Source organism: Vombatus ursinus, unplaced genomic scaffold (assembly GCF_900497805.2).
Source record: "Vombatus ursinus unplaced genomic scaffold, bare-nosed wombat genome assembly UNPS02014841.1, whole genome shotgun sequence".
NCBI lineage: Eukaryota > Metazoa > Chordata > Mammalia > Diprotodontia > Vombatidae > Vombatus > Vombatus ursinus.
Window position 1 is genome coordinate 20,700,532 of NW_020954619.1, and position 72,089 is coordinate 20,772,620.

The window sequence follows — 72,089 nt, forward strand, 5'->3', positions numbered from 1 at the left end:
GTGCCAGGCACTGTGCTAGATGTTGGGGACATATAAAGAAAGGTAAAACACAGTCCCTGATCTCAGGGAGCTAACAGTCTAATGGGGGAGATAACATGTAAATAACCACGTACAAACAAGCTTTACACAGGACAGACTGAAGATAATCAACAGAAGGAAGCTATCAGCGTAGAGGGAGATCAGAAAAGGCTCCCTCTAGAAAGTGGGATTTTTACTTCCCTTAGGGGCAGCTAGGTGGCACAGTGGATAGAGCACCAGCCCTGAAGTCAGGAGGACCTGAGTTCAAATGTGGCCTCAGACTAAACACTTGACACTTACTAGCTTTGTGACCCTGGCCAAGTCACTTAATCCCAATTGCCTAAAAAAGGGGGAAAAAAAAGTGGGATTTTTGATGGAACTTGAAGGAAGCCAGAGGAAGCAGAGAAGAGAAGGAAAAGCATTCCAGGAATAGAGGAAAGGCAGAGAATATGCGCAGAGTTGGGAGATAGAATGCCTTGTCAGTTTTAAGAAAATCGTTTTGGCAGTTATATGAAGGATGGATTCGCGTTGAAGCATTAATATTAAAAGTTTTTTCTATTATAAATATTAATACATGACAAATGATAAAGTATAATATGTCTACAGGGGGCCTCATTACATCAGGTACTCCTGAACTCCATAGAATAGACCTAGACACTGTTTCTACCATCAAAGCTCATTAGGCAAATATTCCCTTTCCCAACAGACCTTTCTGACTGTAAAGGTTACTCTACTACACTAAAGCCTTGAAACTTAATTGGACCTCCTCATATAGAGAGCCTTCCTATTCTCTTTTAACTATTACAATACCTTAGTCAGGGGATGATAAGAGTCAGAATCGAGGTGTTGCAAGTGGAAGCAAGAGCAGCTAGGTGGAGCAGTGGATAGAGCGCAGGCTGGGCCTGGAGTCAGGAAAACCTGACTTCAAATTTACCCTTTGACATGTACTAGCTATACTACCCTGGGCAAGTCACTTAACCCTGGTTGCCTCAGTTTCCTCATCTGCAAAATGAGTTGGAGAAGGAAATGGCAAATCACCCCACTATCTTTGCCAAGGAAACCCCAAATTGGCTCACAAAGAGTGGGACGTGACTGAAATGACCCAACAACCATAAGTGGAAGCAAAAGGGAAACGGACAATAGCGAGTGCAAAATAGTTTACATGGTAATCAAATGATTTTGCTCCGCTTTTGTGACTTTACATATTTACTTATTGTGGAAGTGTGTTTTGAATGTATTCATGTAAAATTTCAAAAATTCCACGTAAATTTATAAAATATGCATTTAACATATAAGTAATTTTTAATAATCCACCTTGACAGAGGAAAGTAGAAACTTGGATAATTAATCCTACTTGACTTCAGAAAATACTACTTTGGAATTTAATGGATCTTTGACACTATTAATATGGATAATTCCTCCATCAACGCTTTTTACAACCATTGATACTATCTTCTTTACCCCCTTACCCTGTTATCTAATCAGTTGCCCCAAACAGTCATTTGAATATGTCTTTCAACATTTCTTTTCCACTCCCATTGCTATCACATTAGTTCAGGCCTACGTTATCAGTACTGTTACAATAGCCTCCAAACTGGTCTCTCTGCCAGGGAGGAAGCCGGGGAATACAATGGGTAAGGAATTTGGAGTTAGAAGATCTAGCTTTGAATCCCAGGTCTAATATTATTGCCTGTGTGACCATGGGCAAGTTGCTGAACCTCTCTGAGTCTGTTCTCTTATCTGTAAAATGAGTGGGTTAACCTCAATGCTATCTAAGGACCTTTTCTAATCTAAATCAATGAGCATAGGTGCTTCCAGTCTCTCCCCTATCCAATAAATCCTTCAGAGCTCCACCAAAGCATTCTCCCTAACAGACATGTGTGGTTACATCATTCCCCTGCCCGCAAACTTACAGTTTATCCTCATTGTCCATTGAATAAAATACGAGCTCTTCAACTTGGCATTTGAGTCCTCCCACCAATGGGACTTCAACTTAACTTTCCATACTTTCCCACAGTGCTCTATTTCATATGTTGTACCCTCAGCACTTACAAAGGTGCTTAGCTGAGAGGCAACTAGGTGGTGCAGTGGATAGAGCACCGGCCTTGAAGTCAGGAGGACCTGAGTTCAAATCTGGCCTCAGGCCAAACACTTGACACTTACTAGCTCTGTGACCCTGTGCAAGTCGCTTAACCCCAATTGCCTAAAAAGGAAAAAAAAAGTGCTTGGTGCATGGTGAGCATTTAATAAAAACATACTGGCTGATTCTAGCAAATGTGAAGGACTCCTTGATCCCTTATATCATTCCACGCCTTTCTATACCCATATGCTTTTTACCTATGCCTGAAAATATTTGGTTGTTCAGATGTGTCTGACTCGTCAGGATACTGTAATGAGGTTTTCTCGGCAAAGATGCTGGCATGGTTTGCCATTTCCTTCTCCAATGCCTAAGAAGGACTACCCCTTTGTCTCTGTGTAATGACATTTTTCCAAGTCAGGTTCAATCTCTTCCATGAAGCCCCTCTAGTGCAATATTGTAGAGATCCATTCTTGGCCATATACTATTTAACATTATCATCAATGACTTTGATGAAGGCATAGGTGACATTTTTACCCAATTTGAAAAATAGACAAAGCTGGAAAGGATAACAGACAGAATGGATTTCAGAGACAGAATTAATAATAATTTTATTATAATTTTAGTAGCTCACATTTATATAGGCCCTACTATGTGCCAGGCACTGTGCTAAGTGCTTTACAATTATTATCTCTTTTGATCCTGACAACAACCCTGAAAGGTAGATACTATTATTATCACCCCCTTTTTACAGGTAAGGAAACTGAGGCAAACAGAGGTTAAGTGACTTGCCCATGGTCACATAGTTAGTAAGTATCTGATGCCAGGTTTGATTTTAGGACTTCCAGACTCCAGGCCCAACATTCTATTTAATGTACTATTTAGCCAGCCAGATACTAAAAAAAAAATTGAAGTGTTTTTAATTACATGTAAAGACAATTTTTAACATTTTTAATAATATTTTAAGTTCCAAATTTTCTCCCTCCCTCCCTACACTGTCCCTTCCCTAAGATAGTAAGCAATTTGATATAGGTTATATAAGTGCAATCACATAAAACCTATTTCCATATTAGTAATGTTGTGAAAGAAAAAACAGTTTGCAAAACAAAAAGGAAAAAACACAAAAAAAGTAGTATTTTTCATTCTGCATTCAGACGACTCTATCAGTTCTTTCTCTGGATATGAATAGCATTTTCCATCATGAGTCTTTTGGAATTGTCTTGGATCATTGTATTGCTGAGAAGAGCTAAGTCAATAGTAGTTGATTATCACACAATGTTGCTGTTACTGTGTACATGTTATCTTTTTTCTGCTCATTTTACTTTGCATCAGTTCATGTAAGTCTTTCCAGGTTTTTCTGAAATCTCTAGTCAGTCAGATTTAAAAAGATGTTGGCAAACTAGAATGTCAACTGGGTTGAATGGAGTAAGATTCAATTTAATAAGCATAAATGAAGTCTTATAGTTGGATTCAAAAATTTGACTTCACAGGCATAAGACAGAGGAGGCACATTTAGGTAGCAGTTCACCTGAAAATGATTTAAAAGGACCAGATGCTCAATATGGGTCATCAGTATGATATGATAGCTAACAAAATCTTAGGCTCAATTGAGAGTAATAGCATCCAGGAATTAGGAGATTATAGTCTTTCTATATTCTTCACTGGCCAGATCATATATAGGATATTGTGTTCAGTTCTGGTTACCACATATGAAGAAGGATAATGAGAAGCTGGAATATATCTACAGGAGGCAATATTGTTTGGTTTTTTCCAATTGTGTCCAACTCTCCATGACCCCATTTGAGTTTTTTTTTTTGGCAAAGATACTGGAGTGGTTTGCCATTTCCTTCTCCAGCTCATTTTACAGATGAGGAACTGAGGCAAACAGGGTTAAGTGACTTGCTCAGAGTCACAGAGCTAGTAAGTGTCCAGATTTGAACTCTGGAAGCTGAGTCTTCCTGAGGAAGCAATAGGAATGGTGAAAGGCCTCAAAATCTTCCCAAAAGAAGATTGGCTCAATGAAATAGGGATGTTCAGACTGGAGAAAAGAAGAGACAGCTATATTTTAGTGGTTGGAAAGCTGTTCCCAAAGGGCAAAAGTAAGAGTCATGGTTGGAAGTTGCAAAGAGGCAAAGCTAGATTTGAGATAAGGAAAAATGTCCTAACAAATAAAGCGCTCCATAGATGAAATGGGAAGCCTTTGGCAAGTTCCTGCCTATTGGAGGTCTACAAGTAAAGCCTGATGATATTATCATTGTGATTGTTACGGTGATCCCTAAATAAATTCAGATTGGACTAGACAATCTCTGAGGCCTCTTCCATTTGGAAATTCTATGATTTTAATTCTGTGACTTTATTTAAGCTATCCATTTAACATTTTTAAATTAGTTTAGGAGTGAATTTAGGTGCACATAACTGCTACCTAAATGTGCCTACTAGATGAATGTCTGAGTAGTAACCCTACATGTGCATTGATGTGAAGTGTAGCTACAGTTTCCTAAAGAAAAATATTAGACAAGATCTTACTTGTCCAAGTAACAATCAAAGGATCTTTCAAACATTGGAGTCAAAGGTATACTATAGGATTGGCCTGACCACCACTTTTGTGATATGATGATTGTGCATGCAAACAATCCCTGAATCTTCCTGGGAACAACAAATATGTATTTATTTTCTTGTTGAAATCTTCTGTTAGTCTATCAAAATTAAGACCAAAATTATAATATCCCATTGAACTCTGCTTCATTAAGCACCAATCACCCTGAGAGGCAAGTAACTATAAATGTATGTGATTGTGTGTGTGTGTGTGTGTGTGTGTGTGTGTGTGTTTGTGAGCACATTGGGAGAAAGAAAGGGGAAAGGGAGGAATAGAGAGATGTTCAAGGAAGATAAATTTTAAGCTTTCTTGTGAATCACTCTGACCATCAGAATTCTGTGCCTGGTGTTTCATTTTGTTTTTTGTTTTTTCCTAGTTTTTCCTTCTCATCTCATATAAACAGTACATATTTGACAGCATTTATGTGTGAAACAAGATTACTAATTTTGAAATATCATATGGATCTTTACTTGAAATGATGATCAATGCTATCAAATTCATGTTTGATGTCTCCCTACACTAGTTTTGTGGTGAGTCAGAAAGTCTGGATTTGAGCTTTGGTTCTGCTATTAACTAGCTATGAGCAATTCACCATAATCTTTTGTGACTTATTTTTCTCATCTGTAAAATGGAAATAATAATGGTTCCCTACCTACTTCCCAGAGATATTCCAAAGACAAAAAGCGAACACCAATAAGGAATACTTTTTGGGGAAAAAAAAAGCTTCATGGTGCTTGGCAGATTCTAAGATTCTTTGTAAGGCCTAGTTTAAGCCAAGATAATCAAATGGTGAATTTCAGTCAGGACCCCTGGAAGTCACTCAGTTAAACAAGATTCCTCTCTTTCACACCCATGCTGACTTCTGGATCACTTGCTTCATTCTGGCAAGAGAAGCTACTATCAAAAAATATTAAAACCATTATTCATAAATAGCAATGTTTTCTGTTACATTGTTCATTTTTTGGTCACAAAAATGCTTCAAACCTGAGTGCAAATTGATACTAAAGAAAGTCTAATTACATCATGAAAGTCACCCATGTGTAGGGAAACTGAAGCCAATTCACCATCACAAGCCAGATTTTACATTTTCTAATAGAATGATTTGTAATTTAACTTGCTTCAAAGTATTCCTTTTCGATCCCTCCAAAGCCATTTGCTCCTAATATAGCACAAAAGAGTAAAAATGAAGAGATTAAGCTGCTCAAAATCCTAATAGCATGTTTACAATAGTCTTTGGGTTTTCTCTCTCTATTTTTTTTTAACTACTGAGCTAAAAACCTTCTAGTAAAATGCACGACACTTGCAGATTTTGACTGCCTTTTCCAACTTCTCCGTAAACATGTAAACTTGAGCCATCTGTACTTTTTAATATTTCCTGTAAGGCCTGTCACTGCACCAATCTGCTATTTTGACTGGCTGTACAAGAAGTCATTGTGTGCTAATTTTTCCCTTGGGCACTTCATCCACTTTATTAAATTTTTTTCTCTTGCTCGCTAAAATCTTTTACACAATAATAAACTGTATTTTTTGATACACGGGCCCAGCCCACTCTGTATTGTTCGGTATTTCTTTATCTTAACTGAACTATGCTTTCTACTAAAGAACAATATAGTCTGAGGACTCTTTTAAAGTAATGTGTCCAAGCTTGTAGTTGCAAAAGACGTTTAGGAGTGAAAATGACTTTTCTCCTCTGAAATTTTTTTAAATACACTACAGACCTTGACGTTAGCTCAAAAACTACCCTAAAAGCAAAAAGGATGAGTGGAGACATTCCAAGGTAGGTACAATAAAGTTGGACTTTCATCATATGAGTTTAAAATTCTCTTCTTCTCCTCAGGTTATACATTATGTTATTTTATAGCTCCATCTCACTGTATCACCCTGGAGTCATTTTCCCACTCTCACACTCAAATGGTCAGTAAGTTTAAGCCATCTCTGTTTAGATACCATCTGTACCTAAGCAACCTAAATTTGAAAGCTCATTTTGAAAATATTAAAATTATAACATGGCTAATTATTGTGGTATATTTCCTTGGAGATATTTATAGTCAAATTATACACTTTCAAATGTATTCCATCTACCTGTTTCATAGAGTTGTTTTAGGAATCAAATGAGATGATTTAAAATATTCTGTAAACTTTAAAACACTTTAAAATAGGTTGCTTTTGTTATCTTCTCATTCTCATCATTTTTCAATGGGGTAGTAATGGTCCTATTATCTTGCTATTCTATTTTATCCAGTGTTTCACATATTAATGCATAGGTGGAAAGATAATTTTTCATCGTTGAATAAAAATATTAGGATGTAAGCTCTTCGTTTTTGGGATCATGGAAACCATCCTTGATTATAACCCTAATAAATGATAAGAGGGATGATATGTACTTTATCCTATTTCCATATGATTTTAATCTCATCTGCTAGATCTCTATATTTTGAAAGCTTCTTATTCTATGTTGCTTGAAGATTGTATTTGTATGATGACATTGTGAAAATGTCATTTTTAAGCTTTTATTGATCAATATTGTGTCTGAACAATTTGGGGAAACAGTTCTGTTTGTAACAATAGTCTGGTTCCAGTACAGTTTATTGAATTATCTAGGATATTCCAGTATAATCAAGGATATTCTGAGGTCTGAATTTGTAGTATGAGGATGTTACTTTAGTCTATGAGGAATAGTGATTTTCTCCATGTATAATTCTAACCACTAAGTCATGTATGGTTAGCAATAGGTAGACATTAAATTTTTACAGACTGCACTGATTTATTCCAGAGTTTCTACCATTTTCTTGAGCCATTTATATTGATCACTACATCTAGATTTCTTAAGGAAAACCCTGCTGTAATTTTGGGTGACAATGATCTGACCCCGGAATGCCATTAGAGCCTCTTTATTTCCAACAACAAATCTGCATGACTCAGACATGTGTTTGATGATTCATTCATCAAACACAAGATTATTCATCTTTCTGTAACTATCTTGGGGTATTGGTTTTACTATTTTATAGGTTTTTGTTAGGTTCTTTTCCTAATCTGTTATAGTACATTTTATATTTTCAAGTCTATACATTAATATAGCTATTGATTAGGTGCTAATTGTTTTAAATGTGTTCCTTTCATTTCAGAATGCCAGTAACTTAACATAGTCAGATTTCTCTTTGATGTTTTTATGTTTGATGTATCTTGCCTGGAAGAAACTAAAGTATTTGTGATGATTACCTTCCTATCTTCCTTGATATGGCTTAAGAAATTTAGATAGATAAATATAGATGCATGTGATATAAACAAGGCCAATGGTATTTTGATACAGTTAAAGAAAATTCCATGAGACGAAGCAGCTGTTTATTTTTTCTCAATGGAGTTGTGAGGTTTTTTAATGCAAAAAAGTCAGTATTTTTATTTTTACACATCACAACATAAATATAAGTTGCATTTCTGCTCCACCTACTCTTCCTTTTCAAACTGTTTTTTCTTTGACAGGAAATGGAAAGTCTTCTTAAATGTTTGGAAACCACCCCTGGGCAGTTTGCAAACAGAAAAACTGCAAGCTGTCAACAAACATGACCGAACGCTCCAACTCTCTAAAAAGAAAAATGTAAACTAAAACAGCTCTAAGGCTTCACCTTATACCCATATGATTGATAAAGATGACAAAAGATGAAAATGGTAAATGTTGAAGGGACTGTGGAAAGATAGGCACACCAATGCATTTTTGGTGGAGCTGTGAATTTGTCCAACAGTTTTGAAAAATGATTCGGAATTATCCTAAAAAGTCACACATGCCTTTTGACTCAGTACTACCTTACTAGCAAACATAGAAGGAAAGATCCCATAGATAGAAAAATATTTATAACAATGCTTTTTGTAGTAGCAAAAAACTACAAATAAATAATATTTATCAATTAGAAAGCAGCTAAACAAAGCATAGAATATAGAAGCAATGGAATATTGTGCTATAAGAAATGAATATCAGGGCAGGTAGGTGGTGCAGTGGATAGATCACCGGTCCTGGAGTCGGGAGGACCTGAGTTCAAATCCAGCCTCAGACACTTGACACTACTGCGTCACCCTAGGCAAGTCACTTAACCCCAATTGCCTCACAAAAAAAGAAAACAAACAAATAAGTATTTAGGCCATGAATGTACAAAGACAAACCAAAAGAAATGAATATGAAGAATTCAGAGAAATTTGGAAAGACTTCTATGTACTGATGGCAAAAGGAAAATAAACAGCAACAGGAAAACAATTTACACAACCACCATAATATAAAGGAACACAACACTGATAGACTTCAAAACTCTGATTAATGCATAAGATTGGTAAAGTATGTTTCTCTTACTTTGGCAGAGAGGTGTTAAAATATAGGTGCACACAATGGATAGAGCTCCAGCCTTGTAGTCAGGAGGATCTGAGTTCAAATCTGACCTCAGACACATAACACTTACTAGCTGTGTGATCCTGGGCAAGTCACTTAACCTCATTGCCTAACCAAAAAATAAGATAAAATAAAATATAGATGCAGAATGAGTAATACATTTTTAAATATAGCCAATATGTTGATTTTTTTTTACTCTGCTTATTTGTCATAAGGGAGGTCTATACTGGGAGGGGGCAGAGGCAAGGGAATCACTGGAAAGTTACAGTTGTGTAAAACAGCATCAACATTTTAAAAGAGGAGGAGGAAAAACACCCATGAGGTCCACTACCATGATGTTCTGGTGAAATAGAATGAAGAAGAGAAAACTGGAAAATGGGCTTGCTTCTATTCCCTCTATTCTATCTGTCTGGTCTGGGCATTGCTGGGCAAGTGAGCATTATCATAGAATGAGGAAGGGATCTCATCATCAGAGGACCAGGCATAATAGGCCCATGACCTTCTGTGGGCATCCTCGTGCCAGAAGGAAACCCCAAAATCATCATTCCAAGAGGGGGTACATCATGCTAGAAGGTGAGGAATTGTGATAATAGACCTGTCTACTGGAGGAGCCAAGAACAGTTTGGGAGGATTTTTTCTTACTAAAATTCATTTTTATCCATCAGTCTCTGAGATTGATCTTCCATCCCTTTCTGATAAGAGTCTTTCGTATTCTCTTTGTACTTCCTCCCAGTGCTGTGCGTCTTCCTCCCAGATAGAGAATTATGATTGATGTATGTATCATAGTAATCACAGTAAAACTTGGGCACAATACTCTGAAGTCTGTTAGTAGTTTCTGTAAGGGCAAGGGCAATCTTCTAGAACCAAATCATGCTTTGTCTAGGTACGGTTGTGCCTTACTCTGTCCAAGGTATCTTCAGAATGAACTGGTCACTTTTTTTCCCACATTATTCAATGTATCCCTTGAGAATCTGGCCACATATCAGGCTTAGTTCAGCATGCTCTTGTCCAACAGGTAAAATGAGACATAGTTCTTCACTTGGCAGACGCTCAGCTGGACTCCTTTATCATGGACTGCACCCCCACCACGAGAAGAGAAGCACATGGCCAACTGACTGCCCAAATCACCAGGCCAAGTATAGGAGGGACAGAGAGAGGGAGAGGGAAAAAAAGAAAGAGAGAGAGACAGAGAAAGAGACAGAGAGAGAGACAGAGAGAGGTTTTGATGTTACCCATGTACATCAAGTAATTAATCAGATGTTTTGAATCAACTCCCTCTTCAAGTTAGAAGTTATACTTTTTATTGTTTTAGAGAGATGATAAGGATTTAAGGATAAGTAGAACCGTGGTAGGAATAAACAGCTTCTCTGAAAAATGTCATGTTTTATATCAATCGTTTCTGATATTTTTATGCTACTGGTGTGTTTAAATAGAGAACATTAAAAAATCATAGCATTCTCACTATGCTTGGATAGCAACCGAACTAAACCTGTGGTTTCAATGGTATAGGGAACTCCCAGGTATAAGAATTCCCTCTACTAATGCACATTGGCATCTTCTATGCAACTCAGAGTCTTAGAGGGTTTCCCAGACTGCTGAGAATTGCCCAGTACTGCATAGCCAGAACATGTCAGAGGCAGTGTTTGAACACAGGTCTTCCTGGCTTCAAGTCCAGCTCTCTATCCACTATACCTTGCTATTTCTCAGTACTACACTCAGGTCTACTTTACCTGTATATGGCATATGAATAAGTCATAAGTGCACAAAGTCAAGAGCTTCATAAAAATCAATTATTACTATTTGTAGTACATTCATATCTTTTGTGTCTCAGAATGAGAATTAGGCAAATCAACTGAATACCAAAAGTGGAAATTTTGTATGTATTGGAATAATATATCATTATTTCATGTACTTAGTTTCTTTTCCATTAACAATTTAGAGTAAATCATTTTTTAAACTTAATATACATTTATTATTGACTTACTATGGGGAAGTCACTATGGTACATATAATGATCCTGTTCTAAATGATCTTATAATCCAGGACAGAATATAACAACTCATGTTTATTGGAATGTAAGCACCTAGAGAAGAGGGACTATTTCAGTTTTTATTTGTATCATCAAGGGCCTATCATAGTGCTTGGCATATAGGAAGTGCCTAATAAATGCTTATTGATAAATTACCTGATTGACAAAATGCTTTAGGGATATTTTGTTTTTGTTTTTGTTTTTTTTTTAAAGGAATATCTGGGTGCTAACCAGAAGTCGTTCTTTATGTTACTGGAAACCCTTCAGATCTCTTTTCCTTAGAACTTCAGGTAATTAATAATAAAATACCCTCAATTCATTTAGATAAGGAATGGTTGAAGGAACTAGATACATTTTGTCTGGAGAATGTAAGATTCAGGGAGCACCTAATAGCATCTTCAGGTTTTTGAAGGATTGTCATGTGTAAGAGGGATTAGAAGTGTGCTTTAGCTCCAGAAGGCACATCTAATATCAATGGAGGGAAGACTAAAAGATGCAAATGTAGGATTGCCATTAAGTAAAACAAAGCTTGCTAATGAAAAAGAAAATGGGCTGCCTAGGGAAGTGGTGGGCTCCCTCTCATTGGAGGTTTTCAAGTAGAAATTGAAGGAACCACTTGTCAGACATATTATAATGTGAATTCCTTTCTGGGTATGAATCGGACTGTGGTCACTGAGGTTTCCAACTCTGATTCTGTAATCTCCTTCTACTCTACTCTACTCCACTCCAACAATAGTCCCTGCTCCAGCCACCTCACCTCACTATCCATCACCAAGTATACATATGTTAATTTGAATGATTTGTTTGTCTGTGAGTGTGCCTGCATTTTAACCCCACTAAATAAATTGATTCAATTCAATCAGCATGCAATTATTAAGTGCTAGTTATGTGTAAGAAATTGTGGTAGGAACTAGGTATACAAAGACAAAAATGAAAAAATGAGTGAGAAGACCATTGCTAATTCCTTTCTCTTTGATGCTAGTTAGATCCATTCTACACTGAATAAATTTCACCTAGAATTAGTTTCTGAGCTGATGTGGACATATTGAAGTTGTAAAAACTATTATATCTACCATTTTATGCAATAGGTACAAAGAGATAGAAGAACTGAGGACTAGTGATGAATGCTTTATCTACATATTTTAAGTGTAATGGGGTATTTTCCTCTGAAAACACTGTTATATGGGATCAGAAATTTAGAGCATTCTCACATTTACTGCATTCTTTATCAATAAACCAGGCAAAGCCCATAAATTAAATAACCAAGTATCTAATTTAGACAAAATATCAAAGCAAGTAACAGTGGAAAATCAAGCGGTGGCTTCATCTTCACCCTGCCCTTCATTCAACAATAATAACATTTGCATCTACAAGCAAATGAATATAATTTCCTATAGACACATAAGCCACTAAAGAAAGGAAAAAATCCCCAGACACTCCTGAAGGATTTGAGGCTATCTACTTTGCACTGCAGCTAAAACATTCCTCCTACCTAAATCCAAACATTTCTGACCCTCATGGCTCCTTGGGGAGGTATGGCTAGAGGTATCATCTGCTAGAGCTCCAGCATGACACTGTCTGTCATGGCTAGAATCTGCTAAAGCTCTGCCTTCTACTTCAGATTGCTACTGCTGTCATGCTGGTGCTCTTCAGCCTTCCTAGGGGCCTTCAGCTCAGGTTCTGCCTTGTTCTTGCTGCTAACACTGGTCTTTTTCATCAGTGACATGTTATAATCTTTTAATATGATGTCATTGTCCACATGCCGGGGATTAGGTAACACAGCTTCTGATATTCTGTTAGTTTAGCCTATAGTATCCCTTCCATCTTGGTAACAGGAAAAAAAGACAATTTTTGGCATCTGGAAATCTATGGATACCTTGTTTACCTCACCTTCCCAAGTCCCCTCCTCCCAGCCCCTTGTCCAAAGCCCTCAAGCTTTAATGGGTCAAATCAATTGGCTTGGAGACAGGAAGCCCTAAAATAAAATCCTGCTTAATAACTCACTAGTGGTGTAATCCTGGGAAAATCACTTGACCTTTCTCAGCCTCAGTTTCCTCATCTGTGCAATGGGAGGATAATAATAGCACCTACCTTCACAGTGAGGCTCAAATGAAATAATATATGTAAAGCAATTTGCAAACTTTAAAGTGTGACATAAACTCTAGCTTTTAAAAAGTAAATTATTTTAACATTTTTCTCTCCCCTGTGTGCACACTATATCTACCCATGTAATATTTCTGTATCTGGGAATTATGAATGTGCCCCCTTTTCACGTCATTCAACAAGTATTTATTAACTATCTACTGTGTGACAGGTACTGGTGTTAGGGATACTCTTAAAGAAACAAAATGATCCAGTCTTCCAGGAGTTTTGTTCTATTGAAAAAAAAAAAAACACAGAGAAGTAATTTTTTTTTTTTAATCACAATCATAGTTACTGTGTATTCCATTCTTCTGGCTCTGCTTTTTTTTTTTTTTTACTTTGCATCATTTGATAGAATTCTTTCTAAATTTCTCATACTTGTTTATTTTTTGTATTTGTAGTATTTGATTATATTAATATTGTACTATGTATGTAACCATTTACTTAATGTTGGTTGTTCAGATTGCTTCCACATTTTGCAATTGCCTTTGATACTCATCACGTGGCTGATGGTTAGAACCTAAACCATGGATGTTGCTTTCAAATTTTTAAGGTTCAACAGAGAAAGAGAGAGAGAGAGAGAGAGAGAGAGAGAGAGAGAGAGTGTGTATGTGTATGTGTGTGTTTCTTTCTGGAACGAGTGGGATTTGGTAGAAAGAGGAGAGCTAGCAATAGTCTTGCCAACAGACAAAGAAAACAAAATAAGAATTATTGAAGCATTTTTAAATGCACAAAAGAGAAGAGAAAGAAGTTAAGAAACACAGACAAGCAGGAAAGCATTGAAAGTGACATGTTGAATTTATTATAAACTCTTTAAAGAAATCAAACTACATAAGAGAGATTGAGTTTCACTGGAAATGTTATTCTTTTGTGATGTTCATTAAATTAAGAAAATTTTTAAAAAGAAAAATCTATTTTAAGACTATGTCAAATAAATTTTATTATTTGTCAGAGTACTTTAGTATTTAAGAGAGAAGTAAAAATACTCTGAAAGTCCTTCACCAATCCCTCAATGGAAATGGAAAGAAGACTTTGGGTTTTCAAAAACTATGCTATAAGATTGGACACTTTAATTGATGTCTTGAAGATGGAAAAGATGGGTTTCTTTTTGGTTATCATGTCTATAATTCAAGGACAAATTACATTCAAAGAAGCACATCACCAATAGATTGTCAACCCGATGATTTTTTTCTTTGCCCATAGAAACTTATGAAGTTACCTACTAAGTTTGCAATCAGATTTGGTTAAGGGACTAAAAAGATAGGTTATTAAAGTGTCATATTAAAATACACATTAATTATCTTTATATATCAGATATATATTTATGCATAAACATAATCTCTCTATATTTAATTATCTAAAATATTTCTATTTCTATGTCAGATATGTTTATATATGAATACAAACTAAATATTTAATTATCTAAAACATTTATTTAATTGTCTTCTCAGAAATTATCTCAATATCACAATATTGGCCAATGTGTAGAAAGTCTTCAATGTCTGTATAGATGTATAAAGTTCACTTCCTAAGATGGCATTGCATTCAAAGTGTATTCGCTTTCAGATTTTGAGCAAAGATATTTATAAGAACCCCAAATCCTTTCTGGTATGCATTGAAAATTGTGCTCCCAGTGTGCCTCTCCATAATAAGATGGAATGGAGGTTGGCAGACTTCAAATAGCAAGAATGAGTCAACTATGAGTAAATAGAATCTGATGTGCTCTTCACCAGTGGGGATTCTGTTCCAAATTAATTGTCAGGTCTACAGAGTGGTGTAGTGGAAAAGGAAGTAGATTATGAGTCAGAGAATCTCGGTTTGAGTGGCTGCTATGTTTCTTAATTCTGTATCACCTGCAACAAATCATTTAACTTTTCTGGGCCTCAATTTTTCTCTTCTGTAAAATGAGGGGGTTTTACTAGAAAGATATCTAAGGTCCCTTCCATCTCTAAATCCTTTGAGGCTTTGAAGCAATTTTGATACCAAAATGAGTTAAAAGCAGTGGCAACAACAAAAAAAGCAGGGAGGCATTTCACCTTTAAAAAATAATGAACCCCAAACCCACAAGGGGCATTAGGAGATATATAGGGAAGCACTAAGAGGATCCATTGTTGTTCTCAGAAAGGAACTTTCTCGCTGTCTCTCAGGGCTAATCCCCATCTAGAAGAAAGTGGCCTTGATTGATAAGAAAGTCTGATAACCTGTAGCCCAGCCAATAAAAAGGATTAACCTGGACCTGAGTCTCAGTTTAGGGCACTTGCCTTGACTGAATTCAATTAGGCTAAAAGCTGTCGTCCAGCATCACAATAAGACATCTTCCTTGTCCATTCTGGCAAAACAACCCCAGATGACAGGACAGGCCAACATGGGCTTTTTCACTTTTCGCAATTTGCTTTCACCCGACACTGACCAAATTATTAGGTTTTAAAGGAGATGGATAAGAGATGAGTGCTCAAAGTAGGTGGTCCTCAACTTAGTGTTGGGTGCATTCAGGCCCATAAGGACAAATAGTGCACTTTGTAATGCAAGCCAATCTGGGTTTGATTTATTTTTTCTCTCTCTCTATTTCTAGAGTGCCCTTTCATTTTTTCCTAATAAAAACAATTTAGAACAAGAAACACTGGCCCATTGATGTTAGTTTACATAATTAATGCCAGGATTCCAGAGCACAAACAAACTGGCCAGTGGTTGTCAACAGCTGCAATGTTCAGCCAAAGCCTTTGCATCACCTCTCTTGCGGTCCTTGCAAGGTCTCAAAGGCAGCCTGCTCTGGTCTTTCTTGTCCAGTTACATTTTCCATATGGACCAAATTGGTACTGAAGAATGAAGTCCCCAATTCCCTAACAGAAGGGATATTGGAGGCCTAGAGAGGCCTTGAGGTTTGAAAGGAAGGGACAACTTACTTTTCAAATGTCACTTAAGGGACTGTTGCTTACTCATACAAGCTGAATCTGAGTGAACGAAGCCAAAATAGGAAAACAATTTATACAATGACTACAATAATGTAAGCGAAAAATTACACTGAACAGCAGCTGAACTTAGATGAAACGCAATGACCCGTTGTTCCTGGAGAGCAGACGATGAAGTCTACAGTAGAGAGGCAGGAGATTAATCGAGCACAATGGAACATACTCTGCCCCGTGTGGTCATTGCCAGTCAGTGTTATCAGGGAAAGCACAGAAGTTTAATGGAAAGTACACTAGATTTAGAAAAGGCCTGAGTTCAGATCTCAGCTCAGCTGTTTATTACATGCATGACTTTGGACAAGTAATTTTTCCTCTAAGTCTCAGATCTTCACCTGTAAAATGACAATGTTGGGCTGGACCTCTGAGATCCCTTACAGGTCTAAAACTATGTTCCTCTAAGGTACATATTGACTATGGTATTTTTTTAAAAGTCATCAATAAAACATTTTTAAAAATTATTGCACGAAATAGACTAATAGTCCAGTATCTATAGGCCTGGATTCTGCTTATAACTCTGCCTCTCATTCAATGTGGCCTTAGGCAAAGTTTCTATCTTTCCTGGGTAGTATGCTTAAAAAATGGGAATTAATGATTTAACCAAATTCCAAGTGCTGCTATAAGCATAGAAAAGACAAAATTGCTTTTAACTGCATAGGAAAAAGTCCCTGTCTGCCTGATAATATGGTATTAAAAGAGTTAACAGGTGAATAATACTTTGCAGTTCCAGTGTGCTTTCATGTACAAGTGTTATATGCCACAATATAAAGGATATATTATAACTATTTTACAGATGAGGAAATGAAAAATCAGAAAGGTGAAAAGAACAAGGTTATACAGCTAGTAAAAAGAGACAGGACTCAAGGCCAGGTGATGGGATTTCCAGGTCAATGTTCTTTGCACTGAACCACAAAACAAAGAATCATCCAGAAAGATCATCAGTCTAATAGACAATAAATATTACATGCAAATTGATATCTGCTGGGATCCAGAGATAATAAGTCTGAAAGTCACATTATTTGATAAGGGAACAATTCCTTTTATACCCATAAGCATGTTTTTGGCATCCCCAAGGACAAACTCTAATTTACCTAATTGAAGAATCAAGTTAGTTTTAATTTGTAAAGATCTTAAAGAAACTGCGAGACAATGTGACATAGTGGGTAGAGGAACAGACAGAATCAGGAAGACTTGGATTCTTGCCCTGCCTCTGGCACATGTGCCCATGGCTAGGTGGCCACCCATCTGCACTAGTGAAGAGAGTTTTCCAACATCAGGAGTTTCTTACAACAATCAGAGCACAGGTCTGAACTCCAGCCCTTGAAAAAAAATAAAAAGTTATAGTGGCTGAAATGGTGATAATATTGAAGTTGTTTCTTTGAGTTGGTCTCCTAATCAGTAAATCATGAGGTCTTGGGGTCTTACCTAGTTAATCTCCAAGGTCGTTCCTGATGCCACACTTTCCTTTGTACTAGTCCATGCCTTCTTTCCCTTTCCCTCCACAAAAAAATTTCAAGGAAATGAGCATATCTGGGATAGCACCTTCTCAATGAATCAAGTATTAAGTATCTACTCCATGCCAGGCACTGTGTTAGGTGCTACAACGAGGCGCTAGCTAAGACAGAGATCCATATCCCCAGGCAGGTGCCAGGGATACAGATAAAAGGAGACAAACAACCCCCTCCCTCTCTCAAAGAGCTTCCATTCTATGGGGGGAGACTATAATTCTCATTTCATTGTACCATTCAATATCCTCTAGCTCACATTCCTATACACAAAAGTAACTGCTAATAAGATTTTGTTACCAAAACACGTGGACACTTAAAGAGTCAATGGACTCCAAGACCTGTTCTGCCTCTGATTGACTACGTGACTTAGGTCATACCATTATTATCTCTAGACTAAACTAGACTGATTGCATACATGAAGTGCAATGGAACATTCAACTTTGGGACATTGACACCATGTTGCCTGGAAGGCTAACATTCTGCTTTCATGCATATGTTTCTAGCTTATCAGCTACCTAATAGGCAAAAAACCAATCCTGGTATATTTTCATTAATAGCACAGCCCACCAGATGCCATGGCATAAAACCTAGCAGAAACATGCATCAAGAAGAGTTCCAGGGGGCAGCTAGGTGGCGCAGTGGATAGAGCTCCAGCCTTAGAGTCAGGAGGACCTGAGTTCAAATTTGACCTCAGACACTTGACACTAGCTGTGTGACCCTGGGCAAGTCACTTAACTCCAATTGCCTCACCAAAAAGCAAAAAAAAAAAAAAGAAAAGAAAAAGAAAAAAAAGAGTCCCAGTGTCTGTTACTTCAGCTTGCCTTTCCTTTTCTGCTTCTGTGCTATGAAAATCACTGCCCTCTGTAATTTGTCTCCATGTTGCATATTCATCCAAATAGTTAGTATACCTCCAATAGCAGAATTGGTTACCTGTTTCTCAAAATATTCCAGTGGGAGATAAGTGGAATAAATTTAGAAGATATTATAATATTGTGACTGTGGGATAGGAGAAATGGAAGAAAAGGTGGAGGGTAGGACAAGTGAGAAGCAACGGAAGTCACATTTGGAAATGTTTTATGTCTCATCTACCCTACTGGTAAGGTGGAGATATGTCTCTATTTCATGTCAATGTTTTGGGATAACAAACAAACAATTACATGATTTTTGCAAAGACTAGGTAAGCCATGGACCCTGCTTGGCTAGTAAGGATAATAATAACTGGCGTTTACGTAGTAATTTGAAGTTTACAAAGCACTTTGTAAACACTACATCATCTTATGCATGGGAGCCTCACAACAATAACGTATGGTAAATACTATGGCCGCTCCTTTTCCTATTTTGTAGATGGGGAATTGAGACTCAGAGAAGTTAAATGATGACCATGTTCCACAATGAAGTGCGGAAGTGAGATTTAAATCTCGATTTTCCTGACTCTGAGAATCCAACCCACTCATCACTACATCATATTTAAGTGCCTTATGATAATCAACACCAAAAAAATTCCAAAACTTGGCTTTTGCTTGAACTGGCACCATCTCTGGATCACTGGACTAATTATTCCTGGTTAATGATAGATTATGGCTTGTCTGTAGTGATCTCTTAGCATCTTTCAAATATGTACAATGATTGTGATATCATGTAAAGATGCTGTATTGGAGTCATTGAATATGGTATTGAATCCTGGATCCACTTCTTACTATATATATATGACCTTAGACAAGTCTCTTCACCACTCTGGGTTTCAGTTTCCTTATAAAATGAGGGGCTGGAAGAGATGAACCAGGTCAAAGCTTTATTAATAGTATGTATAACTTATATACTAAGTGTCCTAAGTAGTCCCTTTGGGAAATGAGCTGTACTTACAGCTGCTGGTCTGGCTTCTGGATTCACTGCTTATTTTCTGGGATCTCCCTGGTACTCTAATTAAAAACATCAGAAGTCAGCTCAAAAATTCAGTTTCTGAATACTGTTTTGCACCAAGACACTAAGCATAAATCTTCACACTTAGGCATTCTCCTGGGTATTTAAGCCATGGGAAGAAATGACGGAAATGTTCAAAGAATTGCAAATGGGACATTTCTTAGGAGAAATTATGCTCCTGATCTCTTATGGGGGTTAGTTTCTTTGTCTTTGGTATTTGTCTATTCCCCAGTTTCTTAGATATTTTGGCCCTTTGTCTGAGCACCATGGGACACTAACCTCTGAAGAATTAAAAATGAACCACACTCAGAAAACTAGGGAGAAGTTCATCGTGAGCTTGAGCAGACTGCAACACATAGCAAATGAGAAACTATTAGGAAGAACTGAAGCAAATAATGTCATCAAAGAAATGTTTGATCAAAATAGAAGATAGGATGGTCACATGGGAAGAGTAAGAAATAATAAATGAACTGCCTAGGTATTCCATTGGTACCCTCCTAATGTAAGGAGTGAGGAAAATGCACAGCATGACCATGTGGTAAACTTATGAAAGGCCATGAGCAACAGTGGCACAGGATAGGTATGCTTCCCATTGAGATCACACAGCCATATGAGTAACCAAATAAAGTTTCACTTTGAGCTCCATTTTTCTCCTGATGAACTAGGTTTGATGACTTCCAGCAAGCAAGCCAGGCAAATTCTCATAAGGCTAACTGGACTGAGTATTCATCTACTCAGAGTAATGCCAACATCCTAGGGGTTGGAAAAGTATGAAACATGAAGGTTTCCCCACTATTTTATCAAACTAAATTAGTCTAGTTCTAAGTCTCAAAGAGCAGAAATGTAGCTACACACAACTTAAATCTAGCTCCACCAGATTTACTGAGAATATACAAACTGTGGATGGTTTGCATTAAAAAGGACACAAGGTTATACCAGCTTTTCCAGTCATCCAGTTTCCCAGCTATCTGTTCTGGCTCCTGTGAGGCAAAAGAGAAAATAAATGGTGTCACAAAGCTAATAGAATTTAAAATTACACTAAGACTTTTGGGTCATCCTGTGGAGAGCTCCAGGAAAATCTAGAATTGGCCAAAATCAAAGGCAAGGTCCAAATGGCAACATTGGCTAGGGGTAATACTATTTTATATTTAGATGTTAAAAGGCAGCTGGGGCCTTTTTCAAATACATCAATGGACCACAGATACCTTTTGAATACCACAAGCATGAATTGCCAGAAGCCCAGAGGAATTGGTCAAGTTCCTTTGCTGTCACAGGAGGTGGTGCATTCACGGATTTATCAGTTCAGTTATTCTAATACCTCACATTTAAATAGTATTTTAAGTTTTGCAAAATGCTTTGCCTACATTATCTCATTTGTTCCTCATAACAACTCTATGATTTAGGTGATAATATCCCCACTTCACAGATGAGGAAACTAAAGCTGAGAGAGTGATTAGCCCATAATCACACAGGGAGCAAAAATCAGAGGTGAGGTTTGAATGAAGGTCTTCCTGATTCCAACTCCAGCACTGCATCTACTATGTTACTCTACATCACTATTTCCATCTTACTGTCTCCTCTTTCCAGAGTGGTGAGAAAGACAATCTGGCAAGAGGACACAGTAACTCAATAAATTTCCATATGCATATCTTAAGTTATTACAATGTCATTGTCATCTTGAATGCACCAAGCATGTAAGAGCATGTCTGGACTCAAAAAAAAAAAAAAAAGAAAAAAAAGTTAAAAAATAATAGAACAAGTAGCTGGGAAAGACCTCATAGATAACTCCCTCATTTTATGGATGTGAATACTAATGTTCACAGAATTAAAGTGAATTGTCCAGGATCACCAGTCCAATTAGGAACAACTCAAGGATTAGAATGCAGGTGGTACAACTGCAGGACTCTTTCTACTACCCACGCCACCACTGCTTTAAGGTAGAGGAACAATGAAAAACAGCTGAAATTCTGGCAGACTGTCCAACGGCCACCTAATGGATACAGGGCTTTCTCAGGGCACAAACTAATTGGAGATTTATAGGAAGGGAAATTATCTTAAAAATATGTGAAAAAACATCAAAGTCTCTGAATTTCCAGGTTGGTTCAGAGTTGTTCATGAGCAAATATTAAAATTACAGTTTCAGAAATTTATACTTTCTAGGCATAATCAGCACTTGGGTCTTTTCTGTGCCCAACTATACCTGGAACTGTCCTGAGTTTCAAAATAGAGAAGGCAACTCTGTCATAATGCCTGATCCGTCCTACACAGTCAACAAGCATTTTTAAGCATCTATTTAATATGTTTCAGACACCATGCTAAGCACTGACATGTAGTAGGCACTTGTCATTTCTTGATTGATTGATTGAATTCCTAAATCCATAGATCTTTATTAGCCCCACCTCTTCTGGTGACTCATTATTAGGCTGAATTGTAAGAGCAATGCGTTGCACTCAAAAATCTCCTTCATTTGATTTCATTGATAAACCACTTAAAATGCCATGCAGCCTCTGCAACTTTATGCTTCCAGGCACCCATTTCTGGAGAGGTGGAAACTATCCAAATGCACAGATAACAGCAGATAATAAGCAAATGAGGACATGTATCCTTACATAGTCCTTCCTAAAATAGAACCTTCACTTGTAAGAAATAAGAAAAGCAATCCAGGTCAAAGTAGGTCAAAGTCAAGATCTTGGCCTAGAGATTTGTAAATATATGTAAATATGTATGTGTATGTGTATGTACATATGTAGTATGTATGACAGCATCTATGAGTATATGCACAAACATTTATGCATTCACATTCTCACCTTAGAAAAGGCAGGTGACAATTTCATAATAATTGTTGCTACAAATCTTAAAAAAAAATTAAGTAATTAAGGAATTTGAAAGCAGAATGATACAGTGGAAAGAGCCCTGGATCTAAAGTGACAAGACCTGGGTTAAAATCTCAACTCTAATGTTTATTATGTGTGTGACCTTTGGCAAATCACTAAATTCTCCCTTGGCCTCACTTTCCTCATCTATAAAATGGGAATAGGACTATTTATACCTAGCTACCTAGAACAGTGATTCTACATTGTATGAGGAAAGTTTTCAGTCAATTCCAGTTAATGGTGTGAGCCTGAGGCTCAGGAGATAGATTAGGGCTGCTGTGTATATATATATCTGAGAGTCATTAACATAGCAGTGATATTGAACCCATAACCAACAAGCATTTATTAAGTCCTTACTATATGTCACTCTATTAAGTCCTAGCAATAGAATACAAAAAAAATCATAAATAAGGTCCTGCCCTCAAGGAGCTCACAATCCAATGAGAGAGAGACCTCATGCAAACTATTATAAATATACAATATATATATGCAAGTGCTGAAAAGACACAAGATATATGAAAGATATATGCAAGTGCTACAGAGGTCACCAAATAAAAGAGCATAGAAAGAAAAAAGAAGAGGGTCCAGAAGAGATCCTTAATGAACACACACGGTTGGGGGAAGGGAACTGGAAAGGAGGCCCTTAATGTTGATAAATCAAAAAAAAACCCGAGAAAGAACAGCCAGCCAGACAGGAAGAGAACCAGGAAAGAGCAACGTCATGAAAGCCCAGAGAGGAGGGAGCCTGTGAGCCCCGTGACTGTGCCGCATTTAATCTTCCAGCGTCTCCCTCAGTGCCTAGCATGGAGCAGGCCCCCTAATAAGTGTTTGCTGCAGTGGTAGCTGCTGCTGGAGGTGACTGTCCAGACTGAGTGTAGGGTGAAATTCCCACTATATCCCGACAGATATAGGGATGCTCCCTCCAGCATTTGAATAAGATACTACTGTGAAAAGGTTGAATTTTGAGAACGGAGGATTGGCAGGGCAGCATTTTCCAAGCCAAATGCTTTTGGGGCTTTCTCTGGATAGGCTCCAGGATTTTTTTCCCCCTAAAATTTAATTTATTTCTTATTCATGCAGAAAGCATCAGTCTCCCAAGTCTGTCAAAGCTGAGGTTGGATGTTTTAATTTATCCAAGGAGGCTGCATAAGAGCCTATTCTGTTCCTATTATTTTTAAAAAAATAAAATGGGAACAATAATTCTTCTATGTGCCCCTATGCTGCCTGCCTCTGTGCTGCAGGAAGTTCATGATTCCTGTACTTAGATATCTGAAACCTGGTAGCTTCCCTAGAGATACCTGGAGGCGAACTCCATCTTGATTTTCTCAACGTACCAATTATATCAAAAACAGGGGGGAGGGGAAATATCTGGTGATGTGGTCATAAAATTCCACCCCAAATATAAACAAAATGCAACTTGCTTCCTACACTGGGGCTGAGGAGAACCTCTGAGTATCAGACCACTTCATACAGCCTGTTTATATAATGGAGCTAGTGTGTGGGTTGAGATGTGGTTCCTTCCAGATAAGGGTCTGAGTATGTACTGTGTCCCTATGGTTTGGGTTCAGAGAAAGGGCATGGCCCAGAATGGGCAAGATCTCTGGGTCCTGGTGCCAGCAGCAAAGAAGTGTTTACTCCCCTTTAGATGGGCCAAGCCTAGGGAAAGCTCTTCAGTCCCCTGGTGTACATTATGGCTTGCCCTTCTTGTTGAGAAAAGCTCGGCTCAGCTCACTGCTGTATGTGCCTTAAGCCCAAAAGGAGAGATTTAGAATTTTACTTTCTCATCATCCTTAGAAGGAAGTATAATTTCCTTTCTGAATCAAAACTATTCCAATAAGTGATAACATTAAAACTAGTGAAACAAATAGAAATGGTGTTATAGAAGTAGTTAGGTTGGTTTGTTTATTTCATTTTTTTTTAAAATCAGATAAATCACGTGCAACCTCTCAACAACATAGACATATCTGCTGTTAGGATAGGAATCTTTTGGTTTTAAAGCAAATAACTAAGAGCATCATCTTATGAAGTATCAACAAACCATTGTGAGTCCCTCATTGTCTGTGGGGTATTTTGAGTTCATTTCTCCATCACACCCTCTAATATTCTATAAGGGAGGACACTCTCCTATCAAGTATAATGCCTGGTCCATGCTAGCAATTTAATAAATGTGTGTGTAATAAGTGAATGAATGAATGAATGAATGAACGAATGAATGAATGAAGAGTTAAATTTCTCTCCTCCCTTACAAATGTAAATAGGGATTCCTACAATCAGTTTTACCTTTTCTGAACACATTCCACTCCAGAGGTTGTTAACACCCTCTCCTTCTTAAAATTATTTTATGTATTTACTTATATTTGTATATCAATTCTAACATTCAGAGCATACCTGAGTGACTCTGGATGAATCTTTTTAACTTTTCTGGGCCTCAGTTTCCTCATTTGTCAGAGGAGGGGAATGGACCAGATGGTCTTTGATGAACCTTCCAGCTCCAAATAGCTTGTATAGCATCCTCCCAGCAAAAGGAAAATGCCTGAAAGTCAGAGACTTTTCTAGTTTTGTATCTCCAAGGCCTAGCAGAACATTTCGTGTAAGATAGACACTTGTTAAATTTGATTGAACAGCATCTCAGTCTCTAATCTACACCATCATTATTATCCTTATTTTACTAGCATCATCATTGTTATCCTCAATGATAATAAGGATAATAATTCCATTGTTTGGCTTAATACATCATGACCATATATGCCAAATACATTAATATTATCTACTCTCACCAAAATGTCTTTGTTTTGTGAAAAGTGTTTCTGAATTGACAATAGTATATATGATGATGCCCTCTTCTTTTAACATATCTAATGAGTATCTATCAAAACATTCATGTCTCTAAGATAACTGGTTTTGTTTGATGACAAATAACACTAAAAATAAATGACCCTGCTCTCCCAGGAAATACCAGTTATTCAGAAAAAGTCCTACCTCTGTAAAGCGCTACTTTGATGGCTCATTGGGGTGTGGAGGAGGTCCTGTGTTCTCAGGACTCTGCCAGTGACACATGAGGTGCAGTAAAGCCCACCAAGCTAGAATGGTTGTATATACAGCCCCAGTGACGGACTGCTGATTAGGGAGCATGGTGTTGGTGGAAAAAGTACTGGCTCGAGAGTTAAAGGACTTGGGTTTAAAACCTACTTTTGATGATCACTGCCTATTTGATAGACCTAATTAAAGTTAAGTTGTTTTTCAGTCATGTCCCACTCTCAGTGACTCCATTTGGGATTTTCTTGGCAAAGATACTAGAGTAGTTTGCCATTTCCTTCTCCAGCTCATTTTATAGATGAGGAAACTGGGACAAAGAGGGATAAATGACTTGCCCAAGGTCACACAGCTAGTAAGTATCTGAGGACAGATTTGAATTCACGAAGATGTATCTCCCTGATTCCAAGTCCAGTGCTCTATCCTATATGCCACTTAACTGCCCATTTGAACTAACAGAAATCATTTAACTTGGTTTTCTCATCTGTAAAAAAAAGCTTTGGACTACATGGACTTTGCGGTCCCTTCTAGTTCTAACTCTGTGATCCAGTCTAGCTAAGTTTGAAGATGCTTATCCACCAGTCTAGTCAAAGGGTGATGCATTTTTTTGGCTACTAGTTACAAAGACTATGTATGTGTATATACATATAGTCTTTAAATATATTTATATGTAATTTATATATGTATATAGTATGAGTATATATACACATAGAAACACAATTATGTGTAAGTATACAAAAGCTGTAAAAATATGTTTTATGTATAATAAATGCACATATATGTATATATGTATACGTATGTGTAAGTATATTGTACATATACATTTATTTATATATATATACACATACATACATACTCACACATATATATGTATATATGTGAGTGTATTAAGGGGTGGAGGGGTTGTAATATACATTGATGGGAGAGGTATCCACAGAAACAAAATCGCAGACTTGAGGTATTGAAATAAAATAATACAATGAACCCCATGGTATCCTTGTTGTTTGTTCTTTGATTTTGAAGAGGACCAATGACATCACCGAGTGATGTCTTGACTTGTGTGTGAATTAGATTGAAGTGAGGCAAAGTTGCACAAAGTCATCAGCCTCACTCTCTCTTCCAGAGTCATCAAAGTCCAGTGGCAAGACAAAAGTCAACATGACTGGAGATGGCCCAAGATGGCGTCTTCAATGTCTGACGAAGCTCTAAACACTCCACAGTGCCTGCTTCAGTTGCTTTTGCTGTCATTGGAACAAATAATTCTCATCTGCCCATTCCACCTGTGGGGTAGTCTTCACATGCTAGGGGTAAATATCTCCTTAACTCGCCAATGGATTTGTGGCCAATCGGTTACCCTCAACCTGGTTTAGTCTATTTACTGAAATGGTTTCCCAGGGTGTGGCCACTGCATATGTTACACCTTCTTGGATCCACAGGTGAGAGTTGTGTGACAGAAGGACACCAAAGGTGGATGAGCAGCCCAAGAGTTAGGCACGCCCTCGCACCAGACATGCTAGTACTCCCAGAACACCCCATACACTCCAACAGTATCCTAATAATTTAAGAAGAATGACAACTTTCACATATATCTATGTTGTGGGTAGAAACTGCTTCTCTCTGTTCCTATGCAATAAAGCCTGTCCATTCACAGCACTTGATTAAGGCAGTTCTTCTATTGAATGAGGCTCCCCTGTCTTCTGAATGTGAAATGGGCTACCTTGGGAGGTAGCAGGCTCCTCTTTGTTAGAGATCTTCAAGCAAAGGGTAAATGACCTAAGTCAGACTAACAATAGGTGGGATTCTTGCTCAGATATGGGTTTGACTTCCAATTCTGACATTCAATAAGGCTTCCTTATCTACCAATAACTCATGCATATATGTTGAAAGGAAATTGGCTAAAGCAGAAGAGGATTCTCTCAGAGCCTATTTGTGCTACATATTTATTTTACATAACATGAATAAATTTGGCTACCTGGTTTCCCTGCTTACCCGACATTATAAAGAGTAATTTAGAAAGAGCAAGGCTGGCCAGAGGCATGAACATTGGCAATAGCAGGAGATAATTCATTTAGACATAAGCTAGGATTTCTTGACTGTCACGGTGATTAAACATTACAAAAAGAAACCAAGAGAATTTCTGGAATTTGGAGCCAGGTCATAAACTATGTGGCTTCTTTAAGTCCCCTCAGCCCCAGTCCTTTGTCTCAAAACACTGTACTCTCCTTCTGTGATTTCCACATTTTCTCCAAATTTGTTTTCAGATTATATAAACTTAAAAATTCTGACAGATCCATAGTGCAATGTTATGACAGACTCGGAATTTTGGAATCGGCAGGGAAATTAGAAATCATCTATCCTACCCCTTTCCCTATGTCATATAATAAGACACTGGCAAGGAAATAACTACAACCCATTTCTTTTCGTTCATGTCCTTTTGTTGTATCATTTAGCTTCTAATCTCAAGCAAAATGGCCAGTGTTTCACTGTGTATCTGGTTCTGGTCTCTTAGAGGGAGACATGATGATAATGAAAATGCTGATGATGGTGATGGTGATGATGATATTAACCATATCTAACATTTACATGGCACTTTAAAGTTTGCAAAGTGCTTTACAAATATTATTTCATTTTATCCCCACAACACTGGGAGGAAGGTTTTCTTTTATATATACTAGTGTACCTTTAGCCAGTTACCATCCAAATAGTTAGTGTTGCTTCTTAATCACTATTAACAAAGGTTAGGAAGAAGATGAATGCAGACTGCTGGACTATGTGCTTAAAATTAAATGGTGAGGGTGGCCACCCCTCTGTCATGAGGAAGAGCTAGCTATGCATATTTTATGTGACTCCGGAGACAATAAAGAGAACCAAACAGTTGACATTAAATAGGGTCAGTTTCACGTCAATAAAAGGAAGAACTTACTAAAAACTAGTTTTCCAAAAATGGAAAGGTTTGCCTCATAAGCAATGCCTTCTCTATCAATCACAGGTATTCCTCAGAGGGTGAACGATCTCTTTTCAAGAATATCGTAGAGGGCATTCTCATATCTTCTAGAGAGTTGTATTCAATTGTCCCTAGGGCAAAGAATCTTAACCTTTTTTGAGACTCCTTTTGACAGTTTGGTGAAGCCAATATACTCTTTAGGGGGAAAAATTATTCCTAATTGAAGGAAATTTCAATTAGAGGTTAGTGAAAATAATTAAATAATTTTACTTTTCAACCCAAGTTTCCAGATGCCATAAAATCTATCCGTGGATACCTTGGGGGTCTGCTGGCCCCATTTAAGAACCCCTACTCTAAGGTCTCTTCCAACTCTGAAATTCTATGATTGTAAGTTCCCATGTCCCTTGACTCTCAGGTATATGCTGTTTCTCCTACACCATTTTAAAAAAAAAACAGTCCTATGATTTTATTAGTATGTGGAACTTCTAGTAAGGAAACTCCCTCTACCAACGAACGTCAGCACCTACTGTGCCACTTGTTATTCCGAAAAGCTTCCTGGAGCACTGGAAAATTAAAGGATTTGCCTAGGGAAACACAGCTATTATGTGTCAGAGGTGAGTCATTAATTTAGATCGTCTTGACTCCAAACCAGCTTTTTGTCCCCTAAAACACGTTACTCTTCCACCAGATTGCTTTTTTTTATAGTCCTCCCAAAGCCTTCCTTCATAAAGGAATCTGAATTTTCAGAACTTTAACTCACGTTCTCCATCAGCAGCTGTGCTTGGTTTTGACTCCAGAGAGCGGCGTCACTCACCCAGGATTAGCCGATCACCTGACATCCCATCACCATGCTGATTGACTCAGTTTTTGATACTCAACAATTTCTCAATTCCCTCTGTTGCCTCTCCCCTCTGATTTGTGCAGGGCTGGAGGATGGAATATTAAATTCCTCCCAAAGCCATCCTTTAGAGAAGGCTCTAAACTTTCAGAACTTTCAAGTAACTCTCCATTTTCCCTCAGTAGCTCTGGTTGGTTTGAGACCATCTTTCTCTGTCTTATTTGAGTTCCCATTGCTTAGTACAATGCCTTACACATAGTAGGTGCTTAATAAATGTTTATTGAATTGAGTTATCGACGTCATAATGTCTTTATGCTTTCTAGAGAGAATTGAAGACATGGCAGTGTAATGGAAAGAACAATGGCCTTAAAATATAAACAGTCTGACTTTATGTAAAACTGCAACAAAATTCCCTTTCTGGTTTCCTATACAATGAGTTTACAATCCACAAATTAGAAGAAGAGATAGTCAGTCAGTCAACAAGCCTTTATTAAGCAGTTACTATGTACCAGGTATTGTGCTGAGAGCTGACATACGAAGAAAGGCAAAAAGCAGGTCCTGTTCTCAAGGAGCTCACAGTTGAAAGAGAAGGGACAATATGCAAATGACTATATGCAAACAAAGTAGAGATGGGATAATTTGGAGAAAAGCAGAGAGAGAAGGCTCTAGCCAATAATGGAGATCAGGAGGAGCTTCTTGTGGAGGGTAGGACTTTGATTGGTTGTTGTCCTTCATTCTCAAAGAGGATCAAAATAACATCACTATGTTGGGGTCAGGTGTATCTGATTGTGACTGATCAGACCGATACAAGCTTGGAAGGCTCTACCACGGGTAGGGCACAAATAGTCCCCATGACCATATGCAGTGGAGATGTCTGTAAATCTTCACATCTCATGTTTCTTTCAAGATACTTCGATTCTCCTTTGCTCATAGAGCACAGAACCTTCTTTGATGTGGACACACCACACCAGACGATCCTCTGCCAATGTATCCCATGTCTCACCATCTATTCCAAAGTTCTTCAAAGAGATCAAGAGTATCCTTATATTGCTTCTTCTGACCTCCATGCAAGTATTTGCCTTATGTGAGTTCTTCATAAAATAGTCCTTTAGGCAAATGTATGTTTGGCATTTGACCTGGGGGTAATATGGAGCCGCTAGAGTTTATTTAAACGGGCACAAACTTGGGGATGTGGGAAAGGATGGGGACGTATGACATGGTAAAACCTGAGCTATAACAGGATCACTTTGACATATGAGTGAAAGACAGACTGGAGTGGGGACACACTTGAGGAAGGGAGACTCCAGAAGACTATTGCAATAATCTAGGCATGAGGTGATGAGAGCTCTCACCAAGGTGATGGCAGTGTCAGAGGAGAGAAGGTGAAATATATGAGAAATGTCACAAAAGTAGAATTGAGAGGTCTTGGCAATTTATCGGATATGGGGGAGGGGAGGCATGAGAGAGAATGAGGGGGGTAGGATGACACCTGGATTATATGACTAGGAGGATGGTGATGCCATCAGTAATAATGGAAAAATAATGGAAAAAAAGTCCTTGACAAAGGACTTGGGGGAAAAGATAAAGAGGTCCATTTTGGACCAAGTAGGTTGGTACACAATAATATGAACTAACAGCTGCCCACCTGACAGCCAGGGAGAAAACAAGCAAACTATAAAAAAGAGGGATGAAAACTTGAAAAACAAAGCAGTGTGGGGCCACTTACTATAACAGAAAATAACTTCGGATATCAATATATGATAGTAAAATACAATAAATAATGTTCATAAATGATGAATCCAAGTTGCCAAGGAAGGTTAAGAAAGTATAGAATTTGGTCATATCTAAATTATCATTTACCACTGAAAAAGGAGAAACTTCATATATCTAAAAAAAAAATTCACTCCTCTGAAACATCTCATTCTCAGACAACACAGGATACATGAAGTATTACTATACTTTGTCCTGTGCTCTATTTCCTGTAGTTATGAAGTCCAGTCAAATAAACAGGGAATGGAATAGGGAAAGGTTTATTTGATAAAGTAAGACTTGACAGTCTCCAATATCTCACACTATTTCAAAAAGCATTTCCATTCAATTACAAATTTGGAATCAAAATTGAGATGGGGGAGGGGGATGGAGAAGAAGGAGGGAAAAGGGGGAGGGAGGGAAAGGGAGAGATGGAAGGTAGGCAGACACACAGAAATGGAAGGAAAGAGAGGCAGCAAGGGAGACAGAGACAGATAAACAAACTCACAGATTAAAAGTATAATTTTTTTTGTTTGTTTTTTCATTCCAGAGATTAGCCCATTAGAGATATGTGAGTATTAAAATAATTTTAACAGTACTTATGCCCACATGGAATACATAACTAAAGATCAAGGTGTTAATTATAAGGTTAGCATTTCTTTTCATTTTTTCCAATACCTCTGTGACATAGAAAGTTTATCCACGAATTAAGGCTCTGCGTGGCAGAGGGCATAGAGTGCTGGAGTCAGGAAAGCCTGGCTTCACATCTGGCTTCTAATACCTACTAGCTGTGTGACCATGGAGAAGTTAACCTACCTGAGCGAGTTTTCTCACCTTTAAAGTGGTAATAAGAGTAATCATAATAATAACAATAACAATAATAATAATACCTGTAATGCCTACCAAAAAGTCTTATAAGGCACAAATGAAATCATGCCCACAAAGTGCTGTGCAAAATTTGAAGCACTAATGTAAATGTTAGTATTTGTGGTGGTGGTCTAATGTGGTGGTAGTCTATTATTATAAGAGAAGACAACTTTTGTCTAGATCTTTAATTCTGAAAAGTTGTAACAGGAATCAGCAGAGAACAGCCTTTACCTGTGTTTATTACAGATTTCCCCACCAGGTATAGCATCTATCTTATCATCATCATCATCATCATCATAGCATTTATATAGCACTTTAAGGTTTTCAAAGTTCTTTAAAAATATTAGTTCATTTTATCCTCACAACAACCCTATGAGGTAGGTTCAATTATTTTCCCCAAATTATAGATGAAGAAACTGAGGCAAAATAGAGGTTGAGCGATATATCCAGGTCCACCATTCTATCTACTGTGCCATGTATCTGCCCACGTGGATCATCAAAGTCAGTAGTCAAACATATCACATGCCCTGGAAAGTTCACCTATACTAGGCAATCTTCCTAAACAGATTTATAAGGGTGCTTATTCACTAGCTTTTATGACAGCACAGTAATCAAGTTAAGAGCCTTTTCTTAGACTGATTTCTTATTGATGAGTCGTTCAGTCATTTTTCAGTTGTGTCCAACTCTTCGTGGCCCCATTTGGGGTTTTCTTGGCAAAGATACTGGAGTGGTTGCAATTTTCTTTTCCAGCCCATTTTATAGATGAGGAAACTGAGGCAAACCAGGTTAAGTGACTTTCCTAGGGTCACACAGCTAGTAAGTGACTGAGGCCAGATTTGTACTCAGGAAGATGAGTCTTCCTAACTCCAGGCCAGGTGCTCTATCCATTGCACCAACTACCTGTCGAGTTATCCAATTATATTAAAACTGAATGCAACAGGAAAGGAAGTGATAGACAAGGTCCAAGATATCTATAACCACCTATGGAATACCTATAGTTTATTCAATTATTCAAGTGTCTTTATGATCTCAGTAATGGTTTTATGATCACAGTGATGGGGAATTCCTTCCAATCATACAGATCTCAACCCATCAACTCCTGCCCAGCTTATGAAATCTTGTCTGCAACTTCTGAAAAAATTCACCATGAAGGATTATATCCAACATACTTCCAGCTGCAGTTTTTGTATGTTATTATAGGATGCACGTCCATATTAAATATAGGAGTTCTTGGGTTTTTTGTATAAAATGCCCATAGAGAAACATACAATTATTAGTATAGACAAGAACAATACATCGCTTTGACCTTTCCAGTCATGAGTTTTTATGTCTTTCAGATTGGGAAGACCAAGATTTCCATCCCGGAGATCCAAAATACTAAGTGCTATGAGTAGGTAGCATGCAGCCTGAGTCAAATGATACATCAAGGAAATCATCATGTAACTTGGTCTATATGATATTGCCATGGCAAGCATTTTGGAGGAACATGTTAATGCTGCTTTGGCCCCACTAATGCAGTTTCCTAACAAGAAGGATCCTGTCTGGGAACCCCAGAATCATTTCCCAGAAATGCATATCACACCCAGTATTTTACTTTGTTGAGTCCTGAATTTAGATCAGTTGCCAAAAGTGGGTCCCACATTAATTAGGGAAAGGAGCCCCTTTGCATCTCCCTTTGCCCCTCAACTTTCCAAATACACACCCTTCTCCTCAAAAATCATTTAGGAAAATTCTGAAAGGACCCAATACTGAAGCCCATGGCATGGGAATTCCTATTGGATTAGCCCTGATGTTTATAGCTTCTGGAAGAGAAAACTTTGTAAATAGAATAGACACAGCTGTAGCATGGAAGGCCAAATTGTTCTTCAGTCATGATAATCTGAAATTATGGCATGGCCAACGTCCAAGCCCATGACACACAGGAAAAATATTTAGCAAACTGAAACCGCTAGGCTAGCTCCAGGCAGCCAGCTCACCATCTAGGCTCTGGGTGTGAAAATGGAGCACTCAGTTGTATGCCAACAATAAAAAAATGGGGAAGGGAGGAGTCAGAGTGTGTTCAAGGGTAAAGTAAGTAGTGAAGAAAGAAACTCCAGTGGTCTGTGGACAGTCCCTTAGAATCTCAATCCTGAAGCAACATCTTTGCACAGTGGTAATTTCTAAACTACTTATCCTCTTGAGTCCCATTAGAGTGCTAGGTCACAGGACTTTCTTGTTCCTCAGTATCTCATCCTAAGACTCAGAGTCCTTGACTGCTCCCACAAAGTGATGGTCAGTGTGTCCTGGGCAATGATTGCTGCTAGAGATGTGTGGGAACAGGAAAGACAGCTGAAACACTGACAATAAACCTGGGGGACTTGTAGACAGCCATTTCATTTAAGCTCTATCTATGAGGAAGAGAATTTGTGAGATGTTGATTTTTCTTGCTCTTTAAACAGATTAGACTGTGGTCATTTACTGTAAGAGCAGAGTGTCTTTGTAGTTGAGCATGTTAAAAAAAAACCCCTCTAACCTAATACCTACAAAACTGAACTTTAGCCTCTTCAGCTATCAGCTCAGAAAGGTCACCAGTTCCTAATCCAAGGCAGGCCCTTTTATTTAAACCTGTTTTTCTAACTCTCCTTTCTCCTTAAAGAAGAAGGGCAAAGCTTGACTTAATCCCTCCACGCTAATTGGGTTTTCCTTATTTGGTGTATTATCAAAGACAACTTTTATGTCGGGCTGGGCATTGCTGCCAAAGCTACAGAAGGTATAGTAAACAGTCATTTATAACTTTGGTCAAACACTAGAAGTGAGACACTGTCGCATCTTTCTATGCTAAATCCATTGGTTACTTTACAATAAAAATAAAATTTCTGTCCTGCTTGCCTAGGTATGTAAATAATAACTGGCATTTACATAGTCCTTTCAGGTTCTCTAGGTGATTTCCGTAACACTCTGAAAGGTAGAAACTATAGCTATCATTATTTCCATTTTTAAAATGAGGAAATTGGAGCTAAGAATTTTTGGCTTACTATGGAATCATATAGTTCAGCCAATAAGACCCTAAGGCAGGATTCGAACCCAGTGCTTCCTACATCCACATCTCACAATTAGTTATAACATCTAAGGAAATTAATACTTTCTTAATAGGAGAACACACAAAATTTTAGACAACACAACATAGAGAAAATGAGCTAAGTGGACCCAATGATCGCCCTTGACGTCTACGAAGTCCAGCCACATTCCGAAGGTGATTTAATGACATTCCTGAGCCTGATGAATGGTGAAAAGTCTTTGCAATTGAATATGCTACACCAGAAGATTTTTAGTTAGAAATTATTGGGCACTTACTTTGTGCAAAGGCCTTTGCTAGGCTTCAATATTAATAATAATCAGAGATCACAGAATTTTAGGGTTGAAAGGGGGCTCATCAGCCACTTAATCCAAACCATGCCTGAAAAATGCCTGCTACAGCTCTGATCACAAGGGGTCGTCCTGCTTGCACTTGAAGGCTTCCAGTGAAGCAATCTATTCTTGCTTTCACACAATTCTTTTTGTTAGGACATTTCTCTGAGCATCACATTTAACTTTATCTCTTTGCAACTACCTCTCATTGCTCTTAATTCTGTTCTCTCTGGCCAAAGGGTACAGGCGTAACACTCAGGGGTGTATGAGAGTCAGCTTTAACTAAGGAATTTAGTTGTTAAGTTTTCAGAGTGAGCACTTCTACCTGAGAAATTGATAAGGGCTATGAACCAGGCCCTGATTTTTTGTTTCCTTGATTGTCTGGACTTAAGAAACTTATGGAGAAAATGTAAGCATGCAGATTAAATTTAAAAGTGTTTGTACATAATGTATACATACAAACATATACATCGACATTTGTATGTATATATTCTTTATCAACACATCTTTGTATTGGTCTGTAAACATTTCTTGAGTTTAGAGGGAGTGCAAGAGTCTATGGAGTCATAGGGTTCAAGTGACTTTACTATTTTTAAGATAAATAATAGGGCAGCAAGATGGTATAGAGTTAGAGCACTGGGGTTAGGTGGGATCCGGAAGACTCATCTTTATGAATTCAAATCTGGCCTCAGACACTTACTACCTGTAAGATCCTGGACAAGTCACTTAATCCTGTTTGCCTCAGTTTCTTCATTTGCAAAAACAAGCTGCAGAAGAAAATGGCAAACCACTCTAGTGTCTTTGCCAAGAAAACTCCTAATGGGGTCACAAAGGGTCAGACATGACTGAAACAACCGAACAACAACAAAATATAAACAATAGATAGGTATAGCAAAGCAGGCTCAGAATTTAATGATGACAATTTGATCTGATCATGGCATAAAAGAATATGTCCAAGTTTGGTCAGTTACCAATTTCGGTGGCTCATGAAAGAGAGGTATATGTTCAATTGCATGTTATTTTCATGGGCACACAGTGAGAAATTAAAAGAAAACCATTGTATTCATTCTTTTGTTGAATATTTATTGAGCACCTGCTATGAATTCAGCATTGTGGTAGACACATTTGCAACAATGCTGAAATATAATATGTAGTTCCTGTCCTTGAAGAGTTTCAGTCTAGGTGGGCAGAAGAGTATACAAATTAATATAAGACAATATATGAAAGGAGAGATAAGATTGATATAGATAACAGATCCTACAAAGTTCAAAGGAGGGAATTCTAGAGACTTTCCAACTAGAATGACCAAGAAAGACTTAATGAAATAAGAAGAATCTTATACGCAGAAAATGTTGAGGAGTCTAGGGAGAAACTAAGAGACCTTCCTTGTTGTTCCAAGGAATGGAAATTAATTACTCTGATAAAGTAGATAATGTTGTATTTGAAAGTAGGTTTGCATTTAAAATCCTCCATAATCCCATCTATCTTTCCAGACTTATTGCACACTAATTCCTATTCATACACACTTTGGTTTAGCTAAACTGGACTACTGGTAGTTCCCCAAACCCAAATGCCATCTCCAATTCTTATGCCTTTGTGCAAGCTGTTTCTCAAGTGTGGAATTCATTCCCTCCTCACCTCCACCTTTTTGCATCCCACCTTCCTTCAAGACTCATCTTAGGTTCTCCTTATGGGAGGCCTTTCCTAACCACCTTCTACCCCTAACCTTGCCAAGTGTTAGCTCCTCTCCTCTCCTTAAATTGCTTACTTTTACTTATCTCTGTACATGTGGTATACTACCACCACTATCATATACTACCCTTCCACCATGCATACAGGAACTATTTGACTTTTTTTTTTTTTTTTTGCATTCCCAGAACCTAGTGCAATGCCTTGAATACAGCAGGGGCTAAAGAAATGTTTATTTAATTGAACTAAATTGAATTGAGAAAAGGATTCATATCTTGATAGTGACAATTAAGAGCTGTGTTACCATAGTAAGTTTTTCAAAGTGTTAATTTATTCATTTACAAAGTAGAACTATTGATAATACATATGTTACTCTTTTTATTATTCCTCCACTAACATCCTACTCCGACACTTCATTGCAGCATGGAGGAGTTCGGATATCATAGGAAGGGATTTTAATAGAGACCAGTTCTGCTATGTCCTACCAACCTGGGAAGACATTCAATACAGGTCCAGAGATGTGTGCTGTTAGCAGAATAGCCTAGATAAACTGAAAAGGCTCCTCACCAAGTTGGCCTCAAGGTGACAGATTTTTCAGCCATAGACACACAAAAGATTATCTATCAAATGTTAGAAGAGTTTTCATAGCAATTAGATTAGGGGTTTTTTTTAAAGTAATAATGCAATGATTATTATTATTCCTACTCTTTAAGCATTACCTCCTATATGTATTCTCCTCTCATTAGAACATTTCTTCCTTGACAGTAGAGACTACTATTAGTATTTGCTTCAGTATTCATTTTCCTAGAACCTAACACGGTATCTGGCACATATTAACTGATTAATAAATGCATTTCCATTCATTTATATCTATATTGTTGGACGATAAGACTGAAAAATCCAAATTTCACTACTGATTACTTTGGTAATATTTATAGACATCCTAGGAATTGATCTTAAGCTTCTATCTATTTGAGGTTATGCATTCAGACTAATTCATTGGCACACAGGTAAAAAGTAGAAAATTTTAAAAACCCAAATAAAAAGGGAAAAATAACCAGAGGTCAAAGGAAACTATTAAAAATCAAGCACTGTACTAGTTAACAACTCTTCAAGGTCCCTCTTTTATCATTCTTACAGATGGAATTGGCTGAGACCAATTGAAATTTTTAGAGTGTCTATGAGTCAACTTGCTCCCTCATAACTCTTTATAGTGTTATAATTAATACATCTGAAAGAATATCTTAGTGATTATTTACATTCATAATTACATGAGAAGGATACTTACATTTCCTCTCCGTTACAAAACCTTTGTCATATGAGCTTTAGCACACCCAGATAATCAAATTTAAAGGAGAGGTGGATATTTAAAGACCAGTTCTCCATGCTTAGAGATTCAAGGTGAGGCAACCTCATCCAAACAACCTTGGCAAATTCCCTTGATTCTATGTAAGTGAGCAAAGGTTCCAGAAACAGCTGCTTGTCCCAACTGCCGTGTCTCTTCTTCCTTCCTCACTACATTTTCTTCACTATGAAAGAAAAAAGCTTTTTCACTGGACAAATGTCCAACTGCATTATAAGTAAATTTAAAATAGAAAATAAACAAAGAAAGGAGCAAAAAAGAGATTCTGTGCTCTCATTTATATGGGGATATCCTATGGAGATGACTGAGGAAAAACTATCCCTAGGATAGGTAAAACTGTAGTGATCATCCCTGTACCACTGGTTGGGAAGAGACCAAGTAAATGGAGTTATGCAGTGACATGAGGTAGCAGGATGTCATGAGGGAGTGATGTCCCTAAACCCTAGAAAATGAAAAAGATTATTCTATACTGGTAACATGATTCATTCTGGCCCTGCTCTCTGAAAACACAGCCTATTACATCTCACCCCTACTTGGAGTTCTCAGAAACCATCATGAGGTTTGAGTATTGCTTTTCTCTACCATTGATTAGGCCAACATTGGCTGTGCCCCCTCATTTTAGGGGACAGGAACTAGCATGCTGTGTTCCACTTAACCATTTAATATGGGGTAGCTTATTATGCAGGAATATTTATTTCAAAGATACAGCAAGAACAAAGTACAAACATTTCCCTCCATACCCTGGGGACATAATCCCCCCACCCCCAGGCCTTATACTGCCTCAATTTGTGGGAAGTGGTGGGGATTAGATTCACAAAGTAGGTCAGTTCCCACATAGCACTGGTCCCACCATGTTCATGTCCAAGACCAACATCCCTCTCAGCTTCTGCTGAGCTACAGTCCCTGTTACTTGCCCCTCAGGGTGTCACCGCTGGTCTGGCTGCAACATCTGGCCGAGATTCCTGGATTCCACCCAGATCACTGTGATTTGTGTTCCCAGCCCAGATCAAAGACTCAACTCCCTATAACTAGAATGAAAAAGAATAAACAAACCAAATACCTAGGCCTATTCTTTAAGGAGCTATGACCTGGGTAAGTTCAGGGAAGCCCTCAAAGTGAGTGAAAGAGCTGCTCAGATGTGAATGCACCCAGAAGCCATAGCCATGTTGAATCAAGCCATTTTGAAGACTCCAAAAGATCTGGCTTTGCAGCCAGTGGAAAAAGTCTGTGCTCCACCACATGGTAGGCTTATGCAGAATATCCCCACTTTATAATTCCCCTGAAAAATGCTTCCAGCCTCTCTATGTGTAGAGATGCCATCTCAGGTGGTCTGATCACGTGCCAGACCCTTATCCCATACAAAATAGTACAGCAAGGTGAAAAGACCACCCAGAAGTCCTCTGTTCAAATTCTGGCTCTGTTATTTGCTTACTACCTTTCCTTCTCTGAACCTCAGTTTTTTCATTTATAAAGTGAGGAGATTGGAGTAGGTGATCTCTAAGATTCCTTCCAGCTAACAAAATTATATTATTACTTCTATGAACAAGATGGAGCATGTATTTCCTTCCCTTATTCACAAGGATGTGCTGGTAAATGTTGTAGAGTGTGCTGGTGAATGTTTAACAATTGGCTTTTCACAGGAAGGGGTAGAGGAATGCACCTATGACACATTTTAAAGTTTAACCTATATCGTTAACATTATCTCCATCACTTTCTAAAATCTAGACTATCAACGAAACAACACATCAACCTCTGAACTGTGGTGTTTGCAGGTTTGCAAGATGTAACTGCTCACACTGAAAATTTAACATTCAGCTCACTCAAGTTGGTTCAAGCTGGCTCTAGCACACTCCCGCTGGTGCACCTTACCTTCCTGTCATGTATTCCCCATGGTGCTACAGTTTAAATGGAAGCTCATGAAAATCTATTTCTTCCAGTCCCATTAGAGTATTTCCAGGACAAAATTCAAGCAAGAATGGAATACTCATCTCCATAATATATAAAATAGCATTTTGAGGACCTGCCACATTTTGTTGCACTCTTGGAGTGCATGTAGGGATGAAGAAATCCGCAATATGATTTAACCACAGCTTCCACACTTCCCTGTGGCCTTGAGTTCTACTTGGAGATCCACAGACTCCCCATTCTGAATCCTGAAAAAGAGTCCCCTATGATATGGGATGTTGCCACAATATCCAATACAAATATCAAAGGGACATTCCTACTTAAAATAAAAAAGCCATTTGTTAATTGGCTCTCATTGTGTCTAATGACAAAATATGAAAAATAGAATTATTGCATTTTATGGTTCTAGCATGTTGAGAAACATATTGGGCAGCTAACTGGTGCAATGGATAGAGCAGTGGGCCTGGAGTCAGGAATATTTGAGTTCAAATCCAGCTTCAGACACTTAGTAGCTGTATGACCCTGGACAAGTCACTTTACCACTAATTGACTCAGTTCCTCACCTATAAAATGGGAACACACTGGAGAAGGAAATGGCGAACTGCACCAGTATATTTGCCAAGAAAACCTCATGGACTTTGGGGTCACACAGAGTTGGACACAACTGAACAACAATAACAATTAGTTCTAGAATAGCCTTTCTACAATCCTTATTACTAACAAGCCTTTGTTTCTTGTTTTTTCCTTCCTTCTAAATATTCTTTGCATTGCCAGAGAGGTCATCATTTTCAAAAAACAATAGAAAAAATATACATGAGGACACTTAAATCTTGTGTCAAAAAATATTCTCTAATGTATATCTCTCCACTGAAGTCATTCTATGATATATCCCAATGACTCAGAGATGACAGTGGGGTCTTGCAGGCTGGACTAGTGTGGCAAAAGCCTTAGCATATCTTGGAAAGGCTTTGAGCACACAACTCCATGATGAACTCTGTTGTTCAAGGATCAGCTTAACTAAATTTCAAGAGAAAAATCACCAGAAAGTTGGTCACCAGGTGATATGTTTTTGTTTGTTTGTTTTTTACCACAGCAACTCATGAAACAATCTCTAAGGCATAGAGGGATTGAATTCTTTGTTGGTAGAAGGAGTTTCTGTGCCAAATAAATCATTAATCTTTTGATATTGAAATAATATATAGTCTACTTGTCATGAATATGGTCCCTGTTATGGGTGAGGCAGTTAAGGGTTACAGAAAAAGGGTGGAAAGGCTATCCCATAGAAAATCCCCAAAACTCATTTTATGCAAGTTTCCTCATATTGTCCCATTAAGTTTTACTAATATCAATAGGGTTAAAATTTACCTTAACTTCTTCTCTCTCCCACCATCTACTCTTTATGGAACTACCAGTAAGAGTGAGATAGCCAAGATAAAGGAAAAAGGAACAGCAACCATAAAGATAAATAAAAATAACTCACATTGACACAGATCATTAGTTATATGTTGTTGTTGTTCAGTCATTTCAATTGTGTCTGACTCTTTGTGACTCCATTTGGGGTTTTCTGGGCAAAGATACTGGAGTGATTTGCCATTTCCTTCTCTAGCTCATTTTACACATAAGGAAACTGAGGCAAATAGGATTAAATGACCTGACCAGGGTCACACAGCTAGTTAGTGTCTGAGGCCAGATTTGAATTCAGGAAAAGGAGTCTTCCTGTCTCCAGGCCCAGCACTCTATCCCCTGAGCCACCAACATTTTCTTATTTGAATCTCACAACCATATTCTGACATAGGTCCTATGAGAAGGAAGGGAAAGAAAGGAGAAGATGGTGGTAGGAATAAGCATTGATATACCACTTACTATGTGCTAGGCACTATGCTAACTACTTTTACAAATATTATCTCATTTGATCCTCAGAACAACCCTGCAAGGTAGACGCTATTTTCATCCCTGTTTTACATTCAAGAAACTGAGGGAAACAGAGGTTAAGTGACATGTCCAGGCTCACACAGCTACTAAGGGTCTGGAGCTGGATTTAAACTCAGGTCTATGAGCATTATTACCCTCATTTTTCAGACGAGGAAATAAATATGGGTTACATAACCCAACTGTGGTTATGCAGTTAGTATGCGTCAGAAGTAGGATTTGAATTGCGTTCTTGCTAGCTCTACATCTGATTCTCTATGTATTTATTCCAGGGTGCCTCTCACCTCTCACAAAGCAACCTATCAGCCTTTGCATAGTGGTGATTTGGCTAAAAATAAGGATTCTTAGTAATCGTCCTCTACCCCAGATGGATTTTCCATAAGCATACCTATCTTTTCAGCAGGGAGTGGTGCAGTTTAGCCATCTTGACCTAACTAAACCATCAATTGACTATGTCAATGATGTGGCAGACAAGGACACAATGGACTTGCTATGTTTTCTACTAGGCCTTGGTTATGCACTCTTTAATCCAGTCCCTTTGCAATTCTATATCAGTCTATAATAGGGATTCTTAAACTTTTTGTGTTTCATGGATCCTTTTGACATTTTGGAGAAACCTGTATTTCCCTTTTGAGAATAATATTTTTAAACATTTTAAATAAAATACAGACTATTACAAAGGTACTCAATTATATTAAAATACAGCTATGAAAAGTATTTTTAAAAAACATCCACAGAACTTCTTAAATCAATCCCTGGAGTCCCAGGGGTGGGGAAACTTTGGCCTCAAGGCCATATATAGCCTTCTAAGTCCTTGGGTGTGACCTTTTGACTGACTCCAAGTTTTAGAGAACAAATCATTTTATTGAGGGGATTTGTTCTGTGAAGTTTGTAGAGGGACTTCTGTGAAGTCCTCAAGGACCTAGAGGGCTACATGTGGCCTCGAGGCCACAGGTTCCCCACCCCTGCGACCATTGGAGGAGTATGGAGCCCAGGTTGAAAACCCCTATTCTATAACATCATCAGAATTTAAAAAAAAAAAATTAATTAGTGCCTACTTAATGCAAGATCAATCTAATATATTCACATGATTCTATTCTGAGCCATCATGAGAAATTTCTGGGGATCTGCAATCTGTGTACTGGCAAAAGACTAGCACTTACTGTTGACTAAATCAACATGGGTCTAGCACTCCTCAGAGGTTTTCATATGTTAACTCTGAGGACTACTCTGAGAAAAGATTTGAAAGCATTTATCTTTATTTGCCTTTCACAATCCACTTTCAGTCATGGGATCATGAACTGATATGATGAAAAGTACATCAGAGATCATCTACTACAGGGATTCTTAACTTTTTGTGTCAAAGACTTCTTTGGCAGTATGGAAAGGCCTTTGGATGCCTCTCACACAAACCAGCCAACCAACCTTTGATTATGGCAGTTTGGCTCACATATAAGGATATATAAGGATTATATATCATAAGGATATATAAAATAAGAATTTTCTCAGTGATCTCCCCCTATCTTCCCCACCCACCCAATGGATTTTCCTTAAGCTCATCTATCTTTTCAGCAGGGGGTGGCACATTTCAGACATCTAGATCTAACTACCTCAGAATTAAGAGGAAATTGGTAGTACAGTAGATGGCACTCTGGGTCAGTTGTCAGGAAAACCATAGTTCAAATCTGGCCTCAGATACTTACTAGCTGTATGACCTTGGGCAAGTCATTGAGCTTCCTACCTCCGTTTCCACATTTGTAAGTTAAGGATAATAATAGCACCTACCTCACGAGGTTGTTATGAGAATCAAATAAGATAATATTTGTAAAAGCACTTCACAATGCCTGGAACATAGTAGGTGCTATATAAATGCTTCCCTTCATCTTCTTAAATAATTGAAGGAAATGCTAAATTTTGAGATTGGGAAATAAAGACATAATGTTTTATTTTGTTCTTTTCCTATTCAAATTCACAGACTTCATGAAATCTATCCATGGACCCTTTAGTGAAATATAGATTCCAGATCAATAACACCTGATCTTATCTAACCCTCTCATTTGATAAATAAGGAAACTGAGGTACAGATTAAAAACTCATGTCCTCTGTCTCCAAATACAGGGCTTTCCATGACTGCATGCTCCCTATTCCCAATCCTGCTTGTTATCTTATTCACACAGACCCTTATTCTTGTCCCACAACCAAATGTTCCTCTCACAGGTGCTTGTAAATCAATTCTTGACAACAGTGGAAAGTGATAGCTATTTATTGTTACGCTTCTCAGGGCTATGTTTATCTTAATAAATACAAAAGGTTTCAGGGCACCAAGGAATTAATCCTTAATAATGACTATCAGGCATAGATGGAGGCAAGAAATATTTTGGGGCAAGTAGTATAGTGAATAGAGTGCAGGACTTGCAGTCAGATCAAATCCTAAGACATTTACTAGCTGTGTGACCCTAGGCAAATCATTTCACATCACTGAGCCACAGCTTCCTCATCTGAAAAAAAATGGGAATGATAATAACAGGCTTTACCTCACAGGGTTGTTGTGAGAAACAAAGGAGATAACACATATAAAGCACTTTGCAAATGTTAAAAATGTTAAATACACGGTAGCTATGATCACTGCCTCCTTACATATCTTAGGGGGTCTTTGCTTCATTAGTTCTTTTCTTCTGTGAGGTGGTCCACTCTGGCTGCCACTGAGATGCCACAACCTACATAGAGGCAAGCACCTACAGAAAAACACCTGCAGGTTGCCTTCAGAAACAGGGAGGTTTTATTGAGGAGCAACATAATTGCAAAAAAAAATTCACAGGAAGTAAACAACAAAATTCCCAGAAACCCCAATTTCCTCATCCTCTCTGCTAATGGAGCTGGCATTATCTGACTACAAGTTTGCCAGGATCTGGCCTTCTTATGCACATGCATGGTCACCACATCTCTCCCCAGAGCTTCATTAAGCTGTCAAAGACGATGGCTCATTATTATTTGTTATTGCATTAAAGAACTTGAAGGGATTTTGTTCCTAGTAATTTACTTGTTGCATTGATTTGTTCATAAACACAAAAGCAACAAGCAGGCCAGACTAGAAATGGAACCCAGGCCCCTGACCACAAAAGAATTGCAGATTCAAAGGAGGGACAAAGGAAAACAAAACAAAACAAAACAAAACCCTGAGCTCTTTGCTAGGAGAATTAGGGCAATATTGATGCACGTACAAGAAAGTATAGACAAAGTCATTTCAAGGTGCAATCCAATGGAAACAATGCAGCAGGGGACCTGGATTTTAATTCTGTATCTGCTTCCAATTAATTCTTTTAGATTCAGACCTGTGATTTCAACAGTGTCACTAACTCTCCGGTGCAAAAACTCCCTCCACCAATGCAGATTAACAACTCTTCTGCTACAAAGTATTAAGATTATAATCTCTCCTTGTCTACTGACTCCCTCCCTTTTGTCTTCAAACATGCTCAGGTTTCCCCTATATTTACAAAACAAAATTAAAAAACCACTCAATTAGTTCAACTCCTAATTAAGGATCTTGTATCACTTCTCTATTTCAAAGTGCATTCTCTCTCCTTGTGTGTGTGTATATATAATATATATTTTCACATATATACATGCATGTGTATATACATACACATACGTGCACATATACATATATATACACATACACACTGTGTACGTATGAACATATATGCACATATGTGTATGCATATATGTCTTGTGTATATTATATATAAATGTGTATGCATCTGTGTCCTCCTTGTAATCTGCCTTGGAACCTCATCATTCAATTGAAACTGCTCTGTCCAAAGTTACCAGTGATCTCTTGACTGCCAGATCCAAAGTCCTTTCTCTCCACTCCTCAACCTACTTGACCTATCTGCAGCATTTGACACTGTTCCATTCTCTGCTCCTATACAATCTTTCTCCAGGTTCTTGTGACACTGTTCTCTCCCGGTTCTTCTCCTTTGACCTGACAGCTCCTTCGCAGTCTCCTTTGCTGGATAAGCCATTCACCTTGCCCTCACACATGATATTCTCTCCCTTATCTCTGTGACTTTGAACAAGCTGTGTGAGTGACAGGATTTAATGTCTCCTCATCTTCCCCTCTCAGAATCTCCAGGACTCTTTCAAGTTAAATTCTAGTATCACCTCCTAAATGAAGCTTTTCCTAGTTCTTCCCCCTCCTAGGCTCCATCTGAAATTATTTTGCATTTTGTTCATATTTTGTATCTACTTGTACATACTTTTGGTTCTTGATAGGATATTTGTTCCTTGAAGGCAGATATTGTCCCATAATTTGGGCGGGGGGAGCATTGTTGTTGTTGTGTCCTTAACATCTTGCACAGTATCTAATATGTAGGAAGTGCTTAATAAATGCTTGTGGATTTATAGGTTAATTGATTGAAACGTTTCTGAGTGCACTAAGAAGTTACATGTCTTATCCATGGTCTCACAACCATTATGTATCACAAGCAGGAACTACGACTAGGTCTTTCTGATCTCAAAGCCAGCAACCTCTCCGCTGTTCCACGCTGCCTTTCTTCAATTAATTACCTGAATGACTTCAGGAAAAATCACTTTGCATCTCCGGGCCTCAGCTTCCTCATCTGTAAAATGAGGGGGTCAGAAGAGGTTATCTCTAAGTTCCCTTCCAAATATGGCATTCTCTATTATCTTAGGGCTGGCTAGATAGTCACGTCCAGTTTATTTCTTTTTGCAGGGCATGAGGGGAGGAGAGGGCGATAAGGCAATCAGGGTTAAGTGACTTGCTCGGGGTCATACAAATAATAAGTGTCTGAGGTCACATCTGAACTCAGGTCCTCCTGACTCCAGGTCTGGTGCTCTATCCACCATGCCACCTAACTACCCCAGTTCACTTCTTGAAGACTTCATCAACATCACCCATGGCTCACTTCCTTCAGAATAATAGCCATGATTAGTTCTAACTAACAATAAGCTGGGCATGACTAGAGGCCCTGACCTTATTATTTTCGTGGGGACTCACTGAATTGCTAAAAATAGAAGATACCCAGTACCTGAGAATTTGGTGTTAATCGCCACTTTGGAGTTTCACCCTTTTCAGTTTTTATCCAAAGAAAATACAGTATTGGTGAGAGTTAAAACACTTGGCTTTATTTCTTACATTCTAGACAGTAGGGAGCCAGCAGAGGGCAAAGGATACAGAGAAAAATTCAGGTGCCCAGGATACTAATCTCAGTTCTGCTCATCATTTTTAAATGTCTGACCTAGCAAACCACTTAACTTAACTGAACCTCTATGCACTCTAATTTCTTTATCATAAAATTAGAAATAATAATCCGTGTACCTATCAACAGGTTGATAAATAAGATAATAAATGTGATACCACTTTGAGAGGAAAGGCAGTTTATTGGTACAATATATCATCTTGATTCACCAACCTATAGGTCATAGGTCAGACTCTCATAAACTTACAGAGAGAAGCTATCTACTTTTGCAATCCCTGAGTAAACCTATAATGTCTAATGATGGCATTAATGTTGCTTGAAGAGCCAGGAGCCGAAAATTTTGCTTATTGTATACTGTGCCATTGCCCTCTACCCCATTCAAAAGTTTGATTCAGCATGATAAATGACAATTATGTCTTCAGCTTTGGGTAGGTGCTCTGTGGGTAGGGGGAAGTGATATCAAGAGAAACAAAATAATGCTATGACCTTTTGCCTTCAAAGAATTTACAGTTTCATCTCATAAATGAGACTTATGCTCTAAAACCCAATTAGAAACCTTATTCTTCCCTCTTTGATATAAAGAATGGCTCCCTGGGAGGGAGAGGCAATATATCAGGAGTTAGAGGGTCTACAAAAGCAAAAACTAAAATACATTAGATTAGAGGACTTCACAAAGCTGTTTTTGGTCAAGGTTGAAATCCTAGCTTAGTTGTTTACTGCTTTGGAAAAATCATTTCATAATCTCTGAACCTTGATTTCCTTACTTGTGAGATTAGGAAGTTGAACCATATCATTGGTTTACAAAATTTCTGAATGGGACACCTTTTAATGATGACAAAAAATTTCACAGAACCCACAACGCACTTTCCCCCCATCTGAGGGTAGTTATGTTATTGGTATCCACTGATTGACAAAATACATGCAATAAAAAGTAACACTGAATTTAGTAGTGTATTTTAAAGAACTTATATTTTATTAATTAAAACAGCATTTGAAAATTATAGTATATATATATATCTAAAAAAATTTAGGCTACAAAATGTATGGTTGCTTTTTTTTGTATCCAGTCATATTACATATTTTGTTGTAGATAAAGAGCAAAACAGCAATGCTTTTAGTGTGTATATGTATTCTTGGACCCTTTACAACAATTTTGAGGCCTCTTGGGGTTCTTTGGCCAATAGGGTGGGAACCACTAGACCTGAATGGTTTTTAAGGTCTCTTTCAACTCAAAGAAGTAGCAGGGAGAGAACTTTGTGGGTTGGAGAGTGGGGCAGAGGAAGAGGGGGAATGAGGAAAAGTTCCAGTGGCCTGATAAGTTCCTGCAGCAGAAGTAGAAATATTAATAAATATTTCACGAAAGTCTACCGAGCATATGGCACTCTGCCAGACACTAGAAGTTACTGAGTGAGTTAGACACAGTCCCTGCCCTAAAGAGATACCAATTAACGTTATATTTATAATCCACTTCATTCATCCATTCCTTAAATATTTTCCAACCCAGGCAAAGAAGCACACTGGGTCAAGAATGAGAGAAACTGGGGGGAAGAGTAGCCTTCTTTGCGTATTGAGAACAGAACAGTTTTACCACATATGGGCTCTCGATATTATAAAAAAAAACTTAAAAGGTCCTTGGAGGTGTTTTCTTGATAGCATATATTATTTATAGTATTACTTCCAAGACTTGAATCCCAAAGCTTGTATTTGAGTTATCTGACCTTGGTGGGGTGGAAGAGGAGAGATTGAGAGGAATGACATGGGGTATTTTATTTGTCCCCACCTACTACTGGTAATTTCTTCCTTTTGAGATTCAGTTATGTGTAATGTATAACAGATAACATAGACTTCATATCAGAGTAAAGTTAAATTGTTTATTTAGAGAAAACACAGTGGTATCAAAGCATCAGACCACAAATTAGATAGAATGGCTCATTATCTTAAAGCATCAGAGAAGTAGTAGAGACAAGATATAAAATATTCATCAAATAAACACAAAAAATCAAATTCCCATTTCCAGGTTGCCATACTGTTCCCCTTAAGGATCACTGAGAGAGATTTAGATTCATGCAGGTTGCTTCACTGATTTCTAAGACATCAGGAATGTGATGTTGCTGTTCCCACTAAGGGGTGGGGACAGGAAGTAAGACTTCCCTTCAGGTTGACAAGCCAAGGCAGGATGGGCCAGACATCAGTCATCTGCTTCACCAGGGGAAGAAAAGCAGTCTCCTCTTAATGTCATCAAGCTGAGGCCAAAGGAGTTATAGCCATCAAGAGTCTTTTAGCTCTGCTCAGTCATTAATTTCTCTCTCTTTCCAGTTTTTATTTAGATAACTGTACAACACATCCATGCAGGGTCCCCACCCTTAAGATGCTAGACATCCCAGAAAGAAAGGGTAACTAGCAAGGTACTTAAGCATCAAAGAACCTGATGAAGTGCCAGAGGTAACCTCTCTTTTTACAAAAATGTAGCACTTTTTTTTTTGGTGAGGCAATTGGGGTTAACTGACTTGCCCAGAGTCACACAGCTAGTGAGTGCTGTGTCTGAGGCCAGATTTGAACTCAGGTCCTCCTAACTCCAGGGCAGGTGTTCCTTTCACTGTGCCACCTAGCTGCCCCAAATGTGGTACTTTTAAAATAAGCTCATGGTTTGGTTTGCAGAAGCAGCAACACAAGTAACACTGTGAATGAATTCATGGGACACTCAGTTTTGGTCATTGCTAGTGTATTTGTTTTCAAGGTGGGGGGATACAGATGTTAATGCAACAAAAAATTTTAAACTATAGGCTCATGGGAATGGATGACATCCTTGGACTACTATTTAGTTCAAGAGAGGATTATTATTATTATTATGCTAAAGCCCCAAACAGACAGATGTCTTTGCTATTTTTAATTACCCCTTCTCCTGGTGAAGAATTGCCCAAATTCTTGTGATGAGGATCCATTATATCCAATATACTCAATTAAATAAACCTGTATGATGCACCTACAATGAGAAAGGCACTATGCTGAGCACTGGTGAAACAAAAAGGAAAACAAAACAAAACAAAATGAAACAGTCTCTATATTGAAGGAATTTACAATCTAATTAGGAAGGAGAATCTGTGAGATAGACAGATAGATAGATAGATAGATAGATAGATAGATAATAGAAAGATAAATAGATGAATGGATCGATGGATGTTTCTGTATATACACACACACATAGATAAGGTAGACTATTATATCATAGGCAAAGGAGAGATCTAAACAAAGGACATAAGAAATATGAGAAGGCAGGGATGGGGGGAAGGGGAGGGGAACAGGAGAGACTTCCTGGAAGAGGTGGTACCTAAACAGGAGCTGGAAGGAAGATAGGAGTTTTACTAAGAATGTTCAGAACATCTATTTCAAAATATAGTAAACAGACTATGTGAACATATAGAGCAGAGAGAGGGCAGGGTAAGAATGGAAAATATCTCAGTTTGGCAGAAACATCTAGGGTATGAAGGGGATTAGAATGAAATAAGGGGGAAAAGATTAGAGCCAGATTGTGGCAGGTGTCCCATGCCAGGCTAACCCTTCTAGTCAAGGATTGTCCTCTTCCAGCTAACTTAATTCCTTTCTGCTTTGGTTTAAGCCTATCATGCTAATTTAAGGAGTCAACATGACCTTTGGGTGGAATTCAAAATTCTGTGCCACCTACTCCTGGCTTGAATTTGAGACTGCACCGGTTGGGGAGAAAACTTTTTCTGAGGCCTATTCTTCTTGGAACACACTATTTCCTCTAGAAATACCTCCTTCTTCTCTGCCTGTCAACCCTTCCCTTATCTGCTGTGCCTGAAATCTCCCATACTAAAAACTCCCATCTCTTAGTCTCTTATGAAACTTCTTTGATTGGCACTCCTCATCTGTGATATCAGAAGTGAAACACCAATCAGACGATAACCTAGCAAGTTTTGCCCTCAATATAAAACCCCTGGCCCTTATCATCCTCCTTGAGATGCCTTGATTTATAGAGACAATGGAAAGCATGTCTAGATCTTGACGTGATAATGTGCCAAGTTCATAGCTGGACTCCTTCCTCTTGCCCTGGCACTCAAAGACCCCTCTAGTTTTTTAATTGTATTTCTTTTATCTTACCAGTGACTAGCCCCTTCATATCCTGTACTCCCCAGATACTGGTTGTATTGCTTGCCTCTCACCCCTGCCCAATCCCTTTAGGTATCTCCAGTTCAACTACTTAACTCAACATGCCACATAAAGGACCTCCTGCTCTGTCTCACTGAGCCATCTAATTCTCCTGTGAAGACTTGTTAAAACCTCAGGAATAGATCACTTTAAGGACCAGTGAAAGTGAAGCAGGAATGCCCTCTGCAGCACACCTTACTTCATTTAATAAGCCAGCTCTCCCGAGTCTCATCTTTTTTTTTCAGTAGCAACCTGGGACCCACTCCTCTAAAGTAAGCGACTTAGACCTAAGTTTTGTTTTTTTTTTTCCATCAATAATGAGTTCCTAAAGAGATTTAAGTAGCAACTTCACTAGTATTTATTGATTCAATGGAGCACTTTTCTGGAGATCTTGAATAGTATACTCGCTCACAAGTGAAGGAGACTCTTCATTCTCATAACATACCTGTCTTATAATATGGTCTATCATCCAAAGACCTCAAATGGTAAAAATTCACTTCAGAACCCTCTGGGAAGAAATATTCCTTTAAAACATCTCAGGAAGAGCCTTCATTTGGGTTTAGAGACAATGTTCTATGACATTTACTTAATAGCCACCTTGGGAAACGTGACTAATGGGGATGCCTCAGAGAGACAGGCTTGCAGATTTAAGGCCCATCACTCATAAAGACATCAGAAATGTACGTGAAGAGGTATTAATGAAGATGATGCCTGCCTCTTCCTAATTCACAGGGATGTTTCTAGGATTAATTAGATAATATATTTGGAGCCTTTGAGCTTCATGGAGAAGGGCACCGAGGGCAATTGTTATTATCAAAAGGAATGATGTTTTCTTTTCTTCAGGGCAGGTTTTTTTTTCCTCAGTCCATAAACTAAGACATATAGATAGATATAGATATATATGTATATATGCATATACACACACACACACACACACACACACACACACACATATATATGCATACATACACACACAGAGAGAAATGATGTGCATATGATGTGTTTGGATTTCCGGGGTGTTCGGGGTGGGGAGGGGCAATATTTGACTGAGTGCCATAAATGTAGATTATATTTTTTGCTATTTCTGGAACTCCTACAGCAAGACATAATTCTCTGATGCTCCAAAGGCCTCAAATCAACCTGATAATATCCATTTACTTTTTGAGTTGTGAGTGGAAAGAGCTTCTTTCCTCCTCTACACTATTTTCGACCAGTTAGAAAAGAGGTGGGGGGCAGGAGTGGGGAAGGATGTAAATGGAGCATTGAAAGACCTTTCCTAATGTGTGAGGATGAAAGTGAGAACTTAAAATTCCTTTGAATGTAGGGTAGGAAGCTTTTAAAAAATCAACACTGAGAATGTGGCCTTTCACTGTAACATAAATAGTTTCAAGAAATAGTTGTAGCATGGAAGCCAAGACTGGAAAACCTGTGCAATGATTGTTGTCATAGTGGATTTCCCTTAAGGATTATTTTAATCTACCAAAGGCATTAAAGACATGGGTTTAACTTGGGCATCTCAGTGGGATTTTTTCCCCCAGACACATACATCAAACTCTATGGGGCTGTCACATTCTCAACGGCACTTGCTAAATCTTTTGGCATTATTAAAAGGGAGACCTCTGAGAGATGGCAAATGTTAAACATTATCAGTCCTACATGTTTTGAACCCTATAATGAAGACTGTGACCCAATTTCCTTTATCAGATTATTCTCCCTAATGTAGAACGAGTGTAGCACACCATGTATGGTGCTCATCATAAACATGTTTGGGGATGAGAAATATGCATACTGTCAAATCAAACAATGAAACACACACTGGAGTCCCATGAAGTCCTCTGCTGTGTAACTTTTCCCCTGGTGGCCTTCTTCCTTTTAGGGGGAGTGCTCTTGCGTCCGCATGCTTTTACATGTTGGATTTCTATCCCCAAATGTGCTGATTTTTCAAATCCTTTTGAATGAAAAATGGTTGTAAAATGCACAGAACTCCACCAACATAAGGCTGATCCCTCGTATCCACACAAGTCAACTGCGAGAGTAGATGGAATTGGGAGTCTTCTAGCCCTCCTCCCTCCCAACCTCTCCTTACCATCAGTACATTGAGAATACTAGGGTCTATCAGGAGAGTCTCCATCTACCCTCTTGGGGGATAAGGAGAAGACTAAACAGTGTGTTAATAAAATGCAGCCTGATGTTCTCTCAACATGATTTAAATAGCTGTTCACTGCAGAGACATCTTACTAATGTCACTGTTTCTAAGAATTTCATTCTACTTAGTTCACAGTGTACTAAACTGTGGTCATTGGACTTTGGGTATCCCCCAAAGAGAAGTGTCTTGCCTTAAATCCAAATCTTCTTATTGCAAATTTAATGCTCTGTCCAATCTTCCAACTTTAAGTTCCTGGATTAAGTTGAAATTGACTCACTAAGGGACCTTGAGCAAATTACTTCATTTCCACATGAGTTTGACACAACCATAAAATGAAGATCCCTTAGTATTTCTCTGGGATATTTGTGGGGTGGGGGCATAGGAGATAGCAAAGATGGAGGTAGTCTTGGGCACTACATTTGTTACTGAAATGGATCATCCAATCATAGCTTTAAAGACAGAGGGACCTTGTACGTATTACTTTTCTCTTCATGCAATCTACAATACGACCAAACTGGCCTCCATATCATTCTTCACACAGAAGAGTAAGTCAATAAGTAAATGTTAAACATTTACTGGGCAAGTCAGTTAATCCTGTTTGCCTCAGTTTCCTCATCTGTAAAATGAACTGGAGAAGGAAATAGCAAACCACCCCAGTATCATTGTCAAGAAATCTCCAAATGGGGTCACAAAGAGTCAGACACAACTGAAAATGACTGAAGAATAACATGTGGCAAGCACTGTGTAAATCACTGTGGATGCAAAGAAGAGCAAAAGCATAGTCCCTGCTCTCAAGGAGCTCATATTCTAATGGAGAAAATGACATGACGTAAAAAATCTGAATACAAGAATCAACAATGTAAATGGAAGGTAATCTTTGAAGGAAGGCACAAACTGCTAGGGTAAGAAAGACTTCCTGCAGAAAGTGGGATTCACTACCAATACCAAGAGAAGCCAGGGAAACCAAGAGGCACAAATGAAAAGCAGAAAGAGCACCCAAAGCCTGGGGAAAAGGTAAGCAGTCCAGAGACAGTGTCATATGTGAGAAACAGCACAAAGGCAAGTCTCTCCGGAGCTATCTTGCATGCCTCAAATTCATTCCCTCCTCACTGCAGCTTCTTAGAATCCCTAATTTTCTTCAGTGATCCACTCAAATGCCATTGCTTCGTTCAAGTTTCTCCTGAGTCTCTGCAGTTGCTGGTGCCTTCTTCTACCCAGAAATTATCTTATATTCATTTTGCATGTATTCAATTCATTGATTGACAAGCATGTATTAAACTCCTGTGTGCTAAGCACTGTGCTAAACTATGGGGGAGAAAACATACCAAAAAAAAGAAAAATGTGTGTGTATGTATGTATGTATGTATACACACACACACACATATATATGTATGCAAAGCAAGTTATATACAAGGAATAATTAATAAAGGGAAGCCACTAACATTAAAGGGAGTTGGGAAAGGCTTCTTGCATAAGATAGGATTTTATACGGGACTTAAAGGAAGCCAGGAATTCAATAGGTGGAATCAAGTATATATGCATGCATATATACTCATAGGCATACATGCTTTTTCTTCCATAGATTATAAAGTCCTCGAGGGCAATCAATCTACAAACATTAGTAAGTATTTGCCATGAGACAGGAATTCCGCTAGGGGCTTGCCTAATATGAAGACTAAATCAAAATAGCTTTTGCCCTAGGGGAGGTATGTTTGCCTGGCAAAGACAGCTTCATTGATGTCTTCTCATCTCCAGCACCTACCATAGCATCTTCTTACATAATAGGTCCTAATAAATGCTCATTGATTGAACAGTTGGTTGATTATAGGTCATCTGGCCCACCCCCTTCATTTTACAGATGAATAATTGAATCTCAGAAAGGTTACACAGCCAGTCAATGACAAATACAGGATTTTAACCCAGGTCCCCTGATTTCAAATCCAGCTCCTTGCATAGGTTCCCCAAGTGGGCAATACACCCCCTGGGGGTGCTAGAATGATGGGGGTTGAGGGGGTACAATAGCAGCCTTGGGTGCAACTGGGTGGTGTTTAATAAAAATAAGGGGGCAGTAGAAGCATACAGAAAGAAGAGAAGAAATTTTTGAAAAAAATTGTTCATACATGTTTCATCGATCGTGTAGCAGAGTTAAAGTCATAGTGATTACATTATTTTCCAAATAAATGCACAAAATGCAACTAATAACCCATCAAGTCTGCAGACAGGTCTTAAAAAGCAAGTATTGGCAACTGAGCATGTTGCGCATTGGCAGGAAGTCCAGCACGCATTGGTAGGAATATGTGCATGTAATGATTTGTTTACAATACTATACTATGCTGTTACATGACGCAATCAAAATTTCAATGCAAGAAAAAAGCACAAATTTACAATAAATTATTAAATTTAAGATGCATTATTTTGTAATTTTTTTAAATGACGCAAATTTCAAAAAAAAAATAGAATGTTAAAAGGTTAAAGAAAGTAGATTTCCAGGGGTGCTGAATAATTTTTTTTAAATGGATTGGTAGGCCATATAAGTCTGGGAACCTCTGAAAGGGACTCCATCATTCTTGCCCAGGAGCATTATTCATATAGATACTTGTATGCTGGGTATGGGTCCCAGCTACATTTTAAGCAGTTCCCAATCATCAAAATTTAAAACATATCCAGCACCTTCCAAAATGTAAAGAACGTGACAAGATGGGGAGAAAGAATATAACATCAGAGAGAAAAAGTATTATTTGTTGTTGTTTTGTCTTGTTGTCCCCCACACCTAAAACAATGCATTGCACATAGTCTGTTGCTGACTAATTTTTGTTGAATCAGATTTGTTGAATTTATTGACACACACTCTAATGATCATCTACTTCAGGCCGCTTCTAGAGAAAGCAGTCTTGCCGAATCCTTTTCAGTAGTGAAATACATTTATGCTGAGTCATCAACACCTACTCTCTCAGTCTCTTGTTTGAATATTAGTATACTTTTGTAAGGCAGCTAGCTAGAATAGGGGTTCTTGGGAATAGAGCCAAGCTAATTTGTTCATACACTAAATATAAACATGTGCTCTATTTTAAAAAATATTTCTGAAGAAAACTCCAAAATCTCTTTCAGCACTTTTCTAAGTGTTTAATAACTAAAATTATTTGAAAGTCATTTACTTAAACCCCTCCTGCCTCAAGGTGAGTCTTCTGTTCTCCTCAGGACAATTTTGTGTAGAACTGGGACATGGCCATGACATCTCTACTTCCTGAATGATCACATTGAGATATTGGGGGAGGGGAAAGGAAGAGAGGTGTGCGATGGCCTCCTTACCTGCCTACTCCTAGGTCCCTTTAATCATATCACCTCAGGCCATTTAACTTGAAGGTTCAGCTCTACTCCAGGCTCTGTCTATTGCCAGTCCTCTATCTCCTCCTCCCCTGCTTGCCCTGGACACACCCAAGCTAGGCCTCATACACGCCCATACCCTGGAGTATCAAAAGTAAAGCCCATTTTTTTTGAGGATAAGCCCAAATGTGTTGAGAATACCTTTAATGTGTTTAATAAATAGAGATTTGCCAAGCAACCTACCCTAATAACAACATGGATACTTTGCCTGATACTATGTTCAGTCCTTTTCATCTACAGGTCTCAGAAAGCTTTATAGAAGCTAAATAGATTTGCCCAGAACTGTCATGGGATAGGTAAATATTATCTTTATTCCCATTTTACAGGTGTAGAAACTGGAATTAAGTAACTTGCCTCAGGCTTCATCACAAGTCTTTGACAGAGCTAGGATTGAAACTCAGTGACTGCCCAGACCACTGAATCACACTACCTGTTTATGACTCACAAAACATACTACTGAAAGCAGCAAATGTGACTTTGAAAAGTGTAGTATGATCCCCTGAAATGAGTTACTTTGACATGGAAGGAAAATTATCATTAATACAACACTGATCACAAAAAAAGAGAACACTGCTGCAATGATGATAACACTGGCATTTATATAGTGTTTTAAAGTTTGTCAAACACCCTACATACAACATCTCATGTGAACCTCACAGTAACTCTGTGTGATACTTCAAGTATTATCCCCATTTTACAGATAAAACTGAGAAGGAACTTTCCCATGATCACATAGTAAGTGTCAGAGAAAGGCTTAGAATATACAGTGTGGGGGAGGCAAGAAAGAAGGGGAAGCAAAGGGCAGGGAAGGGAAAAAAAGAGGGAAAGTAAAGGAAGAGAAGGAACAGGAAGGTAGGAGGAAGAAGGAAGGGGAAAAAAGGAAAGAGCAAGGGAAGGGGGAAGGAAAAGAAAAGTGAAGATAAAGGGAAGAGAAGAGAGAGGTAATAGCATGCCCTGTTCCATACAGAAAAGAACACCTAAACATATATGTACACTTTTTTGCATTCAAAAATGTGTGTAGTAATTACAACTGTTCATGCATCTTGACAGCAGTGGGGCTAGTGAATGACCTTAATTCAAATAGTCATAAAGATGAGAACAAAACCTAAGGATCCAAAGGCCAAAAAAAGTGGGGGGTGATAAATCAGAATATGACTGAGTTCAAATTTTCGTGCCAAGAACTGGTGTCATTTTTCCTTAGGTTCCTGATAATTACTGGATAATTATAGTTAGCATTTATATAGCACTTGCAAAATGTTAACAAGTATTATATCATTTAATCCTCAGCAACCCTCCTGGGAGTTGTACAATTATCTCCATTTTTATAGATGAGAAAACTAAGGCAGACAAAGGTTAAATGACTTGCCCAGGATCATACAGCTAGTATCTAATGCAAAACTCAGGTCTTCCTGACTCTAGGTCTAGCCCTATTCACTGACCCTCCTAGATGTATGGTAGTTAAACAAGTCCCAACTAGATTGTTAATTCCAAAAAGGCAGGGACTATGTCTTATTTAAACCTTTATCTAATCTCCTAGTGCCAGAACAGTGCTTTCTAAGTGAAAGAGACACATAATGAACCTTTGGTGAACTGTTGAATCAGATCTTTGGTCACTCGAGCATAGGAAGAAATGGTCATAAAACAATAAAATAAAATGAGCAAAAATATTGTTTCACTACAAGGATGACATACATACATACAGATGTGTTTAGATATATGTGTATGTGAGGAGAGAGAGAGAGAGAGGAGCGAGAGACAGACAGAGAGAGAGAGAGAGAGAAAGAGAGAGAGGAGCGAGAGACAGAGAGAGAGAGAGTCTCCTGTCCCACAATACCTCGAATTATTTCAAGAACCTAGTAACTTGTCTGTCTCCCTCCAGGCTCTCCCCCTCAAATCTACTCCATAGATCAATGCTCAACTGCTACATTTATCTTCCTAAAGTAGCATTTTATTTATCATTCCCCTGCTTAAAAAGCCACAATGACTCCCCATGGTCTACCCAATATGGTCTCTCCTCCTCAGCAAGGCATTCAAAGCCCTCCACAATCTGACCCAACTACCTTTCTAACCTTATCTTCCCTAACTCCCTTCATTTACCCTGCACTGTAGCCAACCTGGAATACTTGACAGTCTCCAAAGTTACCTTTAACTAAGTTATATCTAGACTGCTGTTAATCTGTTCCTGTACCTAAATGGTTCTTATCTCCATTTATTGAAATGATATCCATTCTTCAAAGCTCAGCTTAAAAGCTACTTCTTCATGCCTTAAAGCTATAAAAAAATCCACATTTATGATAAAAATGATTATGATGATGATGGTATCTTCCATAATCTCTCTAGTTAGAAATTACCTCAGATCTTCTATGGCATTTTGATTATGTCATGCTTTTTATACCTACCACATGCTGCTTTATACCATAGGTACTTATGTAAATGCATTATCTTCCCTACTATACTGTAAGTTCCTAGATAATTGAAGAGATATTCATTACCCATGGTTAGGTTGTACCAATATTATAAAAATTTTGATACTGTCTAAATTAGTTTACAGATTTATTCCATATCACACTACCAAATGGTTACTTTACAGAACCAATCAAAATAATTACAAAATGTATTTAGAGGAAAAAACATCTATAATCTCAATTGATTTAATAAAAAAAAAGTAGAAATGAATAGATACTAATACTTGTAGAACTCAGATTATATTATGTTACAAAACATTAAACATAATGGTCAATGGTTATAAACAGTTCTCAAAGCAACAATCACATAAAAAATTGCTCCAAATTACTAACAAGAAAAATGAAAATCAAAGCAACGCATACCCAGAAAATGGGCAAAGATGATGAAAGATGCAAATAGTTAAGGTTTATGGAACTATGAGGAAGGCACACTAATATTTCTATATTTTTATAGAGTTGTTAATTGATTCAGCCATTCTGGAAAGCAATTTGGAATTATGCTTTTTTTTAAGTGGCCAAAATGTCCATGCTCTTTGACCCTGTTAGCCCACTGATGGTTATCTTTCTTTGGGTATATCACAAAAAGGTCCAAGACAAAAAGAAAGGTTCAGTAAGATCCAAAGTATAAACAATTCTTATGCTAACAAATAACTGAAAACAAAGTAAGAGCTCATCAATTTCAGAATGGCATAAATTCATGGCATTGCATGTTCATGGCATAAATGAATGTTACTGTGCTGTAAGAAAGGGTGAATATAAAGAGTCCTGAGAGACACAGGAACACTTTTTTATGAATTAATATAGAGTGGAATTTTTAAAATCTCAAAAACAATATACATGGTGAAAACTGTGTAAATGGGGGAAAACAATAAAATTAACCAAATTTGTATAATTATAATGACCCAAGGTTGTTCCTGGAAGTCAAGAAAATTCATTTTACTTCATTTCAGAAGTAGAGAGTTATGCTTATGACAAACTTACTTACTAGCTGTATGATCCTGGGCAAGTCATTTACCTCAGATGAGGTAGATACATTGGTCTGTTTTCCTGAACTATTTTTTTTAAACTCATTTACTCTTTTTTACCAGGGGAAGTTTGCTTGGAAGGGGAGGGTGATATATTCAGAATTGAATATCATGTTAAAGCTAAATGCAACAATATTTTTTAATTTTAAAAAAAGATGATAGATGGATAGAGAAAGATTAGAGATAGTATTATAGATGACAGAGTGATACATAGAAAGACAAATAAGATAGATGATAGAAAGATAGATAACAGTGCATGCAAAGTAGAAGTGGGGGAAGCAAAGTCACATCCAAATGCAGGTTCTGACAACAATAACCCTTAAAAAACATGAAAAGGAAATTTGACATCAAAGGTGGAGAAATTAGCACTGAGATTTACTTAGGGAAGGTAAACTATAAGCTATGCCTGTATGATCTGCTTAGCTTCCTGATGTTCAATAGCAGCATCATTACCATCAACCCAGAAGACTTTCCCTAAGCTCTCCAAGCTCTGCCTGCCCCAGCATTATAACAGTGAAGTTAGGGTAGTCAAAGTTAGGTACAGTCAAGCTTCTGAATATGTGGAAGAGAGGACACCTGTGAGGGTATTCAGGAGGCTGAGCAGCTCTTGATGCCTCTCCCACACATATCTCTTCCTCTCCCCCACCCCCACCCCATGATGTTGTTGTTCAATCATTTCAGTTACGTCCAACTCTCTGACTCTGTTTGGGGTTTACTTGGCAAAGATACGGAAGCTTACCATTTGCTTCTCCAACTCATTTTACAGAAGAGCAAAAAAGATAGTTCCCTGTGGTGATAAGTGCCCCAAATTTTGATTCAAAGCCTGAACTCTTAAGCTTAATGTCTTAATACCTAATGAAGTGAAAATACTGATGACCGTTTCTCAGCGTGCCTCGCTAGTTCATTATCTTCCTCCTGTCTTCTAAGAGTAGGTGTCCCAAAGGGTTCCATCTTCAACCTTTTCCTATTGCACTAGATCAGTTCTTATCCTTTTTTGTGGCATGGGCGCCTTTGACAATCTGGTAAAGACTCCTCGAAAATGTTTTTAAATACATAAAATGAAGAAGATTACAGAAGGAATCAATCATATTGAAATTAAAATTTAATTTTTTCTCATTCAAATTCACATTATTCCAAAATCTATAGACCCTTTGGGGACCTATGTACCCCAGGATAAGAATCCTTGCTCTAGATTTTCTCCCTTGGTGAGTTCAACCACTTTTTTTCTTTTTTGGCTAGGCAATGAGGTTAAGTGACTTGCCCAGGATCACACAGCTAATAAATGTCAAGTGTCTGAGCTCACTTTTGAACTCAGGTCCTCCTAACTCCAGGGCCAGTGCTCTATCCACTGTGCCACCTAGCTGCCCCTTGAGCTCAACCACTTTTGTGATTTCAACTATATATGGGGAGAGAGGGGAGGTGGCTGTATATGTGTGTGTATGTGTGTGCGTATGTGTATGTTTAAAAGAGGAGAGAGAGAGAGAAAGAAAGAGAGAGAGAGAGATCTGATACATATGTAAATAGAAGTATACACATAGTTATGGATTCAGCCTTAATCTGTCCCTTGAGCACCATTTCTATATTTCAAAGAGCATGTCAGTCATCTCTATCTAGGTATTTCTTTAGCCCTTCAACTCAACATTTCAAAACTCATCAATTCACCCTCAAATCCTGCTCCCCTATTTTCTATTCATGATACCACCATCTTACCAATTACCTGTATTTAAAACCTTGAAATTCTTTTACTTCATTTCTTCCTCTCCCTTACTACCTAGCTCCAGTTCCAAGTCCTGTTGATTATACTTCCATAATTTCTCTCAAATTCATAACCTCTTCCGCATGCATATCGCCACAACTTTCACTCAGGTCATCATCATCTCTCCCCTGGGTTATTATAATACCTTCTAACTGGTTTTCCTGCCTCCGATATCTCCGCCTTTATGTAACCTCTCATGTCTGAAATGCATGCCATCTCAATCTCAGACAGTTTAATTCTTTCTTCAGGACCAAGTTCCAGAGCCAATTCCTCCATGAAGCTTTCCAAATCCTTACTGCCAAAAGAAAATGACATTTCACTATTCATGTTTTTTTTTATCTGCTTTGCCATTGTCACATTCTACTTTATACCACATTCATTTATATGTATCTCACAATCCCTGCCACCCTTTAAACTGTAAACTCCTTGAAGGAAGGTTTTAACGTCTTTCTTAATGTCATAAATTTAGAGCTAGGAGGGACCTCATAGACCACCTAATCCAACCCTTCCATTTTACAGATGAGTATACTGAGACCCAGAGAATTTAAGGACTTTCCTGTGGTTACACAGGTTGTGAGAAAATAAGGATTTGAACCCAAGTCCTCTGATTTCAAAACTGCTGGTCTTTATCACTGTAACACTGCCGCCTCTCTACCATTACATACAATGCTTTATACATAGAAAGAAAGTTAATTTCTTGATTTGAATTAAAATTCCCCTGGAAGAAAAAATAATTTAGAGTTATCAGTAATATATATCTCAGTGGAAATGATACAGGGAATGAGGAGGCCATGGGGCAGCGATGAATCATTGATATTGCTTCAGAATTTGGCCTTGAGCTGCCCTTAAGGGTGAGGGTAGATGGTGGTGTATCATAGAATAGCTTTACAGAAAACATTTATTAGGCACCAATTGTGTGTAGAGTACTATGTTGGGTGCTGGGAGAGATGCAATGTTTATTGAATACAGTTATCCCTTCCACATTGCGACTTCCCCCATTGTGGTTTTGCTATATCAGAGGTTGGCATAAGAAATTAAATGGGAATTTGGGGGGAGTTTTGTGGAAGCCACAAATGACAAACAAAGACCAGCAGATGGCACAGAAAAAGTTTAGAAATTCAGAAATTCATAAAATATAGATATAGTATTGTATATCGACCCAAATTTTATGATAAGATACTGTAAACACACCATAAAAGAAAAAGAAAAAAAATCAGACTTCTCTGGCATGAAGGAAGGACCAAAATTTTATGCAGATTTCTAGATCATGGGGGTGCTGTGCCCCTAATCCCTGCAATGTGGATGGGATAACTATACTTGGTCCTTGACTTCAAGGAGTTTACAAAATATAAGGGGAATGAGACACCAATACCGATAGCTATAATATATTGGTAAGGAATCTGAGCTCCTTGAGTTTGCCCTTATACCTACTATGAAAATGTAGTAATCCACACAGTAACCCTGGGAGACAGGTGATATTATTGTCATCCCCATTTTACAGATGTGGAAACAAGGCAAACCAAGGTTAAGTGCATTGCCCAATATCACACAACTAGTGAATGTCTGGGGTGGGATTTAAACTCAGGTCTTCCTGATTCCAGGCCCAGACCTCTATCCTCTGTAGTACCTAGATGCCTGAGTGCTATTGTTTGCTTTCTCTTTATATCCCTAGGGCCTACTATAGTGCTTTGCACATAAGGTAGTAGGAGTTTGATATATGCTTATTGGATTTGAATAATATACAATATTGACTAATAAGTACATTAAAAGTTACTGAACAAATTGCTATGTGAGGTCTGAGGGGAAGGTTATTACTATCTGGTCTGCTGAAGGAAGGCTTCCTAAAGAATATGGTATTTGAACAGGACTTTAAAGTAGGGGTGGGAATTCACCTAGAGAAGAAGAAGAAGGATGGCGTTCTGTTGCATCGAATTATAGGATTATAGATTTAGCAGGGCAGGTAGGTGATATTATGAATAGAGCACCAGGCCTGGAGTCAGGAAAGATCTGAGTTCAAATTCAACCTCAGACCCTTTTTAACTGTGTGACCCTGTTTGCCTCAGTTTCCTCATCTGGAAATGGCAAACCACTCAAGTATATTTGCCAAGAAAACCCCAAATGGGGCCATAAAGAGTTAGACACAACTGAAATGACCAAATAACATATTTAACTTTGGAAGGGACCTTAGAGATATTCTAGTCTACCCTACTCCCTACCCCTATTTTACAGATGAGAAAACTGAAGACCAGAGAATATAAGTGACAGAGCCAGCATCTGAACCAAGGCCTTCCAATTCCTAATTCAGTATTCTTACCACTGTGCCACACTGGGAAGACCCTATCCGCATGAACAGAGGAATGAGAGAGTTCAAGGAGCAGAGAGTCATCCAGGCAGCTATTGCACAGAGTGAGGAGAAGGGAGTAAACTAAGAAATTCTGGAAAGGTAGTATAGCATCTAGTCGTGGAGGGCCTTGAAGGCCAGACTGAAAGTATAAACTTTACTCAGGAGATACTAGGGAAGAACTGTTGATTTTTCAGCATAAGTGTGAAATGAGCAAGTTCATGTTTTAGAAAAATAAATCTGGGAGGTTGCCCTTGATTCTCTTCTTTTTTTGGCTAGGCAATGGGATTAAGTGAATTGCCCAGGGTCACACAGTTATTAAGTGTTATGTGTCTGAGGCTGGATTTGAACTCAGGTCCTCCTGAATCCAGGGCCAGCACCCTATCCACTGCACCACCTAGCTGCCCCTGCCCTTGAGTCTCACTCACACATACTTGTCACCGTGGGGTTTCATTACATGCTAGTCCTCTGGTCACATTGGTAAATCTAATCCTGTTTCCCAGGAACTGTTCACGGACACAGGAATTACTCTTTGCCATTCTCTGAGATAGCCATTCCAGAAACAATAATAATACTACCTCTGAGGTTCTTTCTCCCTCCTGCTGGAAGATACTGGGAAACTTCCCATAGCTACCCTGAGCATTTTGAGTACCACTTAACTGGCTGGTTCATCATCAACATATACTAGAATACCGTGATCCCAGAAGATAACATTTTCACAGTAGAAATAAGGGCAAACTCAGGTTCCCTAAGCTCCCCATCAATCTACCACATTCAATTCAATTTACTTAGATGAGTGATTTTTTTTAAAAGAATCTATGCCATGCCGGGCACTGTGGGTAAAAATACACAAACGAAACAGTCTTTGTTCTCAAGGAGTTTAATTTCTCCACCATGGTACATGCCAGGTGACGGATCGTAGTCAGGATTCAAAGAGTCCTCTCCTGGGAAGGAGTAACATCTTCCCCTATCCCCAATGACTACAACTTTACATAATGAGTTGATTGGAACTACATTCATTGACAAACAGCTTGTGTAATGAGACTAGCCCCTGCCGGTATTATTACTGAGACAGTGGCTGTGGCAGAAGGTGCTACTAGTATTAGGTCTCTGGATGCTGACAGAAGTGGTACTATGTCATTGGATGCTGTAGAAGTTGGCATGTTTCCTGTCAGCAAGCTGTTTGTATTGACATCAGTTCATCCTGTTCTCTCTAAAAAAGCATGAAACTCATTCACCAACTTTTTTTCAACCAGGACAGGTTTAGTAACCCTTATTCAAGAATGCTGCCTGCCAGTTATCTCTTTGGAGATCTGAAAATGCCTCACAATTTCTGGCACTTCATACAGTCTCCTAACTGCCTTGTCTTATGTTTGCCTTATTAGTATCCTTTATTCTCTCAGCATCCATAGGATATTACAAAATCCTTTCAATATCCTTTTCAAAATCAAGACATACCCAAATCTACAGTTTTTTTTGAAGGTCAAATTCTACCACTAAAGACCAGTTCTCCAGTAATTGGATAGCAATAGTAGCTGTTTACAATAGTTTAGGAAGGAAAATATGTTTTCAAATGTCTCTCTAATGCAAACCCTATTCATAGAGCAAACAAGTCACCAGAAATCAAGTAATATAGCATTTAATTGAACCATACTAATAAAATCTAATAGGAAAGCCTTGCTATAAAACCAACAGAAAATATTACCCTTCACAGACTCTGGCATCATCAGTAAGAAGGAATAAATTTCCAGGGAGACACATCCCGAAGTCATAAAATGAAAGAATGAAAGCATTTATTATGCACCTACTATACACCAGACACTGAGCTAGGAGCTGGGAATGTAAAAGTGAGAACATCCCTGCCTTTAAGTCCCTGATTACATTTAAATAAAGATAACAACAAATAGATGGGAATAGGGAGCAGAGAAAGGAGTTTTTGTCTGGCAAGTCACAAGACTGGTAAGTTGAGCCATGGGGCAGCCTATTATCATACCTTTTTCAAGAGCAATTATAGCATTGATTTGATTCCTGTTCCCAGAAACAGAGATGAAAAACAGGGTAAAAAGTTGGGACAGGCTATGTATACAGGGCCAAGAAAGCTAGTAAGATGTCCGAAGTGGATGGATGTGAAGCATGGTCTAGGCTTGGCCTATAAGGAGCCCATACAGCCCTGCTTTACATAGCAGAATGAGATGAGTTGCCTCCTAACTCACGCTTCTAGGGAGACTTGAGTGAGGAAGACAAACCTGTGTTGTTCCTGGAAAACTTCCTTAGTAACCCTTTGCTTCCTCAGATATCTTCTGATGAGGATCCTCCTCTATGAGGGGACTAGAGCCAAGGTTGGTCGAGAGAAGAGAAAGGATTTGACAAAATCACTGTGAGGGATGCAATAAGGATCAATGACAATTTCATAGAAGAATTGGCTAGCAGCGATGAAGGTCAGCCCAAGTTTGTTTAGAATGAATTTGTAGTGGGTGATAAGTTGATTTCATTTTTTTCCCCACAGCTGTGGAGCAGAAGTTGAGAAATCAGATGATAGAAATGAACCAAGGATATAGTTTTGCACCTTGGAATTAGTGACAGGACAAAGGGGCAAGGTGCTCAGGATTACTGAGATATTAAAGTGGCAAACCATGGTATCAAGGCTAAGTGTGGAGACAAGTGAAACCAGATTGTGGAGATGAACTGGAAGAATAGGGATGAGTCATACACAATAAGAGCAAAGAACAAGTTTAATGTGATAGTGGGACATATAAAAGGATGAGAGGTTGTAACTGGAAACTGGATTGTCAAAGTTATAGATCATGGAAGTGGAGCAAAACACAGAGATAGTGAAGTCTAAAGTATGGCCATTTTTGGTATATGGCTAAAATGAGGTAGAAAAAGAAGGCAATTGTTGAAGTTCAGGAAGTTGAAGAAATCTGTGGTCAGGATATCAGAGGTGGTCAGAATAAGTACTGAAGTCCTTAACGATGATAAGGAATCAGGTGAGAGGAAAACCAGGTTCTAAAGTCATTGAAGGGGCAGCTAGGTGGTGCAGTGCCTAGAGCACCAGCCCTGGAGTCAGGAGGACCCGAGTTCAAATGAGGCCTCAGACACATAACACTTATTACCTGTGTGACTCTGGGCAAGTCACTTAACCCAAATTGTCTCACTGAAAAAAAAAAGGCATTGAAAAGGAAAGACCTGAAAGCTTATAAAAATAGCAATAAGGACAAAGATAGAATGGTATAAGTAGAATGAATGGACAGGGATAGGAAGTGTGTTTTCTGGGTGAGAGTATAAAAGAATGAAGTACTCCTAAAATATGTCCATAAAGATTATCCCCAAAGTGTCATATTCTAAGATGTTATCTTATCATGACCATAGTGTAACCAAAAATCTGGCTGCTTCTAGAAATAAAAATGTCTTAATCCTCCTGTTTGAATTTTTGGAAACATTTCTATTGCATATTTCTGAATTACCCAGAGGCCAAAAAGGAGTAAATTTCTTCCCTAAAATGTTAATTGTGCTCCCCAACCCATGCATAAGGTTCAGAAACAAATCAACATTGAAGTAAAAATTTCCATATGACTCTCTCTTGTTGAGAAAGAACCTGGGGCAGAAGGCTAGGTAGGAAGAAGGAGAAGAATAGGGAAGACCAGAAACAATGGAGTCCTGAGCCACTAGACAGCTCATTGCCTTTGTACTGGTCCAAGACAAAATTCCATAAACGCTGAGAGTTATGTTATTATTTCCAGCACTGTCAAGTTTCATAACACTGAAATAGTATCACTGTTTGATAGTCACATGTTTGTGGTTTGATGCTATGAACTTCTAGACAAAATAGGGAGGGGCAAGGCTGGTGTTGGAGAAAGTCTCTTCCTTTCTCTATCCCTCTTTAAACCAAACCAAAACAGCAAAGAAAAAGACATCAAACAATTCCAGGAGCAAAATTTGCCAACTGAAATGCTCAAAATCTGAGAATTAAGGAAATGAACAAATTACAGTTCTCATCATTGCTTCAAAGAATTTGCTTCTTAATCTAGTTTTCTGAGCAGTCATAGAGCTAGAAAGAGTTCCCCAGATATCTAGGACTATGTCCTAGGAGATGAAACTTATTTTCATGGAGTATTTCTTCAGTGGAATCAGTAGCCTAGAAGGTGGTTTTGTTTCACATGAACATCTGATATCACTTTATTCCCAAGGTGAATGTGTTCTAGTTGAAAGAACATTGGATTTGGAGCCAGAAGAACTTGGTTTGATTCCCCATTTCTGCTACTGGCTAACTATGTGCCCTCGAGCAAATTGCTGGACCTTTCTGGGCTCTAGCTTTACAACCTAGAGAATGAGAGGGTTGAATCAGCGGGATTGAAGGTGCCTCACAGCTTTAAATCTTATGAAATTAAGGCAGCTATGAATTCTCCTGATCATCTGTTATATGGAGCACTGAGGACTGAAGCAAAGCACAAATCTGTGATCCTTAGACTAGAATGACTCACAAGGCTATGTAGATATCAAAAACGTGTGCAGTATGCGAGTCTAGCTTAGTTTTCTTCAACCATGGTTTTTTTAATCATCCAACTATTTTAAAAAATCAATTCAGCTTATTTTTCTTTGTATTTTCCTACTTTCATTTATATTCCCATCAATGCTTCCTGCAATACAAGGTTGAGGTATATGTTTTAAAAATCACATGATTCTGTCTACAGTGAATCTAATCAGATTTCCATCACAAGTACAAATTACAATGAAAATCAAATAAATAAGAGTATAGAAAAGTAGAAAAATATCATACCTCTTTTTGGTTTTGAGCAAGACCACTTCTGCCTAATTCTTGACCCTTGACCTAACATTTGGGACATAAGCCAGTATTTATTTTCTTATTTTGATACATACATGACTCCACTTGTTATACTCCAATTTAACTTTGAGATAGGACATGTTTTTATCAGTGAAAATTTTCTACCAATCTTCTTTCATTCCATTGCTTTAAATAATTTTGTAAGTCCTGACCTTGTCCTGAAATAGGTAACTAAAGAGCTGCATTAAATTCAATTTAATTGAATTGAACTGTGTCAGACATTGCCATTATCATTTGACAGATCAAACACAGAAGTCAAAAATTGGAGTTAGAAGGCATCCTAGAGATTGTGTGGTTCAAATGCTGCAGTTTCCAAATATGGAAACAGCATGTAACATATTAGTGATCACAGGGGTGGGGAACCTGAAGACTCAAGGCCCTCTGTGGTCCTCTAGGTCCTCAAATAAAGTTCTTTAACTGAATCCAAACTTCACAGAACAAGTCCTTTTATTAAGGGGATTTGTTCTATGAAGTTTGGATTCAGTCAAAGGGCCCCAGTGGAGGACCTAGAGGGCCACATGTGGCCTTGAGGCCTCAAGTTCCCCATCATCCTGGTAGGATGACAACTCATGTATCATACCTCCTCAGCCAGAGCTCTTCCCACTACATTATACTGTCTTTGAAAGTCTTGGGACTCCATTAACTTATTTTTTACTGTGGGAATTCTAAGTTAAGATTTGAATTCAATCAACCACAAGTATTTATTACAGACATAACCTAACCTAACACTATGTTAGGTACCACTAGAGTAGAAGAAATGGAACAAAAGAAATATGAGACAAAGTCCATGCCCATAAATATATAGGCACATGAAATAAAAAGATGTAGACATATGAAGCCAGAAGCCTGACTGGAGAGTAGGGTGTTGACAAATACACTCATTCTTTTCTTTATCCTGTTCTTTCAACTCAAAATGCTCTCCTCCCATCAATTTTTGTCTATTAAAATTCTATCCATCCTTAGAGATTCAGTTTAAATGCTGCTTCCTCCATGAAACCTTTTATAGCTTTAATATTTTGCCTCACATTGGGGTTATTAATATACTAGTCTTACCTCTTACTCATCTACAAGCCTAAGGATAGAAACTGTCTTCTCTATCTCTGTGTCTCCTCCCTCCCCAGTGCCTAGAACAATGCCTTGAATATAGGAAGCTATCAATAAACACTTTTAATGAATAAATGACAATTATAGAGCACACAATATATAGAAAGTGTTAAGTTGTGCTCTTCAGGCAAGTCTAATAAAAGTCAAAGAAGATAGAGATCAATAGAAGACAGACATTGTAAAAATGAGCAAGCTGAGTACAGATGTTTTAAGGATGTATTTTAGAAAAGAGGGGAATAAAGAATGAAGTCTGAGAGGTGAAATTAAAGATGGAATATGCAGGGCTAGTGAACAAAACAGTCTGATTAGAGAAGGTAGCACCCATGGGGGAGTAGCAGGGGATAAAATTGAAGAGGTAGCATGGAGACATACTTTGGATGGCCTTAAATGCTCAATTGAGAACTCTAAATTTTATCTGATGGGCAATATGGAGCCATTATAGTTTCTGAGTAGAGGAGTGATATTTATTGGGTTGTCGCTATATTCATTATAGGAAATTTTGATGTAGTGACTTGTTCTATCTCAGGAAAAATTTCTTTTTGGGAGACCCAAGAAAACATCAAATGACTGTCTAAGCATGCCTCCCCTCCCCACCCACACACCCCAGTAGGAGGACAAGAGCTGCATTTCGGGGGAATGTCTACCACCACTGATAGATAGTTATTGCCACCAAGGGCGCTGTTGGTTTTTGGGGAAACCTTTCCAATTAAAGCATATTCAAGGGATACTAGAAGGAAAAAAAAAAGCTTCACATGCTCAAACTAAAACAAGTATCTATTTTCCCACAAGATGTCATCTGCCAAATTGTCTCAGGGTCTTTGTTAAGTGCTAAACCATTTCCTTCAACTCTTCAATCAGCTGACACCAATTCCTAAGCTTTTAATCTAGACCCCATTTCTTTCCTTAACACCCTAAATCTCTGGTAGCTGAGTACTGGCTTTGCATGACCAACCTGGTGCTTCTGGACCCTTCCAAAAGGGAAATTTCTGGTCAGGATCTTTCCCTATTTTATGATCCAGGAAGTCTCAGCCTGTGTCATGGGGGACATCATCTTTTGCTCATGTCAGGCTGCATTCCCAGTTCTGACTCTGTAAAGAGGATGGTAGCAACCTTTCTCAGAAAGTCAAAACCATACTGACTTCATACTATTGCTACAGTTTCTTCCTGGTCACAAGGACCACCTAGAACTCTTATTTTGACTGGGTTGCTCAAAGGAGGGGGAAATAAAAAATAAATTTCCACAAGTGCCTCATTCATACATGTCCTAAAAGAATATGAAGTTGAGGAGAAACCTAAGGAGATTCTGGAAAGAAGTATAGCACAAGATTGAAAAGCTTAAAATAAATCCCTGTTCCCACAACAACCACCAAAAAAAAAAAAAAAGCCAGCATTTATTAACTAAGCATTACAGCATGGAAAGAGTGTCACCCCTTG